Below are 72,089 nucleotides of genomic sequence, written 5' to 3' on the forward strand. Positions count from 1 at the left end.
CCCGTACCTCCCCGCACGTGGCATCTCTCAACGTGAGCACGGAACATACGAATCTACCTCGCTCGTATCCCCACGTGAGAGTAACTTGATATGGACCTCCCCGCCCATATCATCACATGTCAAACACCATCCATGAACCTACCCGCTCATGGCACAGCATCTCCCGATCCAAGCAAAGCATCATTGTCAGTTAAAACAACACACTCAAAAGCAAAGAACAACAGCATTTTCGTTTGGCTCGGCCCACACGCCGCTAGGCGAAATTGTTCCAGACCGCCTAGCGGTATTCACTCACCGCCAAGCGCCAGCGTCCTCCCAGATCCACTGTCCTCTCGTCACCGCCTGGCAGAACTCAACGTACCGCCAGGCGCACCTTAGTACAGTGCACTCTCCTGTTAAATCCATCGCCTGGCGGGTCTCAGTGTACCGCTAGGCACCGTACCAGAATAGTACTTTTCTGGTTTATGACACCCCGTTAACCCAATCTACCATTTAACTCACTTACAAAGTTCACATGAGAACCCCAATATCAAGCCCTCGCATAGGTGAATTTACAACTATCATATGTAACCAAATACATGTGCTTTTACCCCGATCAATCCACTCATTTGAGTTCTCTTTAATTTAACAAGATCTTAGACATAAAATTATCGCTTCATCCATCCTAGGAAACTGCCAGCTTTGCAATTACCTTTTATCACACCCCTAAATATACTGCATTCTCTTGTCAACTCCCCGGTCTCATACTTCTCTCATGCCTAATTCATATGCTTCTTCCCTCTTTTTGCCTTCTTCCATCATCCTTTCTTCCTTGACTAACATTCCAATACCTAGCATTTCCTAATCTCAACCCTTGCTCACATTTTCCCCTATTCGATCACCAATCCACCCTATATTTCCTTTATACTTCTATCATGTTTTATTTCCCACCCAACGCACTCCAGATTTCTCACACCACTCTGATAGAACACTGTCGCCTGGCGGCCAATTATCCACCGCCAGGCGGTGCATTAGATCATGGTTACCATACCCAGATTTCTGCACCAGCGCTCAACACCAAGATTCCAGAATTTAATTTCCGCTTTTGCTTCTAACAATGATCATCAGTTTCGCATAATTTTATTAGACCCGCTCTCCATCACATCACTCATTATATCCCATTAGATTTCGAGACCCATCATTACATACTCAATTCAATAACCATCGAATTCCCTCATTTATCTCACGATTTCTACCCCAATGACAATCTAACGCGTGCCAACACCAGAAACATCAGGATCTTTTACAACTTCGCAATTATAGCAGTTAATTGCAATCAACACAAAACAACATGCAACACAGTTCAATCAAACAGTGTCAGTACAGCATACATCGCCTGGCGGCTCAATCTCACCGACAGGCAGTTCATAGCAGAAACAACACTTTTAGGTCAAACTGATGTGCCGCCTGGCGGCACCTTTATGCCCGCCAGGCGGTTTCTGGGCGAGAACCCAAAATTTTCGTGAAAACAGCGTCAAATAGAGAGGAATTTCATACATTTACACATGGCAGTACAAAATCAATCGATCACAATTATAAACACAAAAAGCAACTCCCCTAACCTGGAATTCCTTGCTAAACCACGAATTCTTGATGTATCTCCAATCCAAAAAGCTTCCTTAACCCTCTCTTGCACGTCCACAATGTTTTCCAGCCACTCCACCCTCTTACAATCAGTTTCTCCCTTCTGAAAACCTAATAATCGACCCTTACACCCATTGTGGTACTCTTTGCCTCTCCCACTAGCTTGTTCTCTCTTACTTATTACCCAAATTAAAGGTGCTAAATGCTAAAAACGAAAATACCTTAAGTATCCTAGCTAATGACTACTCATGAACCACTATTGAATGGTTTCCTACCCATTGGACTGTCTTCATCTGCAGCTAGGGTTTCTACGTCCCTTCAATACCATGCAACCCAAAATTGCCAAAAAGAAAATTAGCTTTGTTCTTAGCAAAGATTGAACCCACAACCAATCAATTAACAATTTAAGTACATAATTACTCAACCAATTCATATTTCATGATAACTCCTACAATTTTAGGAATTTATCATTACACTACACATTCAATATATAAACACACAAAACACATAATTTAGATTGCAGTCTTATCTGGCAGTCTTATCTGATCCACAAATATTATTTTTAAAGTTTCCTGGCAGTCTTATCTGATCCATTCTCCACATTTAGCTTTTCTAGCACACTAATTTTCCTGATTGCATGTAGAATCGTTAGGTAAAATTACTGTTCACGGAATTTACTGATTACATGTATAAATATTTGTAGTTATGCGTCTAAAGTGTAATATGGGCCTACCCCTAAATCTCTAAGCAATTGTTTTATGCACCCCATTTTTTCTTCGTAGGACATGATAAAATGTTTTATCCTTCATTCTCCGTTTTTCTCTGTGCCCGGCCCGGTAACCAATTTTAGAATATAAAATTATCTTATTTCTACTTAATAAAAAATAGTTTTAAATATAATTTAATTTTACAAAATTAGTCTGTAAAATAAAATCTACATCTGACGGTGAAATTTTCTAACAACCACCATTCGTTATGAAGCTCCTCCATGGCATTAGTTAGCCCTATGCATAAGGCAATGATAGCTTCCTTCGAAACAACCACATCGTTTGGAATGACGCGGTGATGGCCGATGGCTTCAATCATGATGGTTCCACCGAGCCTGTACGAGGTTTGCACTAGTGTTTTATTTTTGAAGGAGAAAAGGGCAGATATGTACTTAGAAATGTTTCTAAGTGGGGCAATGCACTTTGAAATGTTCCTAACTTTAGCAACTTATTACACTCCATAAACTTGATGCTGTTCCTATTAAAATATTATAACATGATTCAATTCAACTCAAATCTCATGTCTCTTTATTTTCAAAATTTGTAGTTACACTTCAGTCTGATTTACTGTCAGATGATAATAAAGCGTGGGTTAAGCCCACGCTATAATTTTTCATATTTTTATTAAACTTTGCTTAAAGTTAAATGTTAATAAAAAATAACTATTTTGTGTCCAAGAAACCCACGCTTACTGAAATGTATAATTTTTAAGACTTATTGAACTTTAGGATTGGTACAACTCACACTTATTTATAAATTTAATTAAAAATTAACCTTTTTTTTTTATTTACTTGTTTCACAGATGACCACGTTTATTAAAACTTTATAATTCTTTTAATTTGGTTTTGAGTTGGTTAAGTCCAAGCTAAGCTAAGAACTTGGGCACTTCTCCCTGCATCTCCAAAGGTTTTATATGTACTTCCAAGTGTCAAACTTTATTACTGTTATGTTTCTGTAGAGAACAAATAAGATCATTTAGACATAAGTATCACCTTACCCATATCCGCTATCTCCTCGGTTGGCTTCTTCCCCTTTGGCATATATCGGTTTGGACCTGGGAGGGGTTACCTGCAGAAGGGACTCCGAAGCTTAAGTCAGCCAAAGCTCTCAAAAAGTTAAATAAGGTGATTAAAGGAGTAATGAATGCGTACCTTTAATTTGTGGGGTCCATGTGTATTTATAGATTATTAATTATGTTTGCCTATTCCATGGGTTGGGCCTTGGTTTGGGCTATAGGTGGGCCTAGGTTTTGGCCCAGGCCCATAGTCTCGACTGTTGTGGGTTTTGATTTCATTAAGTATATCAGGGTGGTCGACATAGGCCGATTACCTCTTTGGCGGCTCGTGCCGCTATTGCTAATACGTGGTCCTAGGCTGGTTTTAATGTCTTAGGTTACCGGTTAGGATTAGGTCAGCCTAGGCCAGTTACCTGAATAACTTCACGTGTAGATATGGTGGACATTTATTATTATTACTTGGTTGAATTGGCTAGGTGTGGTACACGTTATAACCTTACCTAGGTTGTTATGGTAATTAATAAAAGTTAATGTGACAAGGGTTTTTAATGGAAACAATACACCTCTAAACTTCTTCCCGTTCTAAATAGTTGATACTTCTTGTACTTCAAAATTTTCTTTCCGTTCCCTTGTAATCTGTGTTCTCCATAGCAAAGTTTATTCTCTGAAACATTTTGCTGTTGAACGTGGACTTGCTATCTTGTGGTTCCTCTTCCAACCTTTGTGGTCCCTCTTCCAACCTCTCATTCTCTGGTCCCTCCTCCAACATCTCAGGATTTGTTCCCTCTTCCAACATCGTGGTCCCTTACCATCTTTCTGTTTGACTCTAACAGGTTAGTGTTGCATTTATATTTCATTATTTATATATTTCATTGCACTGAATGGCCGATAAATGTCGTAGTTGTTGGTTGACTGTTTATTTGTTACTGAAATAATCATCGAAGTACTAATTGTCGACATCCTCCGTTAAAAATATCATAGTTTAGTATAAATTGGATGTGAACATCCACTAACATACCTGTTGTAGACATCCGATATGTATTTTATAAATGGACAAGCTGTTGTAAACGGTATCTATTGAATCCGGATGTGGACATTCGGTGCATTCTACAAGCTGATGTCATTTGTACAAGTTAAAATTCTATTTAATATTTGCTTTATGATTTTTCTATTTTTTTATGTTTTTAAGAGAATGATTTAATACTTATTATCTTAATTTAGTTTAATTATTTAATAATTGTGTTAAAAAAATAAAGGCTTAATTAGTTAGAACATATCAATTTTATTTTAAAATTTCAAAATGGTATCTGTTTTTAAGTTTGTGTCAATTCAATATCAAATTTTAATAATTACAATTTCTTGAAATTCACTTCTAGAAACTTGATAGCGTATATTTTAAATTGGGTAGCATGATAGTAAGACTCTTATCGTATGTTTTTGGAGACTATTAATTCAAGAAAGTTTTTTGTTTTATAAATTTCTCAAAAAATATATAAAAATATAAACATGCTAGCTATTGAAACATGCAACTCTTAAATGCAGAAAATGAGCACTAAAGATATTTGTAATAACTCTTTTTACCAGAATATATTAGTTATCATTTTGTTATAATAAAATTACTACAATAATTAATTTAAATATCAATTTATAAATTAAAAATGATTAAAAATTAAAATAATTTTAAAAAATTATAATTAATTTGGAAATTATAATTAAAATAGTCTTTATTATAAATTAATTTTTAAATTAATAATTAATATTAGTTATCAAAACTTTAAATCAAAAAGTTATGTCTAAATTAATTTTTAATTAAAAAATTAGTCACTAAATATTTTTTTTTTCACGAAAATCATTCTAGTGAATGTTTAAGGAAGAAAGGAATACCAGTAATTTGCTCTAATTGAACACGTAACAAACTGCTGTTAATTCATGATCTTATCGTATATTTGATACTCTGACTGGTATATGATACTTTGGAAAGAAATATATATACTTCTTCATTTAAGATGATTTCTTTCGTTCAAGATAAGAGAATATTTTCCGGGAGAAAACGATTTAAAAATATCTATTATAAGCAAAGCTAGTTTCATTTGGATATATTCTTGTTGTGTGCTTCGTGACATTATCATAGTTACATCAAAAGACATCTGATTCGACCAGTTTATTGAAATAATAATTAAAAGTTAATATGTTCCCATCTTTTATATTTATATCAAATCAAATTGAATATAATCAATTAATTGATTTAATGTTATTTTAGATAGTGTTTATAATAGTTGTAAATTATATATATATATATATATATATATATATATATATATATATATATATATATATATTTATATATATTAATAGTGTATGTTTAAAAATAATGTAATGAGATTTACTATTATAATTTTTTATTTTCATCGGACTTTTTTTACAAATTTGTTATAAAATTTTTCAAGAATATTTTTTTTCTATTTTTTCTAAGAGTTTTCGTTGATAGATAATTGTTTTGTGGATAATTATTTTTTTCCACAAATTTTTTATGAAAAATGTTTTGTACAAAATATCTTGTAAAAATATTGGTAGCAAATTTTTATAAAATTACTTTTAATAGCAAAATTGTAAATATTTCTTAAAAAAATAAAATAAAATTGCATGTAATATATGTTTTTTAGTAGTGATTTCCTTAACACTAGAAAAACACAAACTCGAGTAAATGAAATTTGATGTCATTACATTTATAAAGTTTTTGGATTTATGCATAAATTTTGAAGAAGATTCTACTACTAGTTTCCATTTTCTCTTCGTTTAAAAGCTACAATACAGTAGGTGTAAACATTTCCACCACTTTCATAATTCATTTAATTGAGTTTTTTATTCTAGTTTGTAAAATGAATGATAATGATATTTCTATTTTTAATTACATATATTTAAGTTCTCATAATTTTAAGTTAATAAAAATATAGTTTAATAATTTATAAAATTTGGTGCTTGAATGTTATTAGACATTATTAATTAAAAAGAGATTTCAAATTGTATATGTAACATGAATCCATTACTATATAGTTCACCACCAAATACAAATTAAAGTTTGAAATATTGGAAGTATGAATAGCGTAAGCATGAAATAAAATTAAAAATTAATGTTTAATGTATCTAACCAGGGGAATATCGTTGTAGTGAGTTCTTTTCTTTTTGGTGGCTTTTGTTGTTGTTTATGGCCATTTTTGTTGTTGTCTTGAATGTGCATAAGTAGTAAGAACTATATAAGTGTATTGACAAATGACCGAAATTTGTTGTTTTCATTATTTCCAAAATCTCCTCATTGTTTGCACAAAGTCATTGTCAAAGTTGGTTATCTTAACCAAATATTTACCGTGTTAATGTGTATAACATCACCACCTTTTCAAATGCCTAATTTTTCCTGGCCTATATCATTCGAAGCGGTAGAAATAGGATGTCAAAAAATATGTGTTCGTGGGTCTTTGCAAATAAAATCTCCAATAGATAATTAGTGAGTATGTATTAGTGTTACTTACTACTAGGGTGGAATTTAGTGTCGACATACCCCAACACTTTTATTTTTCTAATTTTTTATATATTTTTAAAAAATATTTTATATATTATAATTTTATTTATATTAATTTAGTTTAAAAAAACCTTTTTTAAATTTAAAAATTATGTTTTTCTTTTTTATTATAATTTTTTTTACTTCTTTATTTGATTTTTCTTTTTTTTATGTCTCTATCTCTTTCTCTTCTTTTGTTTCTATTTCAATTTTCATCATCATTTTTTTTTTATTTTCAAAATCAAATTGCATCAAGAAAAATTTGAGGAGTTAAGGAACATTTTAGATTGAACAATTTCTTCTTTTGAATAAATTCATTTTTTACTCTTTTTTTTCTTTCAAAGTAATATGTGTCTTTTTTACGCTTTAGGCATATCTCTATTGGTTGGAGATCATAAAATCATGCTTTAATTGTTCATCAAACTCTTCTTTGAGTAGATAGAGCTATTTTAGACTTTTAAGTCGTGTAAGGGAAGAACAAGATTATGAATCTCTAAGATAAGGGAATGTAATAATCTAGAAGTTATTATTTTTCTTAGAATATTGAGTCTTGGTTTTAAGATTTAGTTTAGGATATTCATAATTTAATATTTTTCTAAATAGGTGAGAGGTGACAAATTTATATTAGAAAAATTATGGCAAAGAGTAAAATAATTGATTTTTTTTTTTTAAGTGGAAGGCTTGTGATGAAGATGAAAAAAGTACATTTATGTATAAACTTGATAAACTTTATGAGAATCCAAAAATTGAAGAAAATGAAAAACAACTCTCTAAAGTTCCTAAAGTTATATATAATGAATTTTTAAATGCTTTAGAATGTGATCCCGGTCCCGGAAAGGTAATTTTTGCTCTTTTTTTTTAATATATTATTGTTGATGATAAATTTTATGCTACTTTTTTATATATATTATTGTCATATTTTTGGATTCTATTGTTATGAGTGCTTGTTTTGAATAGAAAAATGATGTGAGAAAATGAAAACTTTTTTTAACTAAAAAAATAATTTATATATAACAAATATAATTTGGCCCTCCTAAAATTTTTGTTGAAGTTCCGCCACTGCCCACCAGTAGCATATATATAGGATATTTTAATACCGGTTTATAAACGGGTCGAGTACGAGTATCATATTATCTGTACCCATCGATACTCGTTACCCGTAAAAAATTAAAATTAAAATTTAATTTATGTTCTATTAAATTAAATTTAATTTATATTTTATTAGATTTGATTTAATTTAAATTTAAATTTAATTTAATTTAATCTAATTTATATTTTATTTTATATTTTTATGTAATTTTATTTTAAAAAATTATAAAATATTTTTTTTATAAATTTTTTGCTGGTATCTAGGGGTACCCGAGGGTTTTAAAATACCCACAAATATTTTTTAAGCGGGTGTTTAACGGGTAAACGAGCGGGTAACATGTGGACTTTTTTTGTTACATGTCAGATTGAGAATAAACACTATCTATACCCGACTCAACCCATTATCTTTCCATGGTAGGAAGCTAAATTCAAAGGTCTTCCAAAACTCCATTCCACACATGATCTCCGATCCATATTGCTTGGCCTATGGACCTTTAGAGTGATAGGTGAACTCAAATGTATTCCAAAAGTCCAATGCACACACATGCTCTTATATCCATATCAACCTTTGTTTAGTAATTCAATCTTCCCTAAACATCTCAATGTCCGGTCAACCCAATGGTTCGGACTAAAGTCGTGGCTGTTTGATGTTGCAATCTTTCCAGAGTGGAATTAAGGATGTCACGACCGAACGGTCCAAGAACAAGCGGCCGAAGGCTGTCCACTACGATCGGGCAACCTAATGACACATTTGTTTTGTCAACAACTAATAAAAAATCACATTGAGATCTTTCTTGATGTGAGCATCGACAACACCAACCATGATTTGTCATTTTCATTTGACTATTTAGGCGCAAAGTCACGGCCGGTAAGAGCATGCACGCTCGACCGCGTTAGTCAGGCGGTGGATCGAAAAGATAAGAGTTGTAGTTAAAATAAAACAAGTTAATAATCAAGTTTAAAAAGCAATTGTGCCTCAGTTAAAGAAACCTAAATCACGGATCCATATAAAAAACTATAAATAGGATCCCAAAGTAAGTTGTTAAGAACTTTGATTTCGCATTTATGACAACATTAATTGATAATCCCGACCAGACTTGAATTGACTTAAACATCAGAGTCTGATTAACAGGTATCCCGATCGTCTAGACAATCGAACGAGAAGAAGAAAAAACACTGAGCAGGAGGAAAGAAGGAGAACTGAGTGACGACGGAAAAAGAAAAGAAAGAGTCAAGCGATTATTTTAAATAGGCACTTAGTTCTTACACCCGAAACATTTAACAAATATGTTGTTCTTTTCATTTGTAAATAAGACACAAATTCAAAGTTAGGTTCAACTAGCAATTAAAATAAGAATAATAAAGTTCTTCTAATAACAACGAAACAGGAAAGTGATTGCTGCATTAAAATATCTTCACTATAGAATTTAATGTAGCTTTTGTTTTCAATTAATTGATCTTATCTGTGGTACGATGGTAAATTTGGAATACGAATAATATTTATCCTTTGCGAAGCAAAGATTTATCTTTGATAATATTCATTTTGAAATTATTGTCGTTGCTTTATCGAAGAGAACATTTGATGAGGACCAAAGAATATATATAAATCCGAAAACAGTGCACTCCAATCGCAATGGAATACTTGTCTGTTTCTAAATATGCTGGAGCCTAACCTAACCCTAATGAAGGTAGTAGTTACAGGAGATTCTGAAATCCGCGTCTATAAAAGGAGGGTTGGGTTTGTAGCAAACATCAAAGCAAGTAGAGACATAGACTTCTGTGATAAAGTAGTAAGATCCTTAATTTCCTGAACCAAACATCGACCATGTCGGGTTTCTTGGGCAACCTCTTTGGCTTGGGTGGAAACAATGGCACTGAGAATGCCTTCAAAAACTCGGGAGCAGGTGGACAAGATTTCGACAGAGGTGAGTTCAACACAGGTGTAGAAGTTGCAAGGGGTAGATACGCACCTTGCAATCGCAACAATGGCACCAAAGATGCTTTTAACAACTCTGGTCAAGGAAAGCAGAGTTTCGGAAGTGCCAAGTTCAACACTGGTGCTAGGTACTATTAAGAACCTCTCACACTGAGGTGCTTCCCAAAGATATACTTAATATGGGAATAAAAAAAAATAAGTGCTCACTCTATGGGCCTTTCTGTAAGATGTGATCATATGCTAATAATTGTGATGCTGGAACTCTACCTCTTTGTCTGTAATGCTGAACTCATCCAGTTATATAATATGCTTTTATTATCTTCTTAATTATGTGAGTACTACTTTTACAAGTTCATTATAATACTAGGTCTAGTTTTAAACCTTCGCCTGCCATGGCCAGATCTTGAGATTACTTCGTCTATAAAAATAGTGTAGAGATCGTTAAAAATCACTTTGGATGACGAGAAACACGATAAAGTGGCGTCAGCTATGGATGCAGTAACATTTATAAAATCATTAAGAAAGCACATATTTAGTCTCAGTGAAAAGATGAATTTTAAAAGGGATAAATAGACTCTAATTAGTCCATAACATCGTATTGTGTCTCACATAGTAATGTCCACTAATTTGACACTAGCTCATAAATAATTTTTGACTGAAGTAGTTTAATATGAATGAAACCGATGTTAATGCGTTTTATTTTAATTTACTGTTAGTTAAGACTTTAAATGAAATTTATTGTTTTAAGTTGTGTCCGTGTGACCTATAATAACACTACAAGAAAATTTTAATAATGAATAATTTTTTTAATAAAAAAAATATGCTAATAATATTACAAGAAAACTTAGATATTGATCAGTTTAATAATCAAAAATATATTAATAGATAAATTTAGAGTAGTCAAAAATTTGGTAGTTAATATTACTAACTAATGTAAAGATCAATTCATAATATAAAATATTTTGGTTATTAATTTAGAGACCAATTATAATTTTTTGAAATTATTATAATTACTAGTAAATTTTAGTTTATAAATTGGTATCTAAATTAGTTATTATATTGACTAATTATTTTTTGTCACTAAAATTGATCGTTATTTAAAGAGTTGTTTTTTTTTTGTTTTTGTAATGTAACAACAATTCAAAAGAAAAACATTTTTTACACAATGCCTCTATCTTTAAGAAATATAAAAATACAAACAAAAAAATTGTAGTGGATGAAAGAGAGAGTGTAAATGAATGAGCTCGGTGGGACAAATGAGACGCGTATGGATAAAAAAGACAAATATGGAGAAAATAAATAAGTGTTGATAAGAGAGATAAGTATATATATGAAGGAAATAAGTGTGAAAGAATGAGATTAATGTGAACAAAAAATATGGATGTGGATGAATGAGATGTGTAAATGAAGGAAGAGAATGTGAATAAGATAAGTGTAATGAGATTTTTAGAAAAGAAAAATTAGAAGTGAGAAAAATTTTCAACTTTAAATTTGGATCTTTAGATTAAGAATATTTTACCGTTCCCCATCACCAAAACGCACAAATTTATAACATAAAATCAATGCTAACTTAACTTAAATAAGTATATATTTTATTATTATTAGTCTAATTGACACTAACTAAAATAAATAAAATTAATATAAGTTCTAACTTACATAAATATAAATATTTAAAATAAATAAGATCAGTATGAACTACTATTGATCAACTCATTTATTCTTAACAACACAAATATGTTTATTTATTAAAAATAGCTAGTGTGAACTTAAATTTGTCTAAATCGACTCTATTATTGTCAAACATTATACTTTGCTAGAGAAAAATTCAACCGTCATGATCTTGATTAAGTACCGGTACTAATGAAATATAAAAATGGTCATACTTTAATAACAAATCATTTAAAACACAAGTTTTTCGGTTGTTCAACGACAAAAAATGTGGTCTTCTTTCACATATGATAAATAAGTTTTTTCCTTAGGAGATATACGAATAGTCTTGAGTTAACATAATTTTTTTATTATCGGTAACAAAAATTAAATAAATATAATAGAACATTTGGGATACCTTAATCCTTTTACAAGTTACAAAAACATTACAGATTGGTTACTATTATGTTATAACTCCATAATAGTTCAGACACTAAAAAAATAACGAAGTAGCTAATTTACATTTACATGAACACTATAGATAATACCACCATGATGATGTTCAAAATACTTTTCAATAATCCACCCCACATTTATATTTAAACAGCTCATACATGTAATGACTCAAAAGAATAGTCTTCAACCTCCATATTCTTTACATATTGTTCCTACTTTTATACCTATAAGACATTTTAAGACTGTCAAACATAATACTTCACGAATTTTTGCATACTTATTCTATTTTACAAGAAATGTTTGTTTCCTACATTTGACAAAGTAGATCCCAGAAAACTTTTATTACATCAATGATCTCTTAGAAAATAAGTTAAAACTTTTTTCTGCAACAACTCCTTAGTGTATCACAACTAAAATGGAGAGAGGCAACGCCGACAAACGAGGAAGAAGGAAGAATGAAGAGGAACATGCACACAACTGCACAAATGAACGTGTAAGAATAATCAAACAACTCAACAATGATTGTTCTTATTTGAACTATCATCCTATGTGCAAAGGATGATGTTTGTTACTAAACACATGATCATATAAGAACTCACTAATTGATTGGGGTCCCAAACCATTCAGATGTCTAGAAGTATGGAACTCAGAAAGGGGGTTTAGAGAACTAGTAAAACAAAAATGGAGTGACTATAAAGTTGAAGGAGTTTACATGAGGGCAGCAAAAGAAAAGTTTAAAAGAATGAAACATGACTTAAAGATTTGGAATAGGGATATATTTGGACATACTAGTAAATTGAAAAAGGAAATAATAGGAAAAATTGGAGAGCTAGACAAATTGGATGATGATAGTAATTTGGATAACGATAAGAAAAAGGAGCGCATAGAGTTACTTAGTCAACTTCAATTACTAAATCTGAAACATGAATCAATCATGCAACAAAAATCTAGAGTAAAATGGATCCAACAGGGGGATAATAATTCTAAATTCTTCCATTCATCCATTAAATGGAGGTCACTTAAGAGCGAAATTAAAGGGTTGGAAATCCAAGGTAAGTGGAATGAAGATCCGAATGTTGTTAAGGAAGTTGTGAAGGAGTTTTATAGGAAAAGATTAATGGCAAAACCAAACCTTGGAGTAAGGTTGGATAATATTCAGTTCCAACAACTTTCGGTAGAGGATAATAACATGTTGACTAAGTGTTTTGATGCAATTGAAATTAAGGAGGCAGTGTGGGGGTGTGGAAGTTCTAAGAGTCCAAGACCAAATGGTTTTAATTTTAGCTTCATCAAGAAATTTTGGGACATCATTGGCAAAGATATCATACACGCAGTTGAACATTTCTACAAATTTGGCAACATATCTAAGGGCTGCAATGCATCTTTTATTAGTCTAGTGCCTAAACTGGGAAACCCGATCACATTAGATGGATACAGACCTATTTCCCTTGTAGGATGCATATACAAGGTAATATCCAAAATCCTATCTAATAGAGTGAAAAAGGTCTTGCCTAAGATAATTGATGGGTCACAGTCTGCTTTTATATCTGGAAGAGGGTTGATGGATAACATCTTAGTGGCTAACGAGACAGTTGAAGACATAAAACGAAAAAAGAAATGTGGGTTGGTAATCAAGATAGACTACGAAAAAGCATATGATTCCGTAAGTTGGGAGTTTCTTTATTACATGATGGAGAGACTAGGATTTTGTAGACAATGGATAAGTTGGATTAAGAAATGTTTAGAATCTGCCACGATCTCAGTTTTAGTAAATGGAAGCCTAACCAAACAATTCAATCCAACAAGAGGGTTAAGATAAGGGGACCCAATTGCACCTTTTTTGTTCTTAATAGTGGCACAGGGCCTATCTGGAATGGTAAACCAAGCTGTAAGAGAAAATCTGTATACAGGCATAAATGTAGGGAAAAATAGAGTCAAGGTCAATCTCTTACAATTTCCAGATGATACTTTGTTTATATGTGAAGCAAACTGCCAGAACGTTTTAGTCATTAAAAGTATACTTAGGTGCTTTGAGATGGCTTCAGGACTCAAAGTCAATTTTCATAAAAGCAGAATTGGAGCCTTGGGTGTAGATAAAAATGCTTTAATGAGGTACTCACAAGTTTTAAATTGTAATACAATGCAAATACCATTCAAATATTTGGGTATGGTTGTAGGAGGTAACCCAACAAAGCAATCTTTTTGGCAACCAGTGATTACAAAAATTAAAAATAAATTGTCCACATGGAAAGGCAAACATTTATCATTTGCGGGACGAATTTGTCTAATAAAATCAGTCATAACAGCCCTGCTCCTCTACTATTTTTCTTTTTATAAAGCCCCGATAGGTGTTTGTGAGATTATTAAGAACCTTTAAAGAAATTTTCTCTGGGGTTGGGGACATGAGGGTAGAAAGATTGCTTGGATAAGATGGGAAAATATTTGTAAATCTAAGCATGAAGGAGGAATTGGATTAAAAGATATCCATTTGTTTAATAAAGCTTTATTAGCCAAATGGAAGTTGAGACTAGGCACAGAGGAACATGGATTGTGGAAGGATATTTTAGAATCAAAATATGGATCTTGGAGAGGTCTAAGAAGACATACCAGAAAGCATTATACATCAAGGTGGTGGAAGGACTTATGTGATGTATGTGGTGAAGGAGAGGAAGGAAAATGGTTTAACCAAAACTTGGAGTGGAAAGTAGGTTCAGGATCTAGGATTAAGTTTTGGGAATATACATGGAAGGGATCATTGCCTCTTTATATAAGATTCCCTAGATTATATGAGAACTCTATTAGTAAGGAGAAAACACTAAGGGAGTTCGGTGAATGGACTAACAATGGCTGGGTATGGTTGATGAAATGGAGAAGAGATTGGTTTGAGTGGGAATTGCCTCAATTAGAGGATTTTAAACAAATGTTAAATCAAACACAAATTCTAAGAGAAGGAGAGGACCTTTGGGTATGGAAAGATGAGGAACACAAATTCACAGTCAAATCTGCGTACTTGAAATTGAAAACTCCAATTATCGGGGAAAATTTTGATATGTTCAACATGTTTTGGAGTATAAAGGTAGCTCCATCATCACAATATTTTGCGTGGAGGGCAATATTGAATAAAATAGCAACAAAGGAAAACTTGAGCAGAAGAGGGTTACAATTAGCAGAAACATCATGTGTCCTATGCGGGTTGGAGGAGGAAAATACAACCATTTATTCTTAACGTGTAAAATTGCAAACATGGTTTGGAACCTTTGTAATAAATGGGTGGGTATAAGTTCAGTGCAACATAATCAACTAAATATGCATTTCCAACAATTTTCTTTAATGGCCTTAAACAACAAAGAAAATAAAATATGGAAGGGCTTATGGATATCAATTATTTGGAATATTTGGAACCATAGAAATAAGATTGTGTTTAAACAAGGGAAAGTGGATCCAGAGGAAATATTTACTTTGGCACAATTAAATGCTTGGACATGGATGAAATACAAAGTTCCACATGTCCATTTCTCTTATAATGATTGAAATTTGTGCCCAATTGAGTGCATTAAATAAATAACGTAGAATCCTCCAATCAAAATATGATATGGAGGAAACATGTGTTATAACCCACTCAGACTATTCAGTCTAGAGGTTTCTTTTGCTTTATGCAGAATATTTCATAGGAGAAGTCTTCAAAGGTGCAATGATTTACTGGACGCACAATACTTTGCTGTTTACTGATCAGGAAGCTCTCAAATAGATCATGAACGTATTAAATCTAGCACTGGACTAAAGGAATGAATCCAATAATTGTCAATGTGTACCAACTTGACTAAGTTCCTATGAGTGGATATTCTTAAGGTGGTACTTTTTAGTTGTACTTTGAATATGTAGGTCCTCTATTTGCCTTTGATCTTTTTGCTACACACATCTATTAGGTTGTTTTGTTTATCTAAGAACCTCAATGTAAAATCAGGATTTGTATAAGGGTTGAGGCACCCCTAAAGTGTCTCTGTATATATATTAATATTCTTTGCTGATAAAAAAAAATATATCCCTTTGATGGTCCTCGTCTTATTCATCATCACACTAGTGCAATTTTACGTTTTGACAATGCCTTATATGCCTCGGTTCAGGTGCAAACGAGGCATATTATGATGCGGTGGCACTTTTGTAATTTAAGTGAACTTTTATGCCTCGGGTCTCATTAAAACCGAGGCAGAATAACAATTATGCTTCGGTTCATATAAAACCCGAGACAATAGAGCATTTTAGGGTTTAAAAACCCAAGTCAGTTCACTGTTCCTGCGCCTCCTTCTTTCTTTGCACCTCCTTCTTTCTTCCTTCGGCGTCTTCTTCTTGCTTCTGCAACGCAAAATTCGTGCGCGCCAGACTCTCCACCACTTACTACGCCAGCCACTCTGTTCACCCCTCCACTACAGTTTGGCCGTCGAATAGGGCATTGTTGGGACGCCTCCATTGTCGCGGGATTGAACGGTATGTAGATGGAGGCACTAGGTTTTGGTTTTATGTGCTTGGCTCTTTGAACACTTTCTCCACTTGTAAGCACTTTCAAAATTCAATCTTTCAAACTTTTCATTTCCATTTCCATGGTTCTTTGCCTTGAAAGTTGTTGAACTTATCTGGTTTCAGCTACCCCAAGGACTCCGACAAACACATGCTTCCACCAAGAACATTCCCGAGCCAAATATTATTATTAGAAAAAGATGGAGCACTCAAAGGGTAGCACCAGCAGCAACACCAATTCCCGTGTCAGAAATAATGAATTGGGTCAGACTGTGGACAAAAGAAACTTCTCCATTGTGAAGCTTGCACATTCCTTACTCAACAACTGTGTCAAAGTTTCTCCTTTTACCACTGCAGAGATTATTAGAATGTGTGATTTGTGTATTGAAAATTGGAAATGGAACAAGTTGTAAATTGGTTCATAAATGCTCAAGTTCAACTTTAGAAGCCACTGGTGGAAGATGTACTCAGAGGAGACGAAAGAACACAACTAAACTGTAATTTTTTTATTTTTATTTTTTATGTTTATTAGGTCTCGGTTGAAGTAAGACTCGAGGCAGTAATTTTCGTATATGCCTCGGTTATGAACCAGGACATAAACCTCTCTTTTTTACTTCATCAAGATATGCCTCGGTTATGAACTCGTGGTAAAAGGACCAAAATAACCGCGACCAAATCTACTCTCTGCACTAGTGTCAAAATCGTCTGGAGTTGTTGTTTAGCTCTTTTATCCTTTTAGTATAATAACATTTATTTAATTTTTAAAAATTATTAATTATTGTCTGATAATAACTTTTTAATAATAGTAATGTCACATGTCCAACATAATAATTTTAAAAACTATACAATAAATAATACATAATAGTATTTTAATTGTGCAGGCGAGTATTATGCAGATTCAATGTTTAGGCCGATGCTAACTTAGTAATGCTAATTCGAGTTTCTTTTAGTTTGTCTTTTTGTGCTATCTGTTAAGAACTCGTCTTTGGTGCCCCTAATTTCCACAGCATTTTATACATACATGAAAACGAACATGCAATTAATTCTTGTAATTACAACTGGACTGAACATTTTCTTTCACTTTCTTCAATAATTTAGTGTTCTAGAGGAACCATATTCCATATTAAGTTATTCACCGAATAACTCAACCCAGAAATTCAAAAGGAAAACGATTTTAGCCACCATTATATACACTTCCATCTGTACAGAATCTGATATAGCATTTGCTTTCATTTGATCTTATCTACGGTAAAAGTTGCACACGAATAACATTATTCTTTTGGCCAGTGATCATCGAACAAATATCTTTCATCAATTCATTTACATATCCTTTATCGAAGAGAATATTAGATGAAAACCAAAGATATATATACATTAATCCGAAAATATAGTACACTATCCAATAGCAATGGAACAAGGGAATAAGATGTCGCGTCTGTTTCTGACGTGACCCTATTCATCAAAGGTGGGTGGGTAGTTACATGAGATATTCTCCTTTGAGTATCTATAAAAGGAGGGTTGGGTTGGTGGCAAACTTAAAGGCAAGAAGAGAGATAAAGTTGAGAGAGAAAGTAACAAGATCCTTAATTTCGTCGACCATGTCTGGTTTCTTTAGCTCACTGTTTGGTTGGGATGCAAACAATGGCACTGAGGATGCCTTCAAGAACTCGGGGGGAGGACAAGATTTCAAGGAAGGGGAGTTCAACACTGGTGTGCAAGTTGCGAAGGGGAGATACGCACCTTCAAGGGGTAACAATGGCACCAAAAGTGCTTTCAACAACTCAGGTTCAGGAAAACAGGACTTTGGAAGGGCCAAGTTTAACACTGGTGCTAGGTACGAGTGATTCACCAGCTATCACTTTGAAGGGCTATAATATATATAGTGTAATCTTGTGGGAATAAGAATCATAAAGTGCTCATTTTGTGGGCCTGTGTGTAAGGTGTGTGTCTATGATCTTATATATGCTAATAATATTATGATAGTGGTGCTGGAACCCTAAGTAGTTTCTACTGTAAAATTCCTGAAGTAATCTAATATGTGCTCTACTCTGTCACCTTACTTCATCACTATATAAAGATGACCCTAATATAACTTTTTGGCTTTGCGTTTGAAGCTAAAGAATTGCTTTTTCAGTTTTTGGGGTTTCTAATTAAGATGGGTGAATTTTCTTTTTGATATTACTCAAATAGGCAGATTGGTACTCAGATCAAACCATTTTTTATTGTTCAGAAATCGTGTTCGCAAACACGATTTTAACGTAAACCTTGATCTATATAACTGACGTTGTAATTGATTGAAAGTCATTTATTCAACTCAAGGCACCAAAAATCCAACTCTACGTCTAAAAAAGTTTCGACAAAGCCACTATGATGATTTATATATACAAGGACGCAAACTTTAATGAGAACCAATGTTTCGACAAAGTCTTTTCATCTAAGAATTAATGTTACTAATATTCATTTTCAAATTTATGTGCTGATGCGAACTTGAATTCTGCAAAAATCATTGTTAATTGATATATAGTGTTCTTATAGTGAAATAGTGGTAGGACCGGTTAATGGTTGAAATCATAGCATTTTTCTATAAAATAGGTGATCAAAGGAGTAAGATTTATCACTTGTATAGAATTGTTTTGTCCGTACAAAAACTAAACAATGTTAATGAGTTACTTTGTATAAACTAAACTCAATTGAAAAAATAATTAAAATATCTGAACTAAATTGTTTTTTATTTTAAAAAATTGAATTATATTATATTAAACTAAATTGCACTCCAATATAAACTGAACTAAATTATTATGAATTGATTTTTTTTAACTACAATATTTTTGAACCAAACTATATTATTTTTTAATCAAATTACACTACTTTTAAATCAAATTATACTAAATTTGAACGAACAACATTAATTTTGATCTGAATTATATTATGTTCGATGAACTTTACTATTATTGAATCAAACTGCAGTAGTTTTATCGTATATGATTGTCTTGTCAATAATAATCAAACTTTTATAATTTAAAAGTGCTTAGAAAATATAAATTTAAATATCAACTAAAAATATAAACTTAAAATATCAATAAAAAGTTATAGTTTTACAAACCGATGTTTCAAAAATAAAAAACGTTTCAACTCGTAATTTTATATGGTGGCAATAGTTAAAAAGTTTGTGGTGATGGTAATAACCATTTTGGTATGTTTCCACGTAAAAGAAAGGTGTTGTTTTGTTGATTTGGTCTTTTCTCTTAACAAGAAAAGCAAAGCTGAGAGACTTTAATCCCATCATGGGAATTAAATTAATTTATTTGACATATAGAAGTTTCGATTCCGTGCAGATTAACTAGGTTTTGTTAGGTGAAGAATAAGATAACACTTTTTTGTTTTTATTGATTCGTGGACATGCTTTTTGCAGTGACTTCCCTTTCACTAAAAACCCATTCTTAATACTCCCTCTCCCTCTTTCTGTCCTCGTGGGTCCTTCTCTAGGGTTTACCAACCTTCTACATCCATCAAAGATCCTACATGTTAGTTCAGTTAGACATACCCATAAAAGCTTCAGGCTAATTAACCTTTTCGACCAATTGATAAGGGTTTCAATTGGTTGAATTGAGGAATAAAATATAAACTTCAAAATATCAATAAAAAGTTATAGTTTTACAAACCGATGTTTCGAAAAGAAAAAAACGCTTCAACTCGTAATTTTATGGTGGCGGTAGTTAAAAAAAAATAATGATACAATGCCTCACTTATTTGACCCAACTTTTACCTGCCTACGTGGCATGCCTTATTTTAATGTTTTTTAATATGAGAAGAGCAGTGACATGTGAGCGAAACGAGAGTGAATGTTGAGGTTTGAAGGTCACACGCTGCAGAGAAAACATAAGAAAAAAGAAGTGAACGTTGCGGTTTAGGGAAAAGGCGAGAGTGCGGTTTAGAGAAAAGCGAGAGTGCGGTTTTGGGAAATAATAACAGAGGTGGATCGCTGCCGCAACTTTGTCGACAATTGGAAGCCCTAATTTTGGTGTTCTTCTTCTCCAAATCAAAGGGCAATTTTGTATGTTTTCCTACCCCGATTGCAATCCCTTATTTTTGTGATGTTTTTTCCCCAAATTAAACCCCATTCGTATGTTCTTGTTCGACGATTGAAATGAAGTGCATGTTCCAAGTGAAGCTACAGAAGACAAAGATGTAACCAACAGCGATATGTACGTCGTATGAGGAATGATCCACAGTTACGGTTCAAAAGCCGTGTAATCCAAACTCCGTTCGTAATTTATAGTCGAAAGAAGAAAAGGATACCAAAATAGTTGTTGGAGTTGCAGCAATATGTATCTATTTTGTTTTGTTTGATGGAAATGAAATATCATTTTCATTTGTTTAATTATAAGAATGTAGAATTGTAATTCAAATGTATGAAACATGAAGTTGTGAACAATTTTTTTTGTTGTGTTTTTGTTCTGTTATGGTGCAATTAATAAATAATGACTTTTCTAAAGTCTTTCTGGTGATTTGTACTGAATTATTTAGCAAATAAAATATGGTAAGTCTGTGGTACAGAAACCATATCTCAGAAAGACAATTATTGAATTTTAAGAATTCATGTGTTGTGGGAGTTATTGATAGGCACTTATGGTATTGTGAAAAGGTTGTTACGTTACTCATTTGTAGGTGGTTCATGTTGTTTGTACATAAAGTACATATGAAAAAGGCAGTTATGTTATAGTAAAAAGACAGTTGCGGAATTAATTTGTATATGGTTCATATCAGTTGGGAATCATTGTTTAGATGGTTTTCCAATAATAAGATGAAGAATCTTTGTAATTTAAATTTTAAGAATAAATAAAAAATTGTTGGTGGTCAACGAAAGTTTTGACATGTTGTTTGTACATAAAGTACATATGAAAAAGGCAGTTATGGTGTAGTAAAAAGACAGTTGCAGTACTGTCTGTACAAAAAGTTGAGTGTAAAAAGACACTTATGCAATTAGAAAAGGACACTTCATTTTCGAACCAGAAAAGTTGGTTTTTATTTCAATCTTCAATTCCAATCACTTGTTTAAGATGCTTGGTGATGATTCATGGTGATGGAATTATTTGGATGGCCTTTGGATTGTGTCCAAACTAGATTTCATGTAAAAATACACTTGAAAAGCAGTTGCAGTACTGTCTATACAAAAAGTTGAGTGTAAAAAGACACTTATGCAATTAGAAAAGGACATTTCATTTTCGTACTAGAGAAGTTGGTTTTTATTTCAATCTTCAATTCCAATCACTTATTTGAGATGTTTGGTCATGATTCATGGTGATGAAATTATTAGTATGGCCTTTGGATTGTGTCCAAACCAGATTTCATGTAAAAATACCCTTGAAAAGCAGTTTCAGTAGTGCATGTACAAAAAGTTGAGTGTAAAAAGACACTTATGGAATTACAAAAGGACACTTCATTCAAATACCACAAGGAATACATATATTTAAAGTACCACCTGATTCACCAGAAAACACAAATATCATATTTAAAAAAAAAACTTAACATTCATAACATCACATCTAATTGTTTGAACATCATAGTTACTCGTTACACAAACATTTGTTGACAAAGACTGTAATGAATTCATCGGCATCAGCGTGATCCACTTCAAAGAGCACACGGTCTCCTTCTTTCAATTGATGTTAATTGCAAAATTCCTTCCAGCCCTTCCCTATCTTGGTGGAGCGGGGTGAATATGAAATTATAAGTTTGCATACTACAACAATATTAGGACCACTAAGAACAACTTGATTGATATGTTTGCTCCTGATCAAGGTAGCAAATTTGGTGTTAAGGTCATAATTGGCAAAAAACAAAAAATAAGTATTAGGTTTCCTAATTTATGTGAGGTTAACGTCTGCTTAATGAATATTTAAAACTTTACATATTGATAATGTTAATTTTTACCATTATCCAAGTTACATTTTCATAGCAAAATCATCTCTTCCAAAGCTTTTAACCTACTTAATCCTCAAATTTATCTTACTTTTATAAATAAATACATTTTGGGTTACATTGATCTAAATATACCACTAATCCCCATTTTTTGTCTATTTATAGATCGGAAGCTTTGTTCCAAGAGTCCCAACAAATGAGTAACCCGGAACAGCAAGGAGAAGTGCAAGAATGTCAACAGGAAGCGCCTAGCGACACAAAGGCAGCGCCAGGCGGCAGATACCGTCAACGCCAGGCGCCAGACTAGCACCAACCAGGCGCCACTGCTGGTCAACGCCTGGCGGCACTTGGTCACCGCCGGGCGGTAGCGGGAAGACTAGCCCCCTGTTTGGTGGCTTGCGCCTGGCAGTGAGACCCTTTCGCCAGGCGCCAGTGTTTGCTGATGTGGAAAGTTGGCTCTTTTTCTTCTGTTTTCGCGAGGGGAAATGGATCTTGGACACTTTGGAGCTCGAACAACACGTCTTGGAGCGCTTGGAGGTCTGCTAGGGCTTGTGGGAACAACTCCATCTTCCTCTTTGTGTCTCCTCCCTCTTCCATTCCCATTTTGTAAGCTTGAGCTCTCCATGACAATGGAGAGCTAAACCCATTTTTGTTGGGGTTAGATGTAGCCACTGAACTTTCATGTATTTTCGAATGGTTTGAATATATATATACTTCTTCCATTGATTTCTAGTATCTTTGTTTATGTATTTAAAACTTGCTTTGTTTTACCCATTCATTGCATGATATTTGGGTCATTAGGTATTGGAAAATATCTCTTGAAACCTTGAATTGGAACAAGATACCTAATGGAACTTGTATCTAGGAATGGAACTTGACCCATTAGTTGTCTTAAACCCTAATTTGTAAAGCGGGTTTGTTTATTTAGGGATTCAAGGAATTGACTCTAAATAAGGAAACCTAGGCTTATTCAACTATGGGATTAGAGTTTGAGTAGACTTGTGGGTTGACATTAGTAATTAATGGAGAAGAGTTTTATTGCTTAATATACATGAGAGTGAAGTAGGTGAAGTCTAACTCCAACAATATCAATCCATTGCATTTCTAGTCTTTACCATTTTCTAGAGTCTTCAAATATCCAAGTTCAATTTTACTTGTGTATGAAATATTTAATTTCTTGCATACAAAAACCCAAATTATGAATTTATTCATTAGTTTAAATTAGTCACTTATTACGCAATTATTTAGTATACACGAGTCTCTTGGGAAACGATATCCCAGTCTTACCGGTTACTACTTGCGCGACTTGGTACACTTGTCAAAGTTTTAACACATATACCAGATGAGACCCTCGAATTTGATATTTGGTCAACCTCACACAAAATATTATGTCATGAAACTTAGTGGCAACATGGCGCAAATACCTCTGCATGCTAATCAAAGCCATACATTCAACCAATAAGCATTTCGAAACTAACCACGTTCAAACAGGGGTTTTGGACGATAACCTACCGGCCAAATGTTCGTTGTGTGAATGGCCTTTAATAAACCAACAACTACGCCAACAAGAGTGCGCCCAAGCAATGCACCAAACGGTAGCCACCACTTTCCGCCGAACCCACCACCTCCAACAACCCAAACCACTCTCGAGAACTCCGCTATCCGCTTTCACTGCTACCCACAACACCAACCTTTATGGAAGAATAACCTTTTGGGGAAGAAAAAACTCTTGCGGACCAAATACCTCTGTGTTTGTGTGACCTGCTCGAAAAAGAAACTTGCGGGGAAGGAGAAAGACGAGGGAAAACGAATCAACGCACTATGTTTCTTTAAAATATTTCTCCAATTCACCGCGCGTGCACATGACGCAAAATTATCTGAGACGCTGCCTCCAATTACCGTTTCATTTAAAAATATTAAAATAATGCATGCCACGTAGACGGGTAAAAATTGGGTTAAAAAACTAAGACACTGTATCATTATCCTTAAAAAAAATTGTGGTGATGGTAATAACCATTTTAGAATGTTTCCACGTAAAACAAAGGTGTTGTTTCGTTGATTTGGTCTTTTCTCTTAACAAGAAAAGCAAAGCTGAGAGGCTTTAATCCCATCATGGAAATTAAATTAATTTATTTGACATATAGAAGTTTTGATTCCGTGCAGATTAACTAGATTTTGTTATGTGAAGAATAAGATAACACCTTTTGTTTTTATTGATTCGTGGACATGGTTTTTTGCAATGACTTCCCTTTCACTAAAAACCCATTTTTAATACTCCCTCTCTCTCTTTCCCTCCTCGTGGGTCCTTCTCTAGGGTCTACCAATCTTCTACATCCATCAAAGATCCTACAACATGTTAGCTCAGTTAGACACACCCATAAAAGCTTCAAGGTAAGGCTAACTAAACCTATGACCAATTTATTGTTCTGCAAGGCCTTATCCCAAAAAATTATTTTTCAACAAATGTTAGTTGTTAATATTTTGTTAATAGATATAAATTCTCTCATGAACTCTTTGAACCCACAACTTTTCAAATTTACAAATTTGGTATAATATTAACACACCCTCCCTTCAAACTTACAAACTCGGTATAATGAATAAACACACCGTTAGTGTATCTATGAGGATGTATTTTCATTCATTATTATCGAGACATACTTCAAGTTTCCAACTGTGGAGAATTTACCCCAACGGTGCAACTCAACTATAATTTCTTTCTTGTTTCTCAAAATAGGGCTAAACAACGCATATTCATGTTAGTTTCGGAAAGGGATGAAACTCTCTGTCATTGTTTCTATGACATAATTTTTTCATACAAAAATAAATTTTACCGATTAATTTAAGTTCAAACGTGTCATAGTTTAGGAAAGATTTCTCATTTTATTTGCTTTTAACTCTTTACAAGTCGTTATCGTTTTTCTTAAGCTCGTCAAAGTCGTCTTATAATTAAGAATTTTAAATAATAAAGAACCCAAGCGGGGGAATCATTCAAAGCGCAAGAGAAAATAAATTATAACCTATCTCCCATTATGAAAGTTGATTAGTTGAAAGTGTTTCTTTTTTTTTTAATCTTTGAGTCTTCTTAATTCTCTTGTCTATCAGTGAGGGAGAGTGAGGTTGCAAAGATCATCAAGTTTCTAATCCAATAGCCATGGAAAAAACTAGAAACCCTAAGGGCAAGGGGAAAGCTCCCTGTTCAAGTGTCACTCCTTCGAGAAAACCTTCGTTCAAGAACTACGGAGCAGGGCAACAAAATTTCGAAGATTCAAAGATTAAAAGTGATTCATGTTCATGTGTTCTAAGAAGAAATGGGTCTGGTAAAGTGGATTACGACGGTGGAGCTGGCCAAAAGTTCGAGAATTCAATGATAAACGGTGTAAAAGTGGAATCAGAGACGACATCCTCTTCTGGATCAAAGACCACAAGCAGTGAGATCTATTGCAGTACTTGTGAATCCTTTAACAACCTTGGAACCGGATCTCAGAATTTCGAAGGTTCCATGATTCGTATCGGTTGAAACTAAGGTAATCATGATCACAGTGAGGTAAGAAGCACTGCTTTAGTGTTTTCCGACTCTAAGGTTTATTTTTATGAGTGTATATATGATCATGGATTCTTAAACATCTGTATTAAGTTTTCTGGGATTCATGTCTGATTTTCAACGACAAGAGAAATTATTTAAAAAGTAAAATAAAAATCTTAAGCTTTTACTCTTGGTATAGCCAACCATGATGATTGGTTCCTTTATTTTCTGAGGTTATTTGACCCACCTTTGGGGATGGGGAGGAAGACTGGGTCAGCATGAATTACGTCTGATTAGCATTATCAATAGCTGTTAGGATAATGAAAGGCAAAAACCTAATATTATGTAAAATGAAAACAAAAAAAAAATTAGAAAATTTTAAAAGATATGTTGATATGAAATACAACGAAAACATGTTACACTAAATATGAAGTTTTAACTAAGAAACGAAAATTTAATTAGGCATTAATATTGTACTATTGTGCCTTAATTGAATATTTTCATTCATAAGGCCGTCAGATATTCTTTGATAAGAAACAGTGATTCGATAAAAAAAGAAGAAGTCGCAATCTACTTTTACTTCATATGCTATTTTAAATTTTCAGGTATTTGTATTAAAAAAGTAAAATTAAAATAGTTAGCAAATATAATTGTTTTAAAGTGGAAGTGAGAAGACTATTTTCATAATTAGCAAATGTAAGTGAAGTCGTGCATAATTATAATCTTGGAACTGTAATAGAAGTAAAGACTATTTGATTGTGTTTATTATATCTACAAGGACATGCTCAGAGTAATAGATATTGAGCAAGTTTCATGCAATAGAGTTTGTGGAGGGCACTTTAGCGGCATCTTTGTTGGTTTCTTTTTCTAATTTACCTTTTTTAAAGTTGGATTATATTAGTATGATTAACCTATCACAGAAATTGAGGATGATATTAAACAAACCATCACAACTTCCAGCTCTTGTAATGGAGACATTGATGTAATAAATTCTGTGTGTGCTTATTCCTTTTAAAAGCAAGTAAATTTTAGTTTTAGTTTTAGTGTTTATAAAAGTTGTTTACTATTGCATTTTTAAAATATAAAATTAACTCTTGTTTTAGTTTATATCACATCCATTAACTATTTAATATTTATGTCTAACGTCACTTGATCATCTCAGGTGGTATATGTCTAAATATAGAATGAGACTGGAATTTGTTATCCCAAAATTAATTTTAGTTTTAATTATACACACTTTTAAAAAATGTTAGGTTTTCATTGAGATTTTTTTTTTTTTTTATATAAGCTAATTCTCTACTATTTAAAATTTGAAAATAAAAGTCAACTGTTGTGTTATGTTAAATTGATAACAAAAGGGGTGAAATGGTGCACACTGACATGAATATTTTCTTTTGATAATAATATGACATTATGATTTAACTTTGTGTTTTTAAATAATGTGTCTCACCTTTTTGTTGTAATATGGTAAACAAAACTAGGAGTGTTCTCATTCAGATATCACGAACTCTCAACAATAAGGTAAAAGGATAAGTTTGAAAGTTCATTGCTAAATTTTGCTAAGACTTTATTTAGCTGTGTAAGTGATGCAAATTTGAATTCCCCTGTGCAGCTAAATATTTGTAGCTTCTCACAGTTTTGATGCTATGAGACTTTGTTTTATTTTTTATGATTGTTTATCGGCACAATATTCATTGATATGTGAACTCCATATGGTATGACTTAGTTTGATTGAGCGTAACTATTGTATGAGAGTGTTGTATTTGGAACCATTTTTTGCATGAAAACGTTACATGCTGTTAGGAATTCAAGTGTGAGTCTAAGTCCCACATTGACCAGAATTGAGAAAGTAGAGCACCATATAAGGATCAAGGCCCATAAACCCATTGCCTTAAGGTTTTGGGTTGAGAGTGGTGTCAATATCTTATGTGGTTAGGCTCAAGTCTCATTGGTGTTTGTTCTCCCCAGTGAAACCCCTCCTTATAATCCTAACAAGTGGTATCAGAGCCGATGGTTAAAATCGGTTCAGACGAGTGCATGTCCCTGTATCGAAAGTCTTCCTGGCAAAGAGTTCCAGGTAAGCGTGTCCCGTTAAGATGAACGGCGGTACGAGAAGGGGTACTCGTGGTTGGGAATGCTTCCGCTGGAGGGGGAGTGTACCAATGTGGTTGAAGGGACTCACCCTTGAGGGGGAGATTGTTAGGAATTCAAGTGTGAGTCTAAGTCCCACATTGACCAGAATTGAGAAAGTAGAGCACCATATAAGGATCAAGGCCCATAAACCCATTGCCTTAAGGTTTTGGGTTGAGAGTGGTGTCAATATCTTATGTGGTTAGGCTCAAGTCTCATTGGTGTTTGTTCTCCCTAGTGAAACCCCCTCCTTGTAAAACCTGACAAGTGGTATCAGAGCCGATGGTTAATGCCGGCTCAGACGAGTGCAGTACCAGTATGGTCCTAGTATCGAAAGTCTTCCTGGCAAGGGTCCCAGATAAGGGTTCCAGGTAAGCGTGTCCCGTTAAGAAAAAGAACGGCGGTACAGAAAAGGGCAGAAAAGGAGTACTCGTGGTTGGGATGCTTCCGCTGGAGGGGGAGTGTATCAATGTGGTTGAAGGGACTCACCCTTGAGGGGGAGATTGTTAGGAATCCAAGTGTGAGTCTAAGTCCCACATTGACCAGAAATGAGAAAGTAGAGCACTATATAAGAATCAAGACCCATAAACCCATTGCCTTAAGGTTTTGGGTTGAGAGTGGTGTCAATGTCTTATGTGGTTGGGCTCAGATCTCATTGGTGTTGTTCTCCCCAGTGAAACCCCCTCTGTAAAACCTAACACATGCTTATATCTTTCATGCCTCTGTCTTACATTACTACAAATCTGACTCTTGTCTGCGTTTTCTGGTTTTGTTTGGGTTTATGCAGTGCTGGGAGAGAAGTTTGAAGAGGGCCACATTGATACTGCAAACCAATGATGTTCTGCTGTTTGTATTTTCCTACTTGTGTTAAGTTTTTCAATGGAGTTTAATAACCTAGACCCTTCCCCAGATGGATATTTGTGTCTCTTATTATGCCTTCCCTTTCTTCCAACAACTCATATCTCCTAAAACTTTTATGCTCTAAATAACACCATGAGTGTTGGAATGTGATGTACTTGGATTTCCTTTTATCTCTGGTCTGTCTTTTAAATATAGTGCTGTTTGTGATGAAGATATATTTCAAGCCAATGATTAAGTGAACCTTATAGTAGTGCATGTGTTTAAAATGTAATGGCTTAACCACCCATGTTCTCTAATATCAAAGTAATACCTTTTATTGTTTGTTTTGTTACAAATTTGTTAATCATTTCGCTTTGACATTTTCTTGATGGTTCTCGTCTGTTACCAATTGCATCCTCTTTGGACCAACCTTGCTCTCGAGTTTGATGTGGACTAATTGGGTATAAAAAAAATCTGTATCCACATATAAAACCTATAACGACCTATAACGAGTAGAAAATGAATATTATAAATAAATATCTACGAATAATAAGTATGTATATTTTTTATATCCGCATGTTAACGAAATATGTATAGATATTATAGTATCTTTATCTGTAGATACTATATCCGCTATATTCTAATTTAAATTAAAAAAATTTAAAAATATGATTAAAATATTAAAACACAGATTTTATATATGAACTATGCTTATTAAACTATTTTTTTTTTAAGATTAGATTTTTAAGCCGGTAGGAGCATGAACGTGCACTGGAGCAGACCAAGTTGAGAAATACCTTGAAAAATTGAAATTTAAATTAGGAGTGGTCAACTCGGTCAAATATGGTGAGCTAATGAATCTAGTCAAAGTGTGGGCTAAGTGCAGTGTATATGTGGACAATAAACAAAGACTTGAAGAGATATTATTTTAATTTAATTCAGATTATTGAGCAATTATTATGAATTAGTGTATGAATCTGGAAACATTATTTTAAGGGTTTCATGTGTAGCTTATTAGGGGAATTCAGAAAACTTTTGGGGAGGAAAAAGAGTGAAGATTGATGTGTGGTCTATGTGGGACGTGCAACTTATAATTTTTCTTCTCCAAAACGGAACTTTGCAGTGCAACGCTGATAGAGAAGAGAAGTATTTTTGGTTGTTGGGTAAGTATCTTCGCTGATCATTTTTTTTTTGTACCGTACTATTAGGTTGTAGATACACATTAAGAGTTTAATTTTGTTTTGACCCAAGCTTCGAAACATGGATAAGAAACAAATTAGAAAGGGTGTTAGAATGAATCGACGAAGAAGAAGGCATTATTGGGCGCCACCATATTTCCGTTTACAAGCAGCCTTACAAAAATTACGACTCCTACTTCGTTCTTCGTTGGATCACACTGAAACAATATAAGAATGACTTAATGATTTTTTGGAGTGAACAAAGAATCCATACCTAAGCTCTTTTAGTGGGAGCTTAACTTTTTGTTTCAGTCAAAATGTTGTGTTTATCATATTTTATGATTGGTCCCGCTTAATAAATCGTTGTCTTTACTAGGAGCGTCACTTTTTTGTTTCAGCGAAAATTTTGTGTTTATCATATTTTATGATTGGTACCGCTTAATAAATCGTTGTCTTTACTTTTCCACACTTTATTACATGTTTCCTTATATAAATAGGCAATAATTTTTAAAAGAATAAATACAAAAGCAAGACATAAATATTTTAACCAAACGCACACTACAAAATCACTGCCTTATCCCATATTTAGACCACGATTTTAAACCCTGGATAATTTTTCTATTGCCTAAAGTAAAAAATATCGTAGTTAATTATCCTTAAGCTTTATGAGTTTTCTCAAATTGATTGACTAGCTTAACAACCAAGTCCAAGAGCAAAAGTCCAAGAAATTTGTCAAGTAAAGTCAACCTCGCTCAACAATCTAAGGAATCTGAGCTCTTTGGATTTTCATAAAATATTTTCGCTCAACAATAATACCACTTGCCTTGTGACTGAAACCCTTGAGAGCCACTTTTACTATACTTGCTCAGGGAGTTATGGCTTTTCCAACAAGTGAAACATCCTAAGCTCTCTGGAATTTCAATTTGTTATGATTTTCCCAACAAGTGAAGCATCTTAAGCTCTCTTGAATTTCAATTTTTCACTTTCACTCGGTGGTTGCATGACTTGTTGAATGAGCATGTATAATTTCATAACCTTGATAAATACAGCTTGATCAATTGGCCCCAACATGTTTTTTTTTTTTATCGTTTTTCAAGCCTCAATAGGTACATTTCAGTTTAAAAATAGGTTACCAAGAGCCAATTATCCCAACTTAATATATCTATCCTTAAATTATTTTTCAATCACTTTTAATCATTCAACTAATCACATCAACCGATATTTAACACAATAGCCAACATTATTACACATAATGAATCATCACACACATATATATATATATATATATATATATATATATATATATTTATTTATTTATTTATATATATATTTCACATATCAAATAAGCATATAATAAAACAAAGCAACCAGAAAGCTAGCTCCCCTTACCGATATTTTATGTTCTCTCACTCAAAAAGTTCCAAGGACTCTGAACCTTGCAAGATACTCTAGACTTGAACATAAAAACTCAAATTGATTATCCGAACACACCCTAACAATTTCGGTCAAACAAAAATTCATTTTGAGCCTTCTAAGCCACATGCAACGCCTCCTAGGTGCTTGTATTAAAAACTACTAAAAATTGATTAAGAGAAGGGTTAAAAATGAATTTACTCAAAATGAAATTTTATCGACCAAAATTATAGTACTATATGTTCAGACTCTTAAGGTGTGTTTGGATGAGGCAATTTAAGAGGGTAATTTATTTATTTGGAGAATTTTAATTTCTTCTAAGTAAAATGACTTGTTTGGATTAAGAAATTAGAAGGGAATTGAAATTGAGTAATTTTAAGAAGGTATTTCAAATCACTAAAATAGTAGAATTTGAAATTCACTCAAAAAGGAAGAAAATTGAAATTCCGCAATTTGTGAAATTCCTCATTGTTCAAGATTAGAGGTGTCAATTTGGCTCAGACGACCCAGATGACTAAGACGAGTCGTGCCAGCCTGACAACATACACGGACCAAGTCAGCCTAACGATCAAAACAGGCCCGACAATAATGACGGGTTAGGTGGGCCGACGATCAAGGCGGGTTAGGTAGGATTGATTATTAAACCAAGTCGGACGACCCAAACAGGTCAGATGACCCAAACGTGCCCAATGATCAAGACGGGTCGAGCGAGCTTGACCCACATGAGCTGGATGGGCCCGACAACTCAAAGGGGTTAGACAAACCCGATGACCCAGACGGGTCAGGCAGGCCCGACAACCTAGATGGGTCGGGCGAGCCCGACAACCAAGACAGGTCGATGGGCTAGATAACTAAGACGGGTCGGACGGGCCCGATGACCCATATGGGTTAAGGGGCCCAATGACACATACATGTCATGCTGGGTCGATGACCTTAACGAGTCCGACCGGCCCAACAACCCAAATGGGCTTGACTGACCCGACGACTCATATGTGCCTAATTAGCTCAACGATTCAAACAGGCCTGATCTGTCCGATGATCCTAACGGGCTCGACCAGCCCAATGATCCTAACGGGTTGACTGGCCCGATGACCTTAACAAGTCAAGCCGGACTAGCCTGACGAACTAGACGAGCTCGATGATGTAGGCGGGTCGGGCTGAGTCGAAGACCTTAATTTGACCAAATTTAAATATTTTTAAGTTGAAAATTATACTTGTTAAATTTAATTTCAAAATTTATATATTAAAATAAATATTATTAAAATGAAATTTTATCTCATAAGAGAAATTCCATTATTTTATCCAAACAAAAAATTGAAATGTAAGGTATTTCAATTACTCTATCCAAACATATTACTTAAAAAATGAAGAAAATTCAATTGTAAGAATTTCAAATGTAATGTATTTCGATTTTTTAGAATTGTTGAAATGCATCATCCAAACACAATGTTATAATACACTCTGATTTTCAAACATATATAGAAAAATTGGTCAGAGTTTCAGAGAGTATGTAGTTAAAGGAAAAATGATACTTTTTAGAAAGATGATAGTTTTTTATAATATAAAACTCAATTAGGTAATTTTCGTTTTATTGATCAAACATTTTAATAATAAAAGTAACCAAGTTCCTCCTAAAAAAAATTATTCTTACTCTTAAATATTTTATAGGTCTTTTGCATAATTAACTTTATGATATCAATGATAAAACAATTACTTTTAATTAAATATGAAAAACTTAATTAAATTTAAAGATTATTTATCTATTTCCTTAAATTTTTTAAAATAAATTGCAATAATTATTTATTATTTAAAGAATATTTTTTTCAATTGTTTTAAGAAAAATCAAATAATTTTATTGTAAAACTAAAAATACTAACATTTGATTTATTGTTAGTTCAATAAAAGCGGTTCTCTATTCTGCGTATTTTTGTGTGAAATATAAAAGTAGTTATATATTGTTATTTATAGAAAATTTTTATAAGTAAAATTTTTGATATATTTACTCTTTAATTAATAAACTAATAATCAAATTAGAAAGTCGTTTTAATTAATTTTTATAAAATCAAATTTGAAATGTATTTAAAATAATTTTTATTAATACTTTAATAATTAATGTGGAGTGCCCGAAGTAACTATCACTAAAACTTTATTATACCTGTATTTCTTGTGAGAAAATAATTATTTATCCTAAATGCCTTAAAAATGACTATTTTAATGACTAGATGGGAAGTATTTTTTTATAACCACTAAATTTAATTGTTAAAATTCTACTCTTATAAAAAAAAAATTATGCTAAGCTATATTTTATAAATAAATTATTGGAAGTGATATTTAACCAAATTAATAGACAATTAGTGAATAAAAGACAAAGAGTATGGTGATTATTTGGCAGCTTCTTCCTGCATTTCCATATATTTTTACCTGCACCTCCATATTAAAAAAATTATAATTTTTTCCTTTTCAGATTATAGAATCCAAAGGTAAAAAATTGTTTTTAAGATTATATAATCCGGAAGCAATTTTTGTTTTAGAAAAAGACTTCTAGATCTTAACTATTTTTAGTTTATACCTTACATATATAGTTTGAATGTTATTTTTTATTTTTTAATAACTTGGAATGTATTATTATTTTTTTGAATTGTATGATTCAAAAAATAATTTCTTTGAGAAAAAAAGATGATCTGTAAATAACATAAAAGTTATAAATGACTTTAAAAAATTGAAAAGTTTCTAAATTATATATTCTGCAATCACTTTCTATTGTTTTTCAAGAAGAACAAAATGGAAAGTTTCTTTGGTGAATGTAAGACCCACCTTGTTCTCCTCCTTATTGTAAGAGGGACTGTCCTAAACTAGTTGGGCCTAGGGCTGATCCATAGGGTGTCCAAAGCCCCTAAGGCAGCCTAACCCCTCTCATTCTGCCACACTTTGCAAAGACAATGCTCTTACCCTCTTTCCCTTCTAACAGAAGCTCTGCTAGGGTTTGAGTGAGCTTCTCTATTTTTCCTCTCCGTTGAACGATTCACTCCAAGTAAGTTGAGCTCTCTATGTTCTCTTCTTTTCTTCAATCTTTAGTTCCATGCTAGTCTCTGTCATAGCTCATTTTCATTCACCCCTCACTGTTTTCAGTTCCGTTGATTGCTTCCGCTTTAGGTGCTAGTCCGCTTAGCATTTTCCAGGTAAGGGAAGCTAGGGTTTATGTATTTAAAGTTATTTTGCCGATTTTTGGTCTGTTTGTATGGACGTGATGCTTGAATGAGGTTGTTTGTCGAATAAAAATGTATGGTGTGCGAGTATGTTTGATTGATGTGGCGCTACTCTTTTTCTGCATTGCACACTTTTCGTAAAATGAAGATTCCTACTGCGTTAACCGTTGGATCCAGCTGAAATTTTAACAACTGATGCTTAACACAAAATTATTGACTTTGATCGGTCGGATCTTTAATCAGAGCTCTGTAGTGAGAGCAGTTTTTATCGCAAGGTCACTGTAGTTTGGTTGTTGACAACACTACACACTTTTCGTAAAATAAACGTTACTACTTTGTTAACCGTTGGATCGTGCTGATATTTTAACAGATGATCCTTAACACATAGTTTTTGACTTTGACCGGTCAAATCTTGAATCAAAGCTATGTAGTGAGAGCAATTTTTATCGCAAGATCACTGTAGTTTAGTTGTTAACAACATTGACCTTGTTGCTTGTTTGGTTTACAACTTTCTTTATGGTTATTCAATTAAGTTGGTTCTTGTTTCATTTGGTTCTTGATTCAATCATATTTAATTTGAATATAAATACAAAAATTTTCTGAGCTTTACACAAGTTGCAGTTTTATTTCTAAAATTCCTAAATCGTTTGCATAATGTGATGTTAAGTTGGATTGCTATGTTAAAGCATGAGATGAGTGAAGATGCATGAGTAAGAGGGTATATGAGTTGTGAATGATGAGCTTGGATAAATCTTGGCATGTGATTTCAATGAAATGGTTGGTATAAAAATGGCATGGTATTGGTATGAGGTGAAATCCTATATTCATGGATTGGGAATGATGAGTTGGAATGGATTCAACATCGAATATGAATGAGGATTTGGTTATAAAGGTTTGCATGAGAGTTATGTGCATGATAAATCTTTCTTTATTGATTGAGTATGATTGGTCTGTGTCAGTGCGTAATTCCTTGGAATCTCTAGGTGAGATTTCAAGGTCGTGTTTCAGTGGTCGGGACGTAATTCCATGGCCCCTGTTAGTGGGTGTCCATGGTGGTGCCCCATCTATATAGTCTGGTAAGGATTCAAGGTAAGGTTGCATCCTGACACTCTAAGCAGTCAGTTAGTCTCACTTAGAGCGGATTGACTCTTGTGGTGAGAGTAGCAGGAGGCTTGAAACTCATTAAGGGCTAACCTTATGTGTGAGAGAATTGATTCATTGTAACACTTGTAACACATAGCTCGGGGGTGAGCAAAGGTATCCACCACAAGTGCAAGCATCCGCTGAATCCGACCAGGTTATACATATTCGGATGAGTCAAGTCGAGTCTTAGTGTATTGATTTGAAAGTCATAACATGTTTGGGTGTTGTATGTATATTGGACTGTGAAAGTATACCTGATTGCATGATGAAAATCTTTTTGGCTCTAGCTTACCCTTTGCTGCATAGTCTTCTTGGGCTGGACTTCTTGTGCTGATTGGGCTTTCTTTTAGGGCAATGGCTCTTGTATTGTCTAGCCTTTGGGCTTCTTTTTTTGAAAACTTTGTCGTTATTTCTCTATGTTTTATTTTGGCATCGTGGTGTGCCTTGGTTACTGTACGGAGCTGTAATGTACTCCAGGACTGCTTAACATATTATTCTACTTGCTATCTTGTAAGTCCAAATAATCACTATAATAATAACTATTTTAGTAATTAATAATTTTTTATTTTTAAATTGATAGTTAAATTAATCATTATAATAATTAATGGTCACTATAATTGGTTACTAATAAACATTTTTTCTTGTTATGGTGTAACGAAATATTATATGTAATGAGACATGAGATAACATAAGAGATAGAGAAATATTAACCCTGTGACCAATTTATTGTTCTGCAAAGCCTTATCCCAAAAAATAATTAAGAAAGTTGATTTTAAGAGTTTATTTATAGAAGTCATTATATAGCGTGGAAAAGAAGTTCCTTTTATATATACAGTCATTGGAATGCTTTTAACTAGAAGTCACTTTACAGTTTTTGACTAAAACATATATACTTTCATTTTTTTTTTTTTTACACAAACTAATACATACACACTGCAATTCATGGATTATTCATTCATTAATTAGATTAGTTAAATTTTTTTTGTCTTTTATAAAATCAGTTTCACAAATAAAATGGATAAAGGAGAAGAATTGTTTTATTTTCGCAGAACTCGTTAGTTACGAGCAAAAGATGATTAAAGAGGTTGGCATATTAATAACTTACACCGTATTTATGTATCTATACATTCATATGTATTTTTATCCACTGTTATGTATCTAGACATTCATATGTATTTATGTATTTACCCCAACGCTGCACCTCAAACTAACATTTCTTTGTTGTTTCTCAAATTTGGAAAGGGGTGAAACCTTCTGTCATTGTTTCTAAACGCTAGAGAAAAAAGAAATTGTATAAATTGACTAGTCGTAAAGAATTTTCATTTAATTTTGGAGTCTTCTTAATTCTCGTCTTTCAGTGAGGGAGAGTGAGAGAGATAGCAAAGATCATCAACGTTACTAATCCCACAGCCATGGGAAAAGCTATAAACCCTAACCCCAAGTCCAAGGGAAACGCTCCTTCGAGAGCAGCTTCGTTCAAGAACTACGGATCTGGGCAACAAAATTTCGAAGATGCAAAGATTAAAAGTGAGTCATGTTCATGTGTTCTAAGAAGAAATGGGTCTGATAAAGTGGTTTACCACGGTGGAGCTGGTCAAAAGTTCAAGAATGCAGTGGTAAACGGTGTAAAAGTGGAATCAGAGACCACATCCTCTTCTGTAACAAAGACTACAAGCAGTAAGATCTATTGCACTACTTGTGGATCCTTCACCAACCTTGGAACTGGATATCAGAATTTCAAAGATTGCGATATTCGTATCGGTTGAAACTAAGGTAACCTATGATCACAGTGCATAAAGAAGCACTCCCTTAGTGTTTTACGACTCAATGTTTATATGATCATGAATTTTTAAACTTTTGTATATTAAGTTTTCTGGGATTCATGTCTGATTTTCAATGATAAGAGAAATTATTAAAAAAATTAAAATAAAAATACTCAAGCTTTTACTCTTGGTCTAACCTACAATGATGATTGGTTCCCTTATTTTTTGTGCTTGTTTGACCCAATTTTGGGGATGGGAGGAAGACTGGGTCAGTATGAATTCCGTTTTATTACCATTATCATTACTAAAAAATTTTATATTATATGATATTTTTTATAAAATTTGTTAAAATATGTAAGAAAATACTTTTTTTTTTGTTATTTTTTCTAAGAATCTTAATTGGCAGGTAATTTTTGTGTGAGTAATTATTTCCTACAAAATTATAAAATTTGTAAATATTTTTTATAAAATTTGTTGTGAAGAATGTTTTATAAAACATTTAAAAAAAAATAGTAGTAATTTTCTACAATTTTTTTTTCATTATAAAATTTATAAGTATTTTTTACGAAAAAAAATTTTTTAAAAAAAATTGCAAGAAATATGAATATTTTTAGTAAAACCTAAAATTATGAAAATTAAAAAAAAATGAGAAAAATTTAAATGAAATGTTAATATGAAATACAATTAAAACATGTTATACTAAGTATGAAGTTTTAACTAAGAAAGGAAAATTTAATTAGGCACTATTTTATTTTGTCCTTTGAATATTCTCTTTCATCGTGCCGTCAGACATTTTTTTATAGAAAACAGTGGTTCGATGTAAAAAAAAGTCGCAATCTACGTTTACTTCACATGCTATTTTAAGATTTTCAGGTATTTGTATTAAAAAGGTAAAATTGAAATAATTAGCAAATATAATTGTTTTAAAGTGGAAGTGAGAAGACTATTTTGCATAATTAGCAATTGTGAGTGAAGTCGTGCATAATTATAATTCTGTTACTGTTATAGAGGTAAAGACTATTTTATTGTGTTTATTATATCTACAAGGACATGCTCAGAGTAATAGATCTTAAATAAGTTTCATGCAATGAGTTTCCAAATGTGGAGGGCACCGCTATATTCGTTGGTTTCTGTAATTTTTTAATTTACTTCTGCAAAGTTGGATTATGTTAGTATGATTAACCTGTCACAAAATTTGAGGCTGATTTTAAACAAACCATAACAACTTCCAGCTCTTATAAAAGATACATGTATAAAATTCTGTGTGTGCACGAAAAGTATAGGTAAACTATGTTGTTTCTCTTTCCTTTTAAAAGTAGATTCTAGTTTTAGTTTCAGCTATAATAAAGGTTGTTAATATTTGTGTTTTTAAAATATAAAATTAATTATTGTTTTAGATTTATATCGCATCAATTCATTATTTATATGTCTAAGATGATATATCTCTAATTACATAATGAGACTGGAATTTGTTATCCCAAAGTTAATGTTAGGCTTCACTATACTTTTAAATTTGTTGTTTTTTTCAATTTCACAAATTTTCACTGAATTTTTTTTTATAAACTAATTCTCCAATATTTTAAATTTGAAAATAAAGGTCGACTTTTGTTTTATGTTAAATTGAAATTGGTGAAATGGCACGCTTACATGAATATTTTGTTTATAATATTATTACATTATGATTTAACCTTTTTTTTTATAATATTATCACGAACTCTCAACTAGAAGGGGAAAGGAGTACCAAAAGTTTTGATATATATGCTGTATAATCCATGAGGTTGATGTCTATAATATATATATATTATTATTATGAACAATAGATATTTATGGTGTCTCACGCTTTCAGATAATAGTCAACATTACAACAGTGTAATGTAAAAAAAAAAATGTATTGTAATTTTAAAAATGATTTTTTAATAAATATTTTGTTGATTAAATTAACAAAGTTATTAAATAAAATAATTTTTTTTGAAAGTTATAAAAATAAAATAATAAATTTTTAGAATTTGTTTTATTTTAAATACTTGTTTGTTAAAATTTGTCAAAATATATTTTCCTTGTAATTTTACCTTCTGATTTGAGTCCCTCACAAATCCCATCGTAGTTAGTTATATTAGCTTTTACATTGCTGAAAAAAAAAAAAAGATTAGAATTTACAAAATTTTACCACATGTTTATAACTTTCTTGCTTCTGACTTCCATTACTACAAATCTGACTCTTCCTTGTCTACGTTTTCTGGTTTTGTTTGGTTTTAAGCAGTGCTGGGAGAGAAGTTTCAAGAGGGCCACATTGGTACTGCAAGCCAATGATCTGCAATTTCTATTTTCCTACTTTACGTTTGGTGTTTGTTTGTGTTATGTTTTTCTGTGGATTGTAATAACCTAGGCCCTTCCCCAGATGGATATTTGTTTCTCTTGTTATGACGTTCCTCTTTTTTCAACAACTCATATCTCTTGAAACTTTTATGCTCTGAAAAACACCATGAGTGTTGGAATGTGATGTACTTGGATTTCTTTTCATCTGGTCTGTGTTTTAAATCTGTTTGTTATGAAGGTATTTCAAGCCAATGATTAAGTGAACCTTATATAGCAGTGCATGTGTTTAAATGTAATGCTTTTTTATTGTTTTGTTACAAATTTGTTAATCATTAACTATTTTTTGTATACGTTGAGTATATGTATCCAACACCAAGTTTAATGTTTTGTAAATATAATGAAAAAGTGAATCATAAGGAAATCATTTTTTCTATACATAAAGATGAAAATGCTAAAGTAGGATTCGATTCTGATTGTAATTTATAACTTCCAATACTCAAATCTATTTTTTAAATGATGCTTTTTATCGTAAAAAAAGTATATTCAATGAAACAAATAGGGTGTTTTTTCGTCCAAATTTTCTATATACCCTGTAACTCAACAACTGACATTTTCTATTGTAAAACGAACCCAAACTGAAAATCGCAGTGACTTTGTGTGAACGTTTAATAGCACTTATTAACTAAGTCGTTCTTTGTCTTTCCTCTAACGGTGAAGTTTTATCTGTAGCCTTCGTATTCACGAGTCAAATGTTGTGTACTTCTTAAACTGAAGAATTAGTTCAACTTTGTTCGTATCTTCCTATGAAACTAAAAAGCCATTGAAAAGGGTCTTAGTAATTCAACTATGTTGTCGCTAAAGTGTTTTTTTTAGTGATTATTAATAGTTAGTTTTTATAAACATAGAAATTGCCTTTGCTTATAGTTATATAAAAAAAGTTAATTTGTATGTTAAGTGTCATTCGTATTGTTAAAAATAGTTTTTATACAAGCTAATTTTAGTAAGTTATTTGTTGTTTATTGAAATAAGTTGTTTTCAACGTATATTTTTTGCTTCAGATTTTTTTTTAAAGGTTTAAACAAGCTTTTAACAAATATAATAAAATACTTTTTCTTTTTCTCTCGAAAAAAGTGATTTTATTTTCTAAAAGGAAAAACTCAATCAAACGCATCCACAATTGGATGATAGTAAGTTAGATATGAGTTTATTTTCTTTTACATTTTTGTTATGCTTTATAATTGGTTCTATACAAAAAGTCTGATACAATTAGTCAAGAGTTGACTCCCCCTGTCGTTTCTGTTTGGAAAGGAATCATTCTTTTGGAAAGGGATTAATTTCCTACATTTTGTTTGGTTTGTGTTGATATTTATGATTGTTATAACATTCATTTTTAGTTCAGACTTTTGAGTTATGTGGTACTTCTGGAAGGTTAAGAAAGAAAACAGTTAACAGGTTGGGGTAGATTTTTTCAAAGAAATTTCTGTATGAGACATGCTTTCTCTATATATATATTTTGCGCGTACAAAGTGTTGTGAATGGGTAGAATAATTTTGCATGATGGGATGTTATATTCATTCATTCAATGAATGTACCTTCAATATCTACATCTTGTGGATGTGAATTTATTTTGTTTGAACAAGTTGTCGGGTTGAAAATCACACATGGTCCTCACTACACAACCGTGTGGGTCATTGTAATTATTACAATGAAAATAGGTGGTCCTGTCATGTTATGAAACTGTTCTTAGGCTTTTATCGGATAAAAATGATCGTGATCATGAGCTGTATGATGTGATTACACTTTGGATTCATTTGTTTGTTTTTTATTGATGTACTACTGAAAAGAGAGATGCAGATGCAGATGAAACTGTTTTTGTTTCTAGTAACGTGTGAACAAGAGATTATTCTACATATTATTTTCAATTCATTAAATCTTTTTCTCATCTTTTTGAACTCCCTTTCAAACATATATGAAAATCTACGACAAGTTTTGGCGTGAAGTTTCTTTTAACTTTGTCTTCGTCGTTTCCCTGTCACCTTCCTTTACAAGAGTAATGATAAAACAAACACGAGACTAAATGACTATCAGCAATTATAGATTCAAAAACGCTTTGGCCATTGCATGCTTACAAGAATCTCATAATTCATATTATTGACACAAAGTACGGTTCTCATTCTCACTGTTACACATTATTAATACGGTGAAATTATTAAACCTAATGCACAAGCAGCAAGGATTATAATTGTATAAGAATTGCACATTTTGATTGTTATGTACATGGATAGAAAGATAGTTCCATGACAAAAAAAGAAAAGGTAAATGTAAGATTTGGGTTGACATGGTATTGATCAAGATATATAAAAATGTGAAGCTTGAAATCACAATTGAACAAATCAAATTGATCAAGAGGCTATATCAAGAAGTCAAGTTCACGCAATGGGTTGATCATCCAAGTCTTCATCATAATGAGGATGTACTTAACTAGTGCAAGTGCAAGTGTCTACAGCATATCTTTCCAACACCGAGGCTAATTATTGTTGCCTTGACTTCATTTCATTGTGCATCGTGGTACAATTTTGTTTTTGTGTTAACCAACTCTTCTGCATTTGCTTCAACTTTCAGAATGGCTTGTCTTGCCTGTTGTAGAAGCCTTCTAGTCTGACGTGCATGTTCATCTTTTTGTTGAACTATGCGAGCTAATAAGGAAGGTTGAGTGAGGGATATCACGCCATGTTAATTGTTGGTACCCAAGTCACCAGGGCCATAATATCGACCACTCCCTCTGGCAACATCTTTCCACAATTGAAGTATTGTTGATGTTGTGGATCTTGCAAAATTATCTGATTCAATTTCTTACACACACTCACAATATGTTTTCTATGCAATCATAATGTTTGAAAAGTATTGGAAATGTAGTGTTGTCGATGGTCTAATATGGATCTAATCTTTCCGGAAAGTGCTTTATTTCAATTATATCACAACAAGGTCGTATTCACCGGAATTTGATTTGAATAAAACAATACTTTATGATTTATTTGAATTTGCAATAAAATAGAGGTAAGATTTGGAATATTTGAAGACATAACTTTGCTTAATGATTAAATTGATTGATGCTGATAACAACATTGGGATTGAACTTGGCTAATCTTCTACTGCACTCTTTTTCCACTGCATTATTATCTACTCGCTTATAAGTTTTGTTCATTGCTTAGTGTTCCTTAAAGTTTTCTTTATTGTAATCCTAAATCCATTACTGGCATATAGAATCTAAGGTTATCAAACTTAGTGTGATTTCTTTAACCTCTTCATTGAATGAATCCTTGCATTAAGAAGATTCTATATTTAGCTAAAGCAGATAGATCTATTCTTAACATCTAGCAACATTAGAAGATTGGATTCTAATCTAAACTTGAACTAATTTCCACTCAATTTAAGTTGATGAAATAAGATAAGTGATCATTAAAACAATAAGCATGAACCAAATAACCAACACATAAAGCAAGAACATAACATATATTTGAATAAATAACAGGGCAAAGAGCTAGAGAAGTTACATAACATCTAAATAACTGCTCATAATAATTATTCGAAGCATATGGAGTTGTTGTTTCTCATAAACTTTATTACAAAAAGTGTATAAACTATCCTAGAACTGAATTAGAAAATCAACATAGAAATAACAGAGCAAGGCTCTGATTTTATATAATTTAAGGCGTAACTCTAGCGCAAAAAGTATTGGTCAACTCTTGATGTTTCCTTCCAAGGTGAGGTTTCTACAAGCTTGAGCCTCTGGTATGATGGTCAGTAGTGGAGTTTCCTTCGTTGGAGGGTTTCCTCTGAAGCTTAGTTGTCAATTCTTATGTTTGAGATTTCTTTCTAGTGAAGGTTTCTCTTATGAGGCTTAATGCTAATACCATTGCTCAGTTGTAGACTTATATTTGAATCTTTATTAAATCGTCTTTCGGTGCTCAACATTAGTTTTGGAACTCAACGTCGTATGCCTAATTTCCTTGAAAATATCTGCAAAAATATTACAAACACACTAGTTTTCTTATTTTCTTACTTCTTTACTTCTCATTTTGTTATTTAAAGTAAAATGGGCAAGTTTTACCAAGAATTATTTCAAATGTATACATGATAAGTGTCAAAAGCATATGCAATATCAAGAAAACTAGACATTTATCAACATACCCCCAACTTTAGGTCTTTGTTTGTCCCCAGAAAAAGCCTAATAATTTCTACATAATGATTCCAAATTCATTATTCCATGGTGGGCTTAAGAACTCATATTCACAACTCTTTGATTCAAGACTAATAGAATGCAATCAAGTATTAAATTAGAAACCAAGGATAATAAATCAAGACACAAATGCAATTCACATTCACAACTCAAAATACAGAATCTCCCAATGAATTTTCTATTTTGTATGTAATAGATCATCTTCCCAGTTTTGAGTGTTTGCACTTTCAACACTGTACTATACCACGCGGTTAGGACTGGTAAGTATAGGTATCCAGTCCCAATGGCTAAACCATAGTCCTGCATAAGAGAAATCATTAGCCAATTGTATAGAAGAACAATATGCACATAGCGGCTAAAGTTGCAAGTAAAAGCTGACTACTCCAAATGGATACATATAAACAAAGGCCGAGTAATCCAAATGATTGCATACAAGTAAAGGTCGCCTACTCCAAACTTAACAATTAAACCCCCATAGTAAAATCATAAGTTTGACACTTGGGCCTTGGTCAGGCCCATACAAGCCCAAAAAGGGTCTAGCGAGTCCAATAAAGGCCCAACCCATGAAGTAGGTAAACTGCGATTAATGCTCTATAAATACACGTGGAGCCTAACAATTAAAGGTATGTAATTCATTAATTGCCTAATATGTGATTTAACTTTTGAAAGCTTTTATTGACTTAATCGTCAGACTCTTTTCCGTAGGTAACCCCAAAAACGTTCAATCTGCTAATATTACAAGAAGACACATCCCAGCGAGGAGTAGAGGAGTATCCATCTCAGGAAGTCACAGATTTATAAGATGTGATTTGTGCTTCCTGATATATTGTTATTGTTTCCGTAGGAATAAACACCTTTGTAATTGTCTACTTAGTTTTGTATTTTATTTTCAACTACCATACACACACAAATGGCAAAGATCAGTAAGGTCTTTTGAGGCTTGTAACGTGGTTGGGCTATCAAGGAACTTTGTTTTACAATATAATCAAGACTCGTTGCTGAAAAGGAAAACAACAATATGCATTTGTCATGAGTCTATTTCAGCTCCAACCCTGCTTTTCCATTCTCGAAACCTATTTTATTTTTCATTCACGTTTCCTTTGAATACACCTTTTATTGACTTAGTTCAGTGCTTTGCTTTTTTTTCAATCTTAGTTCAATCTTTTCGGCTGGATTTTTTTTCTCTTTTCCTATCTTTTTAACATATTCGTTGTTTTTCATTTGACTCACAACTTACTATTCTCCCATCATATTTATTCCATCCTTCTTAACAACAAAAAGGGCAAGTTACTTACACTTTACAACTTAAGGTATGTGTGTAACAGGCCAAGGTTAAACAAGTTGTAGCCAAAAACTTTGTAGGTTGGTTGTTTGGCTTCGACTTTTCAATTATTTTCACAAAAAAAAAAAAAATCCTTGAGCATTTCCATGTTTTTCTTGCTTAATGAACATAAAAAATTCAACGCAAAACCATTGACTTATTTATTTATGTGATTCTCTCATTTCTCACATTTTGTGTTTGGCTCACTCATTTGACAAGGGTAGGTTCACTTATCCATGTTAGTTCTTACCTACAAACTACCTTTTATTGTGAAAAATTCCTTTAAGCACTAAGGTTTTCCAATATTTCCTTCCTGCATTTCCAAAATTGTTAAAACATTTTCAAAGAGTGTTTCCACTTCTGCTTGTGCTAGTTTGCAGTCCAACCAAGTTTGAATAAGATATTCACAAACATGCATCTAAATAATCAAGCCAAAACTCTTAAAAACAAGCAAGCTAGCTATAAAAAAAATCAAGACAAAATTTAAAGCATAAGAAATTTAAAAAGAACTCTATTTTTGTTGGTTGATGGTGTGTGGACTCTTCACTACTCTCTTAGATCATGTGATCCAAATGCTTGGTAAAAATTAAGGAATTCCTCAAGTTCAAAGGATCTTTGCTCCCATCCTTCTTGTGTGTCTATTGCTTTCTCATTGCTAGTGGGCTTCTCAATTTCTTCCTCTCGTACATTTCTAGATCCTTCAATCTCAAGATCTTCATCAGTGCCTTCTGAAACTTCAGTGTTAATGCCTTGCATATTTTTAGATCCACCAGCTTTACAACTCGTGTTGTTTGGGTCATATTGTTGTTGTTGTGGTTGTTGTTGCTTAGGTTTTGTTGTTGTTGTTACACTAGCCCCCTTATTGAAAAGGACTATCCTCAAGCCATGTTGTGAACTACAGTAGTTCCTTTTCTTGTCTGAACTATTGGAACTGAAACTAAGCTCTGGCGTTGGGCTAAGGTTGTCACTAGTGCAATTTTCTCTTTTTAACTCTATTATCTGCCCCAATTTTACAACAAATGAATCATATCAAGACGCGATGGAAGTTTTGAATTTTTTGCGAATCCTAGTTGCTAAATAATTGAGACCAAAAGGCCCATTTTGACTCAGTTCCTACAAAATCGAGACCTAAAGGTTTGCGAAAAATTCAAAATTCAAAATTCCTTTAGGCCTTGATTCTAAACAAAAAAAGAAAATGAAGTATAAAGCTCTTTCTCTTAGTTAATTAGAACCAAGACTAAAACGTTCACAAAAAGTATTTAAGGTTTTTGAAAACAACCCACCACTTCATCTTCTTCACGTAAATGGAAAGGGTTTGTTTCTTCATTATTCGACCTCTCTTCAGATTTTGACAGTTATAGGAGTTTGGAAAAGCTCTACTAACACCCACCACTATCGCAAGACATCTGGGGCATCGCCATTACAGGTGTCTGTGCCATCGTTCATTTTATCCCGTACGCGTGGAATCTTCTTCTACCCTCTATTAATGACCATTTTCTTTGTCATACTAGAGCAACTCGGCCCTACCACCTTTGAAAAAAGTTGATGCCTCATGATACGTTTAGAAACGTCATTAGACTAGCCATTTGAAGCCTTGTTGGCATCGACAATGCCTTCCTCTCCAAGAATGATGAGACGTACTTCTCCCCCACCCTTTCTCTCTTTCTATCATCGAGAACCATCATGCGCCATTGAGAATGGCACCATACAGCTCACACCTGCTGCCATGACCATGTTAGAGTCCTTGCAGCCACTACGATTCAGGGCCACCGACAATAGTGTTTTGGTTGCTGTGTTGTGTCTAGTTTTGGTTGTGCATGTGATGGAGGAATGATAAGTGTTGGTAGGGGTGGGGCCCTCAACTTTCTTAGAAATATTTTTAATCATGAAATGCACAACAGAACTTGTTGGCTAGGCTTGAATTCCTTATTTAAAATCCCTTTGTAAGGATAAGCCTTCATCTTGCTTTTGTAGATAGAAGATGATCAATAGGCCTACAACTTCATTTCTTCTACTACATTGTTACAAGTTTCAAATTAAAATTCTAGGCCTTTAATGCCCGAAGTGCCTTGTTCTCTTCCTTTACAGGTAAGTGACAAGCCTTACCATTTATCCACTAAAATGGGGTGAGTCCAATGGAGGTTTTAAAGAAATTCTATAGGCCCACAAAGTTTCATTAGCCTTTAAAGACCAGTCCCTTCAAAACCTTGCAATTGTTTTTTCTAGAATTCGCTTAAGCTCTTTGTTAGAGACCTCTGCTTGGCCATTTGTCTAGGAATGATAAGGGGTTGCAATCTTATGCCTTACCTTGTAATGTTCGAACACCCTTCTTACTTGCTCATTACATAATTGTAAACCACCATCACTGATTAGCACTCGTGGTGAGCCAAATCTATAGAAGATATTTCTCTTGAGAAATTTGACCATTGTCCTTGAGTTAGCCTTTTTGACAATAGCTGCTTCAACCCATTTTGAGATGTAATCCACTACTACAAGGATGTATTCATTTGAGTAGGATGTTAGTAGTGATCCTACAAAATCTATTCCCCAACAATAAAAAAATGTCAACTTCAAGCATGTTTTGTAGGGGAAGCTCATGTATCTTAAAAATTCCTCTAGCTCGTTGGCACTTATCACAACTCTTGTAGTACCCATGAGCATTTCTAGAGATGGAGGCCAATAAAAACCAACTTGCAACGCCTTTTAAGTTGTCCTTTCTCCACTTTAGTGTCCTTCACAAGGTGAATTATGGCAATGCCATAATACATCCTTAACTTCCTCACTAAATATACATCTTAATAAGCCATATGCACCATTGTTGAATAGATAAGGATCATCCCAAATCAATTGGTTAGTGTAACATCCCGACTGGATATTATGAATGTTAATAATAAAATAAGAAAAATACTAAATACTCGTCATTTAATATAACATCATTTCCCAAAAGCACGAGAAATTTAAAACTTTACTAGATCAAGAAATAATCCAAAATCCGTAAAATTCTGAACTCGAAATCATATACAAATATCTCATAAGTGTTTACACTTTATTTCAAAATAGTAAAACATAAAAACTCCCATGTTATCCCCGCTCCGTCGCTAAGCCTCACTAGATCCACCTGCAACAACATCATCTACTCACGTGTATCGCGCACACGATTATCGCCAAACACAAGCAGATAGGGTGAGCTTAACAAAATAAACATATATTCATGTAAACATCTATAACACACACACACACACACACACACACACACATATATATATATATATATATATATATATATATATATATATATATATATATATATATATATATATATCAAGCAATCACATCAGATGAGTTGCTGCCATAAGTTATCGGCCACAATCGATAGAGCACGTGCAGGAAACCGTGCTACAGATCACACACCGTAATGCCAGGTGGAGTTCCCAAATACAAAATAGTTCGCAACGTCCTAGGACTACCAAACTCGTCAGCTAACTACTAAGGAGGGAAATCTATTTGGACCCATCTGTACTAGCCATAACCATCACACTCACACCGGCAACACTCGTCAACCCGAGCTTAACTCAAGGGTTGTAAGACCCGGGAAAATTAAATAGTTATTTAATTAATTATTTAATTAGGACGGGTAATGAGAATATTTAAAGTAATAAATGTGGAGAACTATGACGTGGAAAAGTACTAGCTCAAGTGGTTGAGAGTACCTTCTTGTGTGTGAGGACTTGGGTTCAAGTTTTATGTGTGCCACTTGGGTGTTATTTAAATTATGCATTTTTGTGTGTTTATATATTGAATGCGTATGGATGATGATAAATCCTTAAAATTGTGGGAGTCATCATGAAACATGTGTTGGTTGAGTGGTTTGGCCTTGGCTTGGTATGTGCATGAGAGAGGGTTCAAACCTTGTTGAGAACTAAATAGTTTCCTTTTTGCTAAATTTCTTTTGAGCATGAATATGAAAGGATTGGGAAACCTAGCAGATACTGGAGAGGCAATGTGGGGGGCTGAAAAATTAATGGGTGATAACCATTGAATGGCCTTAACCATATTTTTTATTTAATAAAATTCGTTTTAGTAAAATAGAGAATAATTAGGGTACATTAAGCGTGGGAGAGAAGAGAGAAGGAGAGGAAAAATCAGTCTGTGAAAGGTGCAAATAGTTCTGAGAGTGAGAAGGGACAATTCTGGTGCATGAAGGAGGCCAGCGAGAGGAGAATTAGAGTGGTTCTTTTAGCAAAGGGAAAAGGTGTGCAAGGAGAGTGGGAATCTCAATTTGGAGTGCGAATTTCAGGTTAGGGGAGTTGTTTTCTTGCCTTTTTGATTGCAATTGAATAACTGTGCAATACCTTGAATCATAGCATGATCATTGAGTCATTTTCTGCACTGTTGTATTGAGGTTTCTGGATTTTTCCAGAAACCGCCTGGCAGTTCATCCCGTACTGCCAGGCGGCACATCAGACTGGTGTGTTGTTCTTGTTTTGGCATGGATCGCCTGGCGGCGATGAATTTCTGCCAGGCGGCTCATCAGTGGCGTGTGATTGTTCTTGTTTTTGGTTGAATCGCCTGGCGGCGATGGGTCTCTCCTAGGCGACGCGACGCTGTTGCGCTTGTTTTTGCTGGGGTTGTTTTAATGCTGTTGTGTAGAGATTGTTATGGGTTCTGAAATTATTGTATGTGGATTGTGTTAGATGCATTGTTGATATGAAACTAACCTGTAGTTGGGGGTATGACCAAGTTAGGTCGTATTGGGTATAAAAAGTTGTAATTTTATGTTCAAGCACGAGAGGGAAAGTGAGTGTGGTTAAATTGTGGAAGATAAAAGCTAGGAAGAAATTAAGAGTTGATCGAGAATAGGAAGTCTAGCTATCATAGAGGTATTACTGTGATTTGATGAGCTAGGCAACAAGGATGAATTTGTTAGAGGTTTGAAGCCATTCGCGGGTGTGGAGGATTCTGTAAATTGGTAGGCACTGATGTGCCGCCTGGCGGCGAGCCTAGGGCCGCCAGGCGATAGCGAGCCTAGGGGATTGTGTTTTGAGATTCTGGCGGCCATGTTCAGGACTATTGGGAAGGCCTGCGAGTTTGTCTGGAGAGAAAGGATCTGTGGATGGATTGTGGTGGAATTTGGTATGAGGTGATCATCATAATAGGAATCTTAGAGTTATTAGGTTATTAAATTGAATGTGGTAAGAACGGGTGGGAAGCAGTAGCAATTAACTAAGAGATTAACAACCAATTACTAAGGATTTAGTGTGAATTTTGAGTCCTTGGAGAGGCTGTGATATATTTGAAGGCGGAATAAAAGGTAATTGAAATGCTAGCAAGTCCATAGGATGGATGGGGTTGTGATATTATGTTAAGGCTCTTGTTAAAATTGAGGAGAACTTAAATGAGTGGATTGATCGGGGTGAGGTACATGTATTTGTTTACATATGATATTTGTAAATTCGCCTATGCGAGGGTTGAGATTGGGGTTCTTATGCGATCTATGTAAGGGAGTTAAATGGTAAACTGGATTAACTGGAGTGTCATAAACCAGAAAAGTGTTGTTCTGGTATGGCGCCTGGCGGTCTACTGATAACCGTCAGGCGATAGCCTTTGCGTGAGTGAGTCTGCACTGAGCAGGCGCCTGGCGACACGGTGTGCCCCGCCAGGCGGTGACGAGAAAACAGTGGGTCTGGGAGGACGCTGGCGCCTGGCGGGGAGTGAATACCGCCAGGCAGTCTGGAACAGTTTCGCCTGGCGGCGAGTGGGCCGAGCCAGGCGGAAACGTTGTTGTTCTTTGCTTCTTGGTGTGTTGTTTAACTGACAATGATGCTTTGCTTGGATCGGGAGATGTTGTGCCATGAGCGGGTAGGTTCATGGATGGTGTGACATGTGATGATATGAGCGGGGAGGTTCATATCAATTTACTCTCACGTGGGGATACGAGCGAGGTAGGTTCGTATGTTCCGTGCTCACGTTGAGAGATGCCACGTGCGGGGAGGTACGGGGGCTGGTGGATCACATGTGTTGGACTACGGGCGGGTAGGTCCGTAGAGCAGGACTACGAGCGGGGAGGTTCGTAGAGGCAGGACCACGAGCGGGCAGGTTCGTGTGAGCATCAGATTCCCGAGTCCAAGGCTAACAAATTGTATGATTTGGAGACTGATAAGTCTTGGGGTTAGGGTCTTGGCCAAGAATTACAGATAATGAATAAAATGGGTATATGATTTATCTTGTGTAGTATATGCTTGTTATTTTATTTTCTCAGCTCACCCTTTCTGTTTGTGTGTGGCAATGATCGTGTAATTCGTTACACGGGAGCAGATGTTGATACAGGTGATGCTGAGGATGCTCAGATGGCGGAGTGAGGGCTAGCATGGGATTAGAGCTAGAGTTTTACTCATATGTATTTTATATTTTAAATGCAAATTTTGGGAACTTGTAACGTTTTATGAATTCAGTTATGAGTTTTGGCGCGCTATCTTAATAAATTAAAATTTTCCCGCGTTGGGATTTTTATCGAGATGGCTATTAATGCAATTATTTATTTTAATATTTATTTTTAAGTAATAATCCCTAGGGATGTTACAAGGGTTCCTCGTGTTCATCCGCCATCTCGAGCTCAACTCGAGGGATGTCATTCCGAGCTCAACTCGAAGAATGCCACGTGCTTAACCCCTATCCCGAGTTTAACTCATAGGATACGTTCCGAGCTCAACTCAAGGAACACCAACAAACCCACATTTGAGGTATCACTAAAGTCTTGTAGATCACGTAACCAATACCATCAACCTCATGTTGCTGCAACACAAATCGCCTGGAGCAACATTCCAATGCACCAGACGCATTCGGCTTTAAGGCCACCTAGCGGGGCACACGTACCTTGAAGCGCCTCGTGCCTCTAGATGCTACTGTTTTTGCAGGTATCGCCTGGCGGGACACCCCTTGCCGCTAGGTGCCTTGTGTTCCATTCCTCTTTTGTTTGGTAGCTTCCGCTTGGCGATCACGTACCGCCGCTAGACGCCACACCAGTACTCATGCAGTACTAGTTCTGGTTTGGCCCCAAGTGTTGTATTTCATTACCTTACTCGCATATTTACTCAACCAATCGAGTCCTTATGTCTTGGCTCAATAAAAGCACCTATAATACACTATCAACTCCAGAATTACTGAACACAAAATTCGCCATTCCCAATCATCTCCTTAAAAATCCCTAGTAACACAGAGCCTTAAGTTATATCCATGCTTTATACCATTGATACAAGCCAAACCTCACAGTTCAATTAGAACACTACTAGTACCCCTCAGTTTATATTATAATCTGATTTATCTTGAAACATAGTCCTATCCCATGGCTAACAAATTCAAGCTTGTCCCTCTATCTCTTATATAAGTACTTAGGAACTCTTACCTCACAATACCAATTTCTCACAATAGGTTACCTATATCATCTAACTAATTCCCCCATAATTACCATACCTCATTGCTTAATGTCCTATAAGTACCCATGTATCACTATTTCACCTTAGTAACCTTTATCATAGGTTTCAACTTAGGTCAATCTCGATATTACTCTCATCTCCAAAAATATACTTCACAAGTCTAGATTAGTTTCCCAACCACTACCATCCACCAAGGCTCACATAAACCACTATGTTCTGATGAAGCGCTTGGCGGTAACCATGGTGCCGCCAGGCGTCACACACTGGTTCTGGAAAATAACAGAGTTCTCTGCACCTTACGAACCGAAATTCGCCTTCGTCCTCCATTGATCAATTCGTCAATTTTACACGTTTAACATAACTTAAGTGTTACCATAACATACAACAATTTACTCTTAATCCAATTCCCTCCGTAGGTGATTTCTAACCAAAATTCCCAATTCTCACGCCCTAACCCAAGTTCATGCAATCCCATTCAACTTAATTATCCAATCACACACAATTTCAATAAGGTATGACATTCATTCGTTCACAAACAATTAGGAATCCCTTTTCCCCGATTATAATCACTCCAAAAACCCAAAACACCAAAAATGAGTCAAATCGACTCACGTCGCCTGGCGGTTATTCATCGCCGCCAGGCAGTTCATCAAGAAAAACCCAAAAATGGGTTTCAGTATTACGTCACCTAGCAGCCGAGACTCTATCGCCAGGCGGTTCCCCTTCAGGGACCCAATATTATACAAAATATGATGTGTCGCCTGGCGGCTGTTCTTTAGTCCGCTAGGCGATTTTTGAAAAATTCCAGAAACTCGTGAAATCCATAGAAAACAAAGGGTACATGATCAATATACATACATTATACAATTCCTACAATAATTTAATCAATCAAATGCGTTGACAGCACCCTTAACCTGGTTTCCTTGCTAAAAGCTCGAGAATTCCAAGGTTCTTTGTTGCTCAACAAAAGTCTTCTTAGTTCTCCCTCCAATTAGCTCCTATTCTCCCTCTCACAACACCAAATCACTCTGAACTTACATTGAGCATTTTTCTTGCATAATGGATCATATGGAAGTGACTATCTTTCCTCTGTCTCAAAACAGCTCGAATTGCAAAGTCACTAGCATCACACATCATTTCAAATTTGTGATTTCGGTTAGGTGCGACTATCACTTGGGTTGAGCTTAGTTTTTGTTTTAGCACTATAAAAGCTTCTAAGAACTCTTGATCAAATGAGAATTTGATCTCCTTTACCATTAGATTGCTAAATTTAGCATATTTTGAAAAATCTTTTATGAACCTTTTATAACACCCATCATGGCCTAAGAAGCTTCTTATTCCCTTCACATTGGTTGGAGGAGGGAGTTTGGCTATTGCATCCACCTTGGATGGATCAACTTCTGTGTCTTTTTCAAAAACTTTGTGTCCAAGCACAACTCCCCTTTTCACCATCAAATGACACTCCTACAAATTTAGAACCAAATTGGTTTCCATACATCTCCTAAAAAATGTATTAAAGTTTTCCTAAACCAAAGACCGAGAAGTCATCCATAAATATCTCTATGTTTTTCTCTATTAGATATGAGAAATGTCTACCATACATCTTTGGAATGTAGCTAGACCGTTGCATAATCCAAATGACATTTTTTTATATGTAAACGTTGTCTTTTCTTGATCTTGTGGATCAACTGCTACCTAGTTATACAAAAGTATCCATCCAAAAATAAATAATAGGCTTGGCTAACCAACCTTTCCAACATTTGATCCACAAAGGGGAGTGAGAAATGATATATTCTAGTGACTTGATTCAACTTTCTATAGTCAATACATATTCTCCGTCATGTGACAGTTCTTAGAGGATCAATTCATTTTTCTCATTTTGAATATGTACGTATATGTATATGTACAGTAGAAGTACTTGATAAAATTGATTTTTCAAAAATTGGAATATGCAATTTTGATTATAAGGTCTATGATATTTTTCAGATTCACGAAATATAGCTATAACAAAATAATATTTATTGCATTACTAGATTTTCATAGATATTGATTTGAAAGTGATGAGTAGTATTTGTTGCCTCACCATATTAATTGCCTTAGATATTTGACTTTAAAATGGAATTATTAGAGAAAGCTGAAAAAAGATTTAACATTTTTTATAAGCAATGAATTGTATTAAATTTAGTATTTATAATGCTCCAACCCTTACACAAGGGAAAATAAATTAAAAGAGAAGTGAGATGTTTTGAAACTAAAAATCTAAAGTCTCCATTTTTACATCTGAACACCCCACCACAAAAGTGTGTATATATATCATGAAAATATTCTAACAGGCATCAAACAAGGATTTCTCCAAAGAAAAACTCACTGGGGTTGTTCTAACTTCATCATATTTTCCACTTATAAACAATTGGCCTTATCAAATATTTGTTCAAGTGTTACTTTCAAGTCTGCGAATATATAATGTGCTGCCCCACTTGGGTTGTTTTGATATTTAGCTCAAATGATCTATTTTTGTCTCCTCCTACCTTGTATGGAATTTGTTTCCCTTGCAGATTTCATCATTCGCTCAGGAGAACATGCTATCATTGTGGATAAAAAAGCTCCATGTCTAATTGTTGGGTTATAAGTTTGTTTTTGCTATTGTTGGTCCCAACAACATTTCAATATCTTCCTAATATATTTCTACAAGATTAATTTATTTCTTCTAAATTGTTATCCATCGATTTTTATCTACTAAAAAGACATAAGATAAAACTTGACTAAAACGTTTGAGAAAGGTTAGAAAACATCATTTGAACATGGATAATACTTATAAAGAGTCTCATGAAGCCCTGAAATAAGCAACACCCATAAAGCTTTTAGAAAGATCTATATCTTATTAATCGTTATCTTATTGATGATTTAACTAAACAAAGTTACACCATTATGTTTTTCTCCATTCTTTTGCCTAACTAGTTGGATATAAACTTTAAACACGTAGATGTCGATGGATAAAAGCACCCATTAGAGAATTTGGCTTTTAGTTTATTGAAAATATGTCTTTAATTATAAGGTCCATATCTTTTCTAATTTGCAAATTGAACTGCACAAAATAATACTCATTGTGTCATGAGATGGTTTTTTATTTTAATAAAGTGATAGTTAATTATTAGATCTGTGAAGTGTCATTTTTATATAGCACATGATCGTCGGTAAGAAAAAAATGGAATAATATATTAACAACAAAATTTAATTATTTTTTTAATTTTAAATTTAAATGATGAAATAGGTGTAATCAAATTTTTATTGGAATAAAATTTGTATACGTAAAGTTACAAAGACGAAAAGTAAATTCAAATTTTCATTATGAAAATTGCGTATCATGCCAAAACTTTCTCCAAACCTCGGATAAATATCCTATAAAAACAAAGGGAAGGTTCGAGGAAATTGCAATTACAGGTCACAATGCAACAACGTACGAAACTCTAAAGTCTGGTATGTTATTCTTGATACGATCCTTTTGAGGTCAAATATAAACTGTGTTTGGTACATATAGTAGATCCAATAGCTATTTATAATTTTCGTAATGAAGAACATTTCAAGGGTTAACACCCATACTTAGAAATAAATGCACATTATGCAAGGGTATCTTAACCTCTTTGTTTGTTTCTTTTGGGTAACCTTAGTTTGTTTTACTCTTGTTTCTTTTTTGCCTTCTAGAAAGTGTATACACATACTCTTGTATAAAACATAATACAGTCACTACAAGAATTTTACGAATTATTGACGGATTTTTTTCCACATACTACGATTCATCGATAATTTGTCATTATCGATGATATTACTGATGGATGTCATCGTGTACTTTACCGATGGATGTTGTCCATCAATTTGTGTACTTTGCTTACGGAATTACCGATGGAAATTTCTTATGGAATTTAGCGACGAAAATTTCTTATAAAATTTATCGACGAATGTTGTCTGTCAGTTTGTGTATTTTATCGACGAACTTTTTTGTTGAATTTACCGACGAAACTAATTAACATGTGGACGGATTTGTCCTTCGGTAATATCCTCTATGAAATTAGAATTTGGAATTCTGATTCCCACCCTTAATTTCATTTCGTCCCCAACTACAGTTAGAGCAAAAACCTCCATTGCCCATCGCGACGCTGCCGAGTCCACACCAAGAACCTACCACGATTAGGACTCAGTGTTGGGTTGAGGTTATTGGTGGAAAGAATAAAGGAAGAGTATATGGGGCAAGCCAACTTGCTGCAAATACAGGTGCAAGCGGTAGCCTCAAGCACCAACCATCTTCTTCCACTTCCAGTGCTGAGGACGTGACATACCTCAAACAAAGACTAGAAGCTCGTGATCAGGCTTATGAGGAATTAAAAGGCCAGTTTCAAAACTTACATAATCTTATCTTGACATTGCTGTCTCCTGACCACCATGCCCATCAACAATCTCACTCCAACCTAACACCGTCCTAGCAGTAGCCTGCACCAGTCTAGCCCAACCCAGTCCAACCCAACACAGTTTAGCCCGCACCAGTCCAGCCCAATCCAACTACTAAGGACTCTGATTCTGATGACTACTTAGACTATTAGGACCATATATGAGAATTATTGAGGACTAGTTTTTAGTTTGATTGAGTAATAAGAATATGATACTTTCACTTTATGTTTATATACATATATATTATGTTTAATTAATATCGTGATATATGTTTACATTTAATGTTGGAGTTCAACTTGATATATATTTTTTTTAGAATGGATCAAATTTTATAATTGGCAAGTCTTTTCTGTTTCTGAATGTTTGTGATTTGCAGGTCTAGTTTACTATGTGTGGTTTAGCAAGCATGCAATACAAACCTTACACACTGATCACAATATACCGACAGCTTTACTGACGGATATATCTGCCAGTAATAATGGTAAACTCGATAATTATCAGTGGATATATTTGTCGGTATCTGAAACAAATACCAAGAATAATTATCGATGAATGACAGATCCATCGATAATGTTTACAGACAAGCCTGTTACCAACGGATTCACTGTCGTTGAAAATTTGAAATTACCGACAGATATGATCTATTTCCGACGGAACATGTCGTCGGTAATACACGATTTTCTTGTATTGAGTGTTTCATAATACATTTAGTTTCTTACTTCTTTCTATTGTTTGTTTCTCTTTCCTTTTTCTTTGTTCTTTCATATCCCTATCTTAATGATGGGTAGTGATTCATTGTTATGGTGTCGTGCCTCACATTGTTTCTTTTCTTCCATTATTGCTTTTCTCTTTTTTATTTCTTTCTGTCTTACATGGTAGAAGAAATTCCTCTTATTAAGAGTTGCATGTATCTTCATTCTAATGAGAATCTTGCTACTTGTCTTGTTTTGCCGATTCTTGTTTTCGTAGACGTTCAACTCTTCTACCACTTCTCGAGCATCTCTTTCAGATTGAGGAGTTTGCTAGTGTTAATCTTGTGTTCGTTCGTGTTGCTCCACCAACCACTCCTCCACACCCTTGTTGTTCTCTTAGTTGTCGCAACTTTTCATTGCAGGTGCTAAGGTTACACCATGAAGAAGCTTGAAGGAACTCGCATTTCTGATGATTAGAAGCACAACCTGCATGCAGAAAGAAGTCGTGGTTGTTCTGGTGACGTTCGTAGTGCAGGATGGTGAACGAAATGGCGTCGACACTACCAAAATCCCTATTTCTGAAACCCTGGGTTTTGTTTGTTCTAAATCGAAAGGAGTATCTCGAGCTCCAATCGTTTTGCATCCAGTAAGAGAATTTGTAATGTGTTTACTTGTTCGTTGTTATCGATTTGTTTCTTTTTTTTCTTTGTCTTGTATGTATCCCTTTCTCTTTGTTAAATGAGATGAATGAATCAATTAGGAACAATTTTGGACCTGTATTTTAGAGTGGGATATGAAATGGTTGGGGTTGGGTTATTATATTGAAGGTAATTGGATGTTATTAGATGATTGGGAGTAGGTGTGCCAAACTCCGAATTGGGGTTTGAGAAGGTGGTAAGTGAAACCCACTTGTTGCATGAAAAGCACAACCCACTCATGTTCCCTACTGTAAGTTTTGAAATATTTGAAATGATTGGCTAGTTAAAAATTTAAGTAACCTTTAAAGGCTTAAAACTGTCCTCAATTGAATCAACCCAACCAACAAGTAAGGAAGCAAACTCTTATGGACTGGACACTTTTAAATGATCAAAAACAGAGTTAGTCAATTGATTTTATTAAATAGGTGCAGTACTGATATATACAATCAATTGAATCAGAAAAATAGTCGACTAAAATACTGGAAAAAATGCATAAATGCATATTCATGATTTAAAGCAAGATCAATGTACAAGATCAGTCAATACAGGTCCAATGACTTATACAAACATGATCAATGCTGCAGATAATGCCAAAACACTCAAGAATATTAAAAAGATAGTTTAGATCATAATTCTTTAAAATTTAAATGAAGATGCAAGAGAGAAGGGTTAGAGAGAAGAGTGATGCACAAGATTTTTATATTGCTTTACTCAAACCTGAGCTACATCCAATTTGTTAAGGCAACCTGAGCCTAACTTTGCACTATTTCAAAAGATTTACAAAGTTTACACCCTTACACTTTCAAAATATACAAAACACACACAAAAGACTCTTGAATCACACAAGAATCACACCAGCACAACAAGACACCCCTTGCAGACCTGGAAAATCACCAGGCACACACACAAAACTTTAGAAAGATCAAACCTTAGTGGTAGCACAACCCTGCCTACCACAAACACCTTCTTCAAGCTTCAAACACCAAGCAAAATGCTCCAACAATTGATCCAAGATCAATCTTCACCAGCTGCAATCTGTATGATCACGAAAGAGAGAGAATTCCTAAGTTTCCAGAATGATTTCACGCTAAAAAATGATCTTGCTACCTCTCTTTCGAAAAATACAACTTTAATAGTCAAACTATTATGAAATTCAACAGGTTCATTTTCAAATCAATCAGTTGATTTCACTTAACTTAAGTGAAATCAGTCGATTAAAAAATAAATCAACTAATTGAATATGTATCAATTGGGACTATTGCAGCTAACCTTTTAATCTGTTAAAAATTCATTCAACAAATTAAAAGACTCCATGTAACCTGTTGAAAAATATTTCAACAGATTAAAAGACACAATAAAACCTTATACATCTAACTAATACTAAGTGGTCTACAAAGTGAATTACAATCTTCAAGCTTGTTTCTCCATGATTGACCCGTATAGAGGACATGCATATAAGGCTTGTTTAGCTTGAGTAACATCAAATCTCCATAACTTCATCAATATAAGCATGGTTCCAAGGCAATGACTTCAAGTTCCCTCATCAAAGCTTCATCAAATCTTCAAGTAACACACAATCCCGGCTACACATGTCAACACTTGCCTTCTGATCACTATCCAATCTGCAAAATTTCCAATTCCATTTTCTGCATTTCCAACCTCTATCAAATAGAATTTGGGCATTTAGGTGTAACAACTTAAGCTTGACAACAACTTGCTTAATCCATTAGGTGCAGTTAAAATGTTTCTACGGGATTTGCATTTGACATCAACATTTTTTAGAAATCTTGGTGTAGTGAAATTGGTTTGAGCAGTTGCCAATTGTTTCATCCAAAGTTGGTCTAACCCCAAAGTTGCAAGTAAAGTTTGGATTTGAAAAGGTAGAGGTGGCATTTGGAAACATTTTGCTGCATATCCAATTTGCCAAATTGAAGTGGTGGAAACCCTTAATTGGCCTTGGCGGTGTGCTAGACAAACCTTGAAGTGAAGTGGTTGTGCATGCAGTGGTTATCGTGGTGGCCATTTGGTGCTATTTATTTTGGTTGAGTGGTGCCTCCCTGCAGAATTGGAGTTGTCACATCAGTAGTGGGATCGTGACCAATTTCTTGCCATTTGGAGTAGCATTACTTCTTATCGATCATTGGCTTCAAAAGGAAAATAGCGTGATGCATTCAAGTTTTGGATTCTTGCAGCTACACATCATCTAAAGTGTGATAGTGTGCATGGTTGGATGGTACTTAGAGTTGGAAATATGATTTAAAGTGGTGGATGCAGGAAATATTAGTTTGGCACGTTATAAAAAGTTTCTTGGTCAAATTAGTTGGCCTAATCAAACTAAGCAATTGGATTCGGTGTAGCAGAATTGGTAGCCACATTTAATTCTTCCAGTGGCAGCAGCTTGTAATCCCTTTGGGGTGTGCACGTCCCGAATTTTGATTAGTTGAAGAGGAGATTTAACCACAATGGTGCCAAGATTGCTAAGCTTGGTGTGGATTCAGTTTGAGTTGGTGAGTGAAGTTAAGAAGTGTGCTTGCTAAACTTTTGGTGTAGAAACATATTTTGGCTTGCAATTAGAATAGTATTGTCATGTGCATTTACTTCTACATAAGTTGGAGGAAATTTGGCACAACAAAGCTGCTTTTCAAGTTAACTACTTTCACAGTTTAAAAACATTGGTCGAGATGGAAATTACAAAAGATCATGTGATTCCATCTCATGTACTTCCTTGCTTAAAGAACTTAGAAGAATTGGAGATAGAAAGTTGTGGGGCAGTGGAGGTAATATTTGATGTAAATGACATTGACACAAAAAAAAAGGGAATGTGGCTCGACTAAAAAAGCTCACATTAGCTTTTTGGACTACATTATATTATGTTATGTTAACACTTTTATTAGAACTATATTATCATTTTTAGACTGAATTATTGGCACTTATTTTTTTTATAACTTAGATTTGGATAATGTTGATATCTTTGATTTGGATTTTATGTTGTATATAATTAACTTGGATAAATGAAATGTTGTTTGCTGGTGTTCATGAAATTTCATTGCAATTGACAGAAAATGTAAAATAATTTGAAAATAAAAAAATATATAGTGTTTGACATTACATACGGATTTTTTTTCATATATAATTTACATACGGATTAATCCGTATGTAATTGATAGAGGTCGTACCCCACCAAATTAAAACATACTAAATGCAGTACATGACAGTTGAACCAAGTCATCTCCCAACAACCAATATTTTCATTCAAAGCAAACTTTCCAGATGAACACAACCATAACACGAAAAAGGGGGGGTTGGCAGACAGATTCAGAATGTTAATCAACAGATTGAATTAAATGCTATAGTGATTAAAACCGTTTGACATCCTTGATTTAAACGCAATTTCACTTATCATAGGCCACCAAATTAACACCAATTCTGCCTTATCTCAATTCGCTAGATAATAATTCACTAAGCGAAAATTACAATCTACCTTCATTATGCAATTAAGCAATGCACACATCCTTAAATTCGTGACAGCCAAGCTACATATATTAAGCATGAACGTATCTTAACCAAAACATATGCAATTACTCTGTAAATTAAGCATTGACAGATTCACCACAAGCATTCCACGAATTTAGAACAAAAACATGGCAGATTTCACAAAACAAGCACAACCTCAAAGCTTCATTGCATTTTTCATCAAGGAGTCAATACACGAATTTAGCTAGACATGGAAATGAGCAATTAAACACTTCAAAACTGAAATCACAAAAACATAACCAAGAACCCTAACTTATGAAATCTGAAAACGCAATTTAAGAGCAAAAATAGAGATTTCAAAGTTTAAATGGAATGCAAAACGGTGCTATCATATATAAATGCGAAAACCCCATCAATGAGTATTGTTCCAACTCAATGAAATCACAAAACGAGCTACCCAATGTACAAAACGAGATCAAAACGGAAAATGAATATTCACCAACTTCGAATCTGAAACATAAATTGCAATTCAACCGTTCAAATGACTTCAAATTGATACTGAAAGCTTAAAATGGTGCAGCAAACGAAATGGGCAAGGAATAATGGAAGAACAACGAAAAACAGCCACCAAAAACGAAATTGCTTCAATATAAATGTTACCCACAGTGTAGAAAGCGTGAATACAAGCAATAACTGATGTCCAAGACTCATAAAACGTAAAAACGAGTGGAAAACATGAAAAAATGGCTTGTGCCACCATGGGTCACCTTCTAAAGCTTAAAAACAACAAAAATGGAGAAATGGAAGAGTGTAGAAGAAGGAGTGGCTGGTCTCCCCTTCATGCAGACTTAATTCGTGGTTATATAGAGGCCTGCCACTCATATTTACAAAACTGCCACTCAGATTTACAAAAATGCCACTCTGGGCCTTAAATGTTGACCTATTGACTTTGCTGACGTGGAAATGACATGGAAATGATGTGGCAATGATGTGGAAAGTCTCTCCAACTAAATATTAATGTCCAAGCTCCAAAATTTCTTCACCCAAATACCTAAAAATAATTAAAATCAAAAATTAGGTCAAATAATGTGAAATTAGTCCAAATTCGGAACAGTGGCCCAATAAAGCCCAACAGATGAAAAACACTCTAATGATGAACAATTAAGCACTAATCAACTGTCTAATGGGTACACAAAGGCTAGTGGAATGGAAGAAAATAATGACTCATCAAAATCGACCACACTTACCCTTTTGCACTCTTGGGCAAAATTAAAGAGTAAAGCAACGCAAGGACATAACAAACATATCAAGAGAGACAAAAAGATACAAGACAAACAGACTCATGACAAACAGACTCGATACAGACAAATGGAAACACATCTAACACAAAAGGATTCAAAGCTGCAAGGTATCCATGAACATCATCCAAGCAATTCAAAACATGTCAAGTACTCAATTCAGCTCAAGGAGAGATTTGAAAGCAACATAACCTCACGAAATATGCACTGTATCACTCAAATGTCTAGGCTACTGTTTACTCTCAAAGCACCCCTGAAAAACAAACATCAAACAGACTTGGCAAGCCTCTAGAACCAACAACCAAACTAGAAACACATGTAGGTCAAGATCAGAAGGACTTTTCAAGGTTGTAATGGGGCTGAGGACAAGGTGTGGAACATATGGATAAGTAGCTAAGCAACCAAGGAAATAGAGGAGCAATGGGGAATAAGTCTCAATCAATCATGAAAGTCATCCCAAACACCAACACTTCCAACTTCGGTTCTCACACAATACCCAAATCCAAACTCCTTTTTATTTCTTTTTGTTTTCTCTCTTTTTTTTTCTTTTTTCTATACAAAGAAGATGCAGAGAAACAACAATTTTGAAATCCCACCTGGGTATACAAATGAGCAATCCCAAGAACCAATAACAACTGCGCGCATAACCACACTTGTTGTGCGCGACCACACTTAATTAAGCACCCATTCTCAAAACAATTCCAAAGCTTTAAAATTTCCTAAGGTAGGAATAATCATGGTTTTTCAGGCTAAGGGCTTGTAATGAGCTATAGAACAAAGAAAGGGTATGCAGGCTCAAAAAGGGGTATCAACGGAAATAGTTCAAGGTAGGCTCATCTGGCTATAGGCTCACAGAACAAAATTGCCTAAATCATATCCCAACGTGCATGTGAATCAGAAAAGCATCAGAAAGAGTCAAGCCAAGGCCACTGTGCAAGCATTCAAGGGGCATATATCACACAATCAAAGAATAGAGAGTGGCTCAAATTCTCACACAAGGTAAAATAATTCCAAAAGCAACTTGACATGAAAAGAGAAAGCAAGGATATCAATTCACAGAATAACCAACAACTCATCCTCCAAGAGTGAAATGAGTGTTCCAAACAGAAAGCAAAAACATAACACTAACTAACACAAATTAACAAAAATGAAACAAACAAACGGAAACAACAACAAACAAACATACAGACCTGGACAAGTGCAATAAAAGTAAAGAAGAAAGAAAAGAAAACTCCCTGAATTATGGTGAAACAGCAGTGGGGTCAAGCAGGGAAGTTTCCTCCACAACAGTATCCACCAAGGCAGGATTGCTGAGGAATGGCTTCAGACGATGCCCATTCACTTTGAAGCTCATATCTGTGGACTGGCTTTGGATTTCAACTACACCATAAGGATAAACATTAGTGACAATGAAAGGACCAATCCACTTTGATCTCAACTTACCCCCCATGAGTCCAAGTCTGGAGTTATACAGTAAAACTTGCTAACCAACAGCAAACTCCTTTCTAGCAATCGAGCTATCATGGAATTTCTTGGTCTTCTCCTTGTAGAACATAGAGTTCTGATATGCCTCCAAACGGATCTCATCCAACTCGTTCAACTGCAGCTTCCTTTTCTCCCCAGCTTGATCAATAGAGAAGTTGCATGACTTGACAGCCCAGTAGGCTCGATGCTCTATCTCCACTTGAAGGTGGCATGGCTTACCAAAGACAACCCGATAAAGAGACATCCCTATAGGTGCCTTGTAAGCAGTCCTGTGAGCCCATAGAGCGTCTTCAAGTCTATTGCTCCAATCTTTCCTGTTGGGCTGCACAATCTTCTCCAATATCCTTTTGATTTCTCTATTTGAGATCTCGGCTTGCCCATTAGTTTGGGGGTGATATGGTGTAGAAAGTTTATGCACGACCCCGTACTTTTGAAGCAAAACCCCCAAGGATCTGTTGCAAAAATGGGTGCCCTGATCACTAACAATAGCTCGAGGAACTCCAAACCTGCAAAATATGTTAGACCTAACAAAATCCACAACAACTCGAGCATCATTAGTTCTGGTGGCTTTGGCTTCCACCCATTTTGAAACATAATCAATAGCAAGCAAGATGTAAGTGAAACCAAGAGAGACAGGGAAAGGGCCCATGAAATCTATACCCCAGACATCAAACACCTCATAAAATAGCATTGGTTGTTGAGACATCTGTTGTCTCCAAGAAATGGCTCCTCCTGCTCGTTGGCATTCCTCACACGTGCTACATATCCTCCACGCATCTTTGAAGATGGTGGGCCAATAAAATCCGCAATCTAGCACCTTACGAGCTGTCCTTTATGTGCCAAGGTGATAACCAGGTGCAGATGAATGACAAAATTTAAGGACCAAGTCAATCTCATGGTCCAGAATGCATCTCCTGGTAACCTGATCACTGCACATTTTCCACAGATAGGGGTCATCCCAAATGTAGTACCTAGTATCGCTCTTGAGTTTATCACATTGAGCTCTGGATGCTAGGGGAGGAAAAACAGAAGCAACAAGATAATTAACAATGTTAGCAAACCAAGGTGAGGAAGAAGTAGAGAGTGTCAACAAACTTTCATCGGGAAAGTCATCCTGGATCGGTGAAGCATCATCAATAGACCTCTCAATCCTGCTTAGGTGGTCTACAACCAGGTTTTGTGCTCCGCTCCTATCACGGATTTCCAAATCGAATTCTTGGAGCCAGAGCATCCATTTTATCAGCCGAGGTTTTGATTATGCCTTCTTCAACAGGTACTTAAGAGCTGCATGGTCAGTAAACACAACAACAGGAGAACCAAACAAATAAGATCGAAACTTTTCAAGTGCAAAAACTACCGCAAGGAGCTCCTTTTCTGTTGTGGTATAATTTTCTTGGGCAGCATCTAATGTCCTAGAGGCGTAGTAGATTACCCTCGGCTGCTTATCAATCCTTTGAGCTAGAACAACCCCTAATGCATAGTTGGATGCATCACACATAAGCTCAAATGGGGTTGTCCAGTCGGGCGCCTGAATGATTGGAGTTGTGGTCAGGGAATTCTTGAGGCAATCAAAAGCCTCTTCACATCCTTCATCAAAGATGAAGTCAACATCCTTCATCAAAGATGAAGTCAACATCCTTTTGCAGTAGATTGGACAGTGGGAGGGCCTTCTTACTGAAGTCTTGAATGAAGCGCCTGTAAAACTCTGCATGCCCAAGAAAAGAACGAACCTCTCGCACAGAAGAGGGGTAAGGCAATTGTGAAATAATTGAAATCTTGGCAGGGTCAACTTCAATGCCCTTTCTTGAAATTATGTGCCCCAATACTATGCCTTGTTATACCATGAAATGACATTTCTCAAAATTGAAAACAAGGTTAGATTGGATGCACCTGTTTAAAACTCTGTCCAAACTATCCAAACTTTCATCAAATGAGGACCCATACACAGTAAAGTTGTCCATAAACACCTCTATGCATTTTTCAAGAAAATCACTAAAAATGCTTAACATGCACCGCTGGAATGTGCCAGGGGCATTGCATAGGCCAAACGGCATCCTCCTATGGGCAAAAGTGCCAAAGGGGCAGGTGAATGTGGTTTTCTCTTGGTCCTCAGGTGTAATGTGAATTTGAAAATAACCAGAAAACCCACGAGAAAGCAATAGTGGGACTTACCTGCCAAGCGCTCAAGCATCTGATCAATAAAAGGCAGGAGGAAATGGTCTTTCTTGGTTTCTTAATTAAGCCTTCTGTAGTCAATGTAAACTCTCCAACTGTTTTGCACTCTCGTTGGAATCAACTCCTCTTTTTCATTTTTGACTACAGCGAGGCCTGTCTTCTTTGGAACAACATGGATGAGGCTGACCCACTGACTGTCAGAAATGGGGTAGATGATCCCAGCTTGTAGAAGCTTGGTCACCTCCTTCTTTACAACATCCGAGATGACAGGGTTAAGTCGCCTCTGTGGCTGCCTAACTGGCTTTGCTTCATCTTCCAACAATATCTCGTGCATGCATGTTGATGGGCTAATACCAGGAATGTCAGCCAATGTCCATCCAATTGCCTTTTTGTGCTTTCTAAGAACGTGCAACAACCTCTACTCTTGTTTAGTAGTGAGGGAGGTGGAAATGATGACAGACAGTTTGTCCTCCTCCTCTAAGTAGACATACTTGAGGTTGTCTGGTAGTGGTTTCAACTCTGCAGTACTGGATGCTGGCTGAATATCAGGAACCAGAGAGGAGGGAGAAATGAGTTCCACAGCCTGTACCTGAGCATAACAATCAAATGCATATGTACTCCCTGTAACATGGTTAGTGCAACCTGATTGTATAACATCCAGAGAGTCAAACTCAATAGATTTAACATTATCCACATCATATTCAGCATCATCAGAATCATAATAAAGAACATCAATGCATGCAAATTCAGTTAACTCAGACACAGATGAATGTTTTAATGCATGCACAGAGTGGAAATCAGAATTCAATCCATCAACAGCATCATCAATAATATCAACATGAAAAACAGAGTGATCCTTAGAAGGATGTTTCATGGCATCCAGAATGTTAAATCGCACAACAATATCATCAAACTCCATGGACAAAGTACCTGCATGGACATCAATTTTGGTTCGTGCAGTTTTCAAAAATGGTCTGCCTAAAATGATTGGTACAGAACCATGCGAAAATCCCTCTTCCATATCAAGAATGTAAAAATTAGCAGGGAAAATCAACTCACCAACACGAACCAAAACATCATCAACCAAACCTGCGGGGTGGGCAACACTTCTATTTGCCAACTGAATCACCACACCCGTAGGTTGCAAGGGTCCAAGAGAAAGAGATTTAAAAATAGACAGAGGCATTACATTTATTGAAACACCAAGATCAAGCATTGCATTTTCAAATTTATTGTTACCTATGATGCAAGGTACACAAAATGTACATGAGTCCTTGCACTTCTCAGGAATCTGAGGAACAGATTTACCTATCAATGCTAACACGTTTCTGCCCACGCTGATCTTTTCGTTTCCCTTTAGCCTCCTCTTGTGCGTGCATAGCTCCTTCAAGAATTTTGCATATCTGGGAATCTGTTTAATGGCATCCAACAGAGGTATGTTCACCTCCACCTTCCTGAATGTTTCTAATATCTCCCTGTCAACCTCTTCCATCTTTTTGCTTGGAATGGCTCTTAGAGGGAATGGAAGAGGTATGGAAGGTGCAACAGTAGAGGTGGAAGGCGTAGAAGTCACAGCAGATGTGGAAGGACCTGCTGCATGAGCATCACGCTTTCTCTTAAGTGTGGCAGGGTCGACTTCCTTTGGAGGTGTAGGCTCGGAAGTGGGAACTTCAGTGTTCTTCCCAGATCTCAATGTAATGGCACTCACATTCCTAGGATTTTCCACCGTCTGTGATGGAAGCTTGTTAGAATTCTGAGTATGTGCCTGGTTTAGCTAAGTGGCCATCTGCCCCATTTGATTTGTCAAACTCTGGATTGAGGCCCTAGTCTCCTACTGGAATTGCATATTTTGAAGGGTCATCATCCTGACTAACTCCTCCAATGAAGTAGAAGAAGAAGGTGCAGGTGCTGCAGCAATAGCTGGTGTGGGTACAGGTGGAACCGGAGCAGCTTGTGGTGCAGGTGCAACTTTTTGTTGTGGAGGTGGTTGCACATTTTGAAATTGTTGGGGCTGTTGCTAGTTACCCTGGTTTCCCCATCTCAAATTAGGGTGATTCCTCCATCCTGGATTATATATGTTGGTTGACAAATCATGGTGGTTTTGTTGTTGTTGTTGTTGGGGCCTATTGTTGAAAATATTTGCTGCATAGGCCTGAGGGGTATCCACTGGTGTAGAAGAAGAAGCTTGTTGTTGCAATGCTGGGCAAGAGTCTGTAAAATGATCAACAGATGTACAAAGGCCACAAACTCTTGCAGATGGAGCTCTCTAATTGGAAGCAAGTTGGTTGACTAGTGTGGTAAGAGCATCAATCTTAGTTTACAACTTCTTCGTGTACTCGGTTGCCCCTACATCATGAACACCTCTAACAACTATGGCATCACTCCTTGTGCCAAATTGTTGAGAATTTGAAGCCATGTTCTCTATTAGTCGTCTGGCTGCAGTTGGGGTTATGTTACCAAGGGCACCACCACTTGCGGCATCAATCATATTTCGATCCATGTGGTGCAAGCCTTCATAAAAATACTGCAGAAGGAGATGTTCAGAGATCTGATGGTGTGGGCAGCTTGAACTGAGATTCTTGAACCTCTCCCAGTACTCATAAAGGGTCTCCCCAGATTGCTGCTTGATGCCAGAAATCTCCTTTCTTATGGCTGTTGTCCTTGAAGCAGGAAAGAACTTGGCAAGGAACAATCTTTTCAGGTCATCCCAGCTTGTGATGGACCTGGTTGCTAGGTAGTACAGCCAGTCTTTCGCATTACCCTCCAAAGAATGAGGGAAAGCCTTTAAGTACACATGGTCCTCTTGGACATCTGCAGGTTTCATGGTGGAACAGACGACATGAAACTGTTTCAAGTGTTTGCACGGGTCCTCACCTGCAAGACCATGAAACGTTGGCAACAAGTGTATTAAACCAGTTTTCAGTACATATGGAACTTCCTCCTCAGGGTATTGAATGCATAAACTATCATAAGTGAACTCTGGTGTAGTGAGCTCACTCATGGTTCTCTCATGAGGTGGAGGAGGTTGAGCCATGTTATCAGTATGAAAATCAAAATGCTCAGAATAAACAGAATGCTCAGAATGCTTAGAATGCAAAGAATGAGGAGTGTCAGGAATGTGATAAGAGTCAGAAGAATCAAGAAAAGTTACTGAATATTCAGCATGCAAAGATGGATTCCTAAGATGCCTACTTCCTCTGTGGAATGTCCTATCAATCTCAGGGTCAAATGGTTGTAATTCACTTGGGTTTCCCCTAGTCATGAAGCAAAAAGCATTAATTGTGGTGATATTGGCATAACATAGGGTATAACTACAAGTATACTGAAACGACCTCGAAATGACTTGAAAATTGGTAGGATATTCCTTTGAGTGGTCAAACAGAAGCACAAAAAAAATCAGATCAAAAGTCAAAGCACAAGTATTTTTAACAATTTTTTAAAAGTGGAAAAAATGAAGAAAAATCACAAAAAACATTGCTGAAATGTAGAAAACGGCATTTTCTGGAGAATCGGAGTTTGCAAACCGGCAAAGCGAGTTCCACCAAGGTGGGAAATCAAATTCCACCCCAAATGCATATAAAATAATAGTGAATCTGACAACCAGAGCAAAAGTTATGGTCCTCTGAAGTTTCACTAAAAATCAGTCCAAAATTTTTTTGAATCTCTTAACTCAGACCATACCAACTGCTCCAGCTATTTTTCCTATCAAGATCAATGTCTTAGAAGTGGGGGAAAAAAATTTCAAGTCAAAACAAGCACCGTAGCATCCAAAACAAAAATCCAGAAGTTAAATGCCAGATTCGGACACTATTCACTACTACTAATAACACTATTCATTCGCTGCGACACTATTCACTACACTACACAGAGAAACACACAGGTCTGCTAGGGTTTTCTTTGCCCTTTCACATTTAAGCCAAAACTGATTCTACCCAAAAAAATTAAGATTTAATTCATGTCTATCAAGGTTTGAACCCATGACCACTCACTCACAATTCAAGTGCACCACCAACTCAATCAATCATGTTTAGTGACCACCATCAAAATCCTAGGATTATACCATCACTTAGCAAAATCAATATATATTATCAAAATATTAATTAATAAATTAATAACACACAATTACCATACATAGGACTCGAACCCAAGTCCTCTCACATAATCAAGTACTCTCAACCACTTAAGTTAGTACTTTTTCACATCACACCATGTACATTTAATGACATCAAAGTTACCACCACCTGCATTTATTAATTAATTAATTTCATGGGTCTTACAAGCACTATTACTGCTCATAGAACTAAGTTGGACTCGAGAGCTAGTCCTAATATGTTTTTGGGCTATAAACCTAATACAAAGGGGTATTTTATGTTTAATATGGTTCATCATATCAGATATGTCTCTAGGAATGTTATTTTCCATTAGAATACGTTCCCTTATCAAAGTAATAATCAATGTATTGATATTGCCCAACCAAGTTCTTTGCCTCTACATGACAATTTTCACAATACTCTAAATCGTGATTCTCTTTCTGCTTCTTGTGATAAGATGATCAACAAGTTGTCCATATTGATCATAATAGTGTTAATGATTTAATTTCTATTAATACTCATGTTGTTGGGGTTAGAAATCCTCTTTCATATCTCAAAGACTATTAGGTAACCATAAATTCCTTTAACAATGGTAAGGTTTCTCCTATTAGATATCATATCTCTGAATTCATGAGTTATGACGGGTCATATTTGAATTTTAAACATGTTATTCTTGTCATTGATATTGATCGTGAGCCTAA

The 72,089-nt window shown here is 34.7% G+C and overlaps 2 long non-coding RNA genes and 1 other non-coding gene across 4 annotated transcripts; all 3 read left to right on the forward strand.

Annotated features, from left to right (window-relative positions):
• Positions 1–25,398: 25,398 nt before the first annotated feature.
• On the forward strand, positions 25,399–29,251 carry LOC114176730 (uncharacterized). Of its 2 annotated transcripts, none has more exons than XR_003603045.2 (2): positions 25,399–26,070; positions 28,967–29,251. It is a non-coding gene; the product is annotated as an uncharacterized LOC114176730 (long non-coding RNA). The 2 variants fall into 2 exon arrangements; XR_003603044.2 differs by having other exon boundaries at positions 25,399–26,050.
• Positions 29,252–37,144: 7,893 nt separating this feature from the next.
• On the forward strand, positions 37,145–40,242 carry LOC114177029 (uncharacterized). Its single transcript, XR_003603095.2, has 2 exons — positions 37,145–37,732; positions 39,983–40,242. It is a non-coding gene; the product is annotated as an uncharacterized LOC114177029 (long non-coding RNA).
• A 29,601-nt stretch (positions 40,243–69,843) lies between these two features.
• On the forward strand, positions 69,844–69,950 carry LOC114180038 (small nucleolar RNA R71). Its single transcript, XR_003603614.2, has one exon. It is a non-coding gene; the product is annotated as a small nucleolar RNA R71 (small nucleolar RNA).
• Positions 69,951–72,089: the final 2,139 nt, after the last annotated feature.

The sequence above is a fragment of the Vigna unguiculata genome, chromosome 3, assembly GCF_037176805.1.
Source record: "Vigna unguiculata cultivar grain cowpea cultivar isolate G323 ecotype 2 chromosome 3, ASM3717680v1, whole genome shotgun sequence".
NCBI lineage: Eukaryota > Viridiplantae > Streptophyta > Magnoliopsida > Fabales > Fabaceae > Vigna > Vigna unguiculata.